The sequence below is a fragment of the Elgaria multicarinata genome, chromosome 1 (assembly GCF_023053635.1).
Source record: "Elgaria multicarinata webbii isolate HBS135686 ecotype San Diego chromosome 1, rElgMul1.1.pri, whole genome shotgun sequence".
Taxonomy (NCBI): Eukaryota; Metazoa; Chordata; class Lepidosauria; order Squamata; family Anguidae; genus Elgaria; species Elgaria multicarinata.
Window position 1 is genome coordinate 54,145,940 of NC_086171.1, and position 72,089 is coordinate 54,218,028.

Sequence of the window (72,089 nt, forward strand, 5' to 3'; positions counted from 1 at the left end):
AAGCAGGACTTCTCCCATGGCTCTCCCCCTTATTCTGATTTTTTTAAAAATCAAGAGATAAGCTGGAATTAACTCCTAATGGTGTGAAATGAGCAGTGTGTAAAGCTGACATTGTTCTATACACTTGCCAAAGAAGGACTTCCCCTTCTGGAAGAGGGTAAAATGCCTCCCTGCAACAAAAGGAGGCGGATCTGGCTTACTCCCAAGTAAGGGAGACCTTCATTATGCTAGATTAGAGTTGTGCTTACGATTATTTAAAAAAAAAATCTGTTAGTTTATGCTAGTAGTTCCCCATGTGTCTACTCAGAAGTAAGTCTCCCTTTGCAAAGGAGTACCTTTGCACACATGCCAGGGAGGGAAGGAGGTGCTCCTTCGAAACATGTCTCCTGTTTAAAGGAGCCCTCTTGTTCCCACTCTCCTCCCATGTAATGCAGCCCATATCAATTGCGCCAAAGAACCAAAAGAACCAGAATCACAACAGCCCCGGGGGAACAACATGATTTCCTTTAAAGTAGAGACACTCTAGGTCTGTTTGCCTATCCAAAAAAATGATAGGCATTTGAATTACAACATTCCTCAAGGGGAAGGAGGAAGAGGCCTGTCATTCAAATATTTGTTAAGCCTACTAAGAGAGCAATCCTACGGTCCCTGGGGAGTGTTCCAGGGAAGCTGGGATTGCTTGGAAAATCTTTCCTAGATCACAGACAATGCTCTGAAGGGGGAGTCGGAGATTTGCCGCCCTCCCATGCACCTTCACAGCTGGTGTGGAAAGAACAGTTTTAAAAACCAGCACAGCATATAACACAATATGGAGGTTGGTGAAAGAGCATCACACAATTTGGGGGACACCACAAAAAAGGCACAACCGTGTGGGAGTACTTTGAGCAGGATTTCAGATGATGATTTCAGGGAACAGACAGGAACTTGTGGAGAGAGGAGGTCCTGTGGCCCCAAGTTATGAAAGGCTTTATAAGTTAACACCAACACTATAAGCTCCATCACACCGGGGGTTTAACACACTCCCTACCTTCAGTTATCTAGTGTTTTTGTTCCTCACTTTTGTTCCTCACTTACTTCCTCTTTTCAAAAAAGGAAGCGCACAACAAGCACGAAGCCCATTGAGCCCGCTGTTTTAATGGCGCTGCTTCTTCTGCACACAGCAGGAAAGAGAAGCAATTCCGAGTTTAAAAAAACATCGGACTTAATGAGGGGATTTTTGTCACAGAAGGAAGGCCAGAAGGGGCGTGGGAGGCAGACAACGGCATGTGAGGGACCTGAGTAAACTCTGTGAGTGCCCAGTAACGAGCGTGCAATAAAAAGCTCGTCAAATGGAGCTTTTAAGTTTGAATTGGGCTCCGATATAGACTGGGAGACATGGGGCTCATCTACACCAAGCAGGATATCCCACTATGAAATTGGTATGAAAGCGGTATACAAAAGGCAGGAGCCACACTACTGCTTTATAGTGGTTATGAAGTGCACTGCAAGATCTACACTACTGCTTTATAGTGGTACTGAAGTGCACTGATAACGGTTGAGGCCCATGACACATCTACATGACACATCTACTAAGAAACTGGTATGAGAGCAGTATATGGTATATATCATGGGCCCCAACAGTTGTCAGTTCACTTCAATACTGCTATAAAACAGTAGTGTGGCTCCTGCCATTTATATACTGCTTCCATAGTGGAATATCCTGCTTGGTATAGATAAGCCCATGGAAGATGGTACAAACCTGGTGTAAAATAGTCATAATGCTTAGTTCCAGTTGGTACCCTAGCTGCTGTATTTTGTACTAACTGAACTTTCTGAACAATCTTCAAGGGCAGCCCCACTTATAATGCCCTGCAGTAATCTAACTGGGAAGATTACTATTGCCAAGTATGAACACGTTGTTGCCTTTTTAGTTATATTCTAAACATTGTCAGAAGCATTTTCAAGTGTGGTCTTAAATTAGCATGTCTAGTTTATTATCCATAGTCCCAATCAGAACCTCACCTTAAACACAATGTTCTAACACTTGAATTATTTCTATTTATTTTCAGCATTTCATGACAAGTCTGCAGAAAACGAGGCCATCTAGTGGGGAGAATAAAAGCTGAACTAGAACAACAGGCCAACATATTTATTTATTTTATTTGTTTAAAACATTTCTTGGCTGCCTTTCAGGGCAGTGGCCCTCACAAGGCGGCTTACAACAACAAAATGCATAAAATATTAACAGCAGTAAAATATTAAAAATATTAAAAGCAAATTTCATACAAATTTCAGATTTGGTTCCTACCTTCTGAATCAGAGACTGCAACCACCATTTAGGTTTAGTATCAGTGTCCCTGATTACAACTCTCTTCTATAAGTGAACGGTAGCCTCACTCCTATGGGAGAAAGGAAAGGGTTGCATATTGCAAAGGATACACCACTGAGGTGTATTTCACCTCTAGGATGGCCACATACACATCTCCCAAAAGAGGAAATGCATAACCAAACAGAAGACAGAAGAGGACACAGCTATGCATAAAAATATTAAGATGCTAATTTAGAAGTAATTACTATAATTTAAATAGAAATACAATGCATCTCAGCATAGTGGGAAAGACCGTAACCAGGTGGCCTGTGTGTTTGCCTGTTTCATCTGCTGCCCAGGTGCTGTGCAGGTGCTACCTTCAAGGCCTCTGCTCTCCCTTCATATGGTTCTTTATCTCCAGATCAGAGTTGGAGTGGAACAAGGGACACCTTCAAATAGAGGTCTGTCCCCTATAAAGTAGGACATAGGCCCATACCAACCAATCTCTGCTAGTCCACTGAGAGGGATGCTTGAATATACACTGGGTTGGATCCAGAGGAAATTAATCACACTTTAGCCCCATTGAAATAAATAGGACAAGTTTGTCATGACTCTGTCGTGGAAATCATAGAGGAAGCTAGATGATAGCTTTATTGTCTTTCACCAACAGGAATTAAACTGCAATAGGAAACTCCTGACTCCATCCAGGTACAATTAAGACCAGTGCCACCTAGTGACTAACCTATTATAATGACACTACCTAACAAGCTCCCATTGATCTCAATGGACCCTAAGTGTGACTAACATTCTCTGGATCCCTCCCATTATGTCTCATCAGCCTGAGACCATGAACTCTCTCCGTGTTTCTGTTCATCATAATGACAGGCATTTTGATAAGAATAAAATATAATTTTATAGAGAAAACTTCTGGGGATACAGTTATTTGGCACACATTAGTGCAGTAGGCGATGCTAAGTAGGAAAATAGGAAGCTGCTTTATACTGAGTCATAAGAACATAGACGAAAGACCTAACTGTCCAGTGGTCAGTTCTCACTGTGGCCTATGAGAAGCCGCAGCAGGATACGAATGCAACAGCACTCTCCTGTTTGTGTTCCCACACAACTGGAGATAATAAATAGCCATCACTTTTTTATTGTATGTTTCAACAAAACAAAAACAAAAAAATGCAAGTGTAACTACATATTTTAAAGATCTCAGTTTCAAATATTGCAACATTCTAAAAAGGGGGAGAAGGAGTAAATTACACATTAACTTTAGTAAAGACAAACCAAATATAAGTTGATTTGTGAATGGTGCCTATATACCACTCTTTCAAATGTTGCTAGTGTTGTTAGGTCTTCAGTGCATTACATTATAGGCAGTGAGCTTTTATCTTTCCAATGTTGTAGTATCAGTCTTTCAGTAGTAAAGAGGATGCTGATCATGTGTTACATTCCAAGAAGCAGGTACATAATTTAAGTTAACTTATACATCAGAAAATATTAAAGAGCTTTCCAGTATAAAATTTATCTGTCTGATGACTTCCTCCCAAAAGGAGGTAACTATTGGGCATTTCCAGAACATATGAACAAAAGAAGCATTAACACCTCCAACAATTAGCTGAGTTAGACAAGCCTTTGTTAAGGAGACATTGTGGCTATCACTAGTAGTCATTGATAGCTTTATCCTCCATGACAAGGAATGGGACCAGTCATCCATGTAGCTTAGTTTTGAGCTCCATCAGATGGGGGTGGTGGTGTCACATTTCCCTACTGTGGCTCTGCTTCCTGCTTCTCTTCTGCAATTGCAATGAGCTGAAATTACACGAAGAGAACAGCAACCACATGGCCCATACAGTACAATGGGAACAGTGCCCTCTAGTGGGCGCTTTATAGTACAATTTCACCAGCATATATCAGGAAATCTGGACAAATACAGATTTATTATTATTTATTTACTCCCAATATTTATATACTGCTCAATTACATAAATAATTATTTATTTATGCTGCATGCATTTCAGAAGAGTCAGGTTTTCTGTGGCTTAATTTATGCTGCTAAAACTGGGAAATGGAGCAGGAGATGCACAGGAGGCTGACACCATCATCAAAATGACCTGCAAACATCCATGAGTGGCCAGTCATGAGCATGATATAAAATGCTTGTTTAAAGAAGCTCATTGTCTAAATTCACCAGCACTGGCTATCCAACGTTTCAGACAGGAGTCTTTTCCCAGCTGTACCTGAAGATACCAGAGATTAAATCTGGGTTCATCTGTATGCATAGCATGTGCTCCCGTCATTGAGTTACTATCCTTTCCCAAAAGAAAGGCTTTCTCATGGCTCTGAAGCATATGATAAGGGACGTAACAAACTTCAAAAAAAGCAGATGTTGCTTGATTAAGTTATCTTGAGACCCATGCCAAATAACTTACTGTATCCCCAGAAGTTTTCTCTATGAAATTATGTTTTATTCTTAGCAAATGTCTGCCATCATGATGGGCAGAAATATGGGGAGATTTCATTTATAAATGAAGATTAGATTATTCTTGAAATATGTTAAAGTTAAGCATTTTGCACCTTCAGCCCACTTACATCACACACAGAAACAGAACTTTTGTATTTAGTTATTTTCAAGTTCAGGACATTTATAAATGTATCTGAACTGGACAGATTTTTTTTTGCAATGATGGAGTGCAAGATTTAGGAGTTAATCTATAATAGCTGAAGGGCTTAATCCAATGCATGCTTAGAAAGAAAAAAGTCCTACAACTCCTAGCATGCCCCAGCCAGGACCTCACACCACCTTTCTGAAATCAAAAATGAATACAATGGCCCCAATCATTGCACTTATTTTCTGTGTGGTGGGGAAAGACCTGCAAAGATAATATTTCACACTATAATCACATTACACTGAACATCATTCACACTCTATGTATGTCCTTTTCATTTCACTTCATGCACCCACAGCATAGATGCCCCATGTTGTCCTGCTCCTATATTGCTTTATGAAGCATCTAGAGTTATTGCTATAAGAGGTAACCCTCTCATTGTTTAACCCATCATGCTAGTTACTGATGTAACTAATAAACAGGCCTTGCTGAACTCACAGGAGGGTTCCTTTGGCAAGCGAATATGGCTCAGATGCTTCATAAGGCAATACAGGACCAGGACAACATGGGGCATCTTCGTTGGTCCCAGACACTCCATCTTCATGTGGATTTGGGCCTGAAAGGCCTAGGAGAAATATGGCTGCATGGAGGGTAAGTTGTAAGCAAGCATAATTCATGACATTGCACTTCATCATCACTGATCACGGGGCGCATCTATTAGGCACCAGACTTAGCTTCTAAATTCCTGGATGTGTCGACCTTGAGCAAAATTGAGATAGCCTTAACTCTGGTCTTAAACTACTGCTTATAACGGTTTTTAATGGTTATAACAATTGTTCAGGCCCAAGACATATTACATATACAGTAGGGTGACCAACTGTCAGGATTTTCCCGGATTTGTCCTGGGTTTTATTCTATCCTGGGTGTCAGGGGGAATTTTCTGTAATTTCCTATAATGTCCTGGAATGACACACTTACCACTTTAAGACTGCCATTAGTGTGATGGGGGGAATGATGTGCTTTCCAAGGGCCCCTATTAGAGCAGTGGGGTGGGCAGGAATGACATGCTCTTAAGGCCCTGATTGGAGCGGAAGGGGAGGGGGAAGCACGCTTTCTGGAGCCTCTGAAAAGCATGTCATTCACAACCGCCACGCTAACGGCAGCTGTCAATAGTGTGGCAGAGGAATGACCTGCTTTCTGAAGGCCCTGGAATATGTGCTTTCCTGCCCCCCCCCCCCGCTAGGTATCCTCTTTTTTGGTTTTCCAAATATGGTCACCCTAATATACAGTTTTCATACTGTTTTAAAAGTGTTATATCCTGCTTGGTGTAGATTGGCCCAACTTTAAATTGATGTCAAATGTGATTTGGTAGGCCTAAAAGTTAAAGACACACGTCGATAATTTTTGAGGTAGGTTTGATTGTTATATTATTGTAATATTTATTAAAGATGACTTTTAATTCTAATATTGTTGGTAGTGTTTGTTTATGGCTTATTGTATCACTCCCATATAGCCATTTGTGGCTGGTGAGTTTGGTTGATTTGTCTCACTTGGAAGTTACTGTTCCGGGCCATTTTACAAAATATAGACCTGAACAGTCCCAGAAAAAATGAAGTGTTTCAGCAGAGCTGGTGGAATGGCCCTGCTCTCTCTCTCATCTCCCTTAATTCAAGCTGATGGAATGCCCTGATAATATACCCAGGCCTGTACAGAGAAATATGATTGGTTTAAGGGTATCCCAACTGTGTGTGTGTGTGTTTTTAAATCTTTGTGGAATGGTCCTATAAGGGGCAAATAAGCCAGAGGGATCCAAATTGGATGGAGTGTAACTTTCTCAAGGAGAGGTAGGTTGTGTGTTTACTTCTAAGTTAACTTGTTTAGGATTACACAGAATGTTTGATATAATCGTGAACATGTTTTCCCATCCACAGATCTCTCCGTACCCCCAGTTGTTTTCCTACCCAACATAATGAGCTCCATCACACCAGTGATTTATCGCACTCTCGCCAGGCCTGGTATGTGTTTTACTCACATGACATCATCCCTGTCCTGCGCTCATCTCGCCTCTTCCCCTCTGTTTTTTGTCTTATTTTGGAGCAGGGAAAGTCTTTTTCTCCCCCTCTGTGTGCAATACAGAGGTGCAATACCTCTGTCCCATGTATTGCTGTCCTCGTGCTATATTGGACCGTCCTGTTTTTTGTTGGGGGCATACTCCTGTCCCCCCCACCCCCGATCTATCTCTCTATCATTCAAAGCCCTTTTGCCAGAAAACCCACTTGTGTTTTACCCCAAGATAATGGGTCTGGGGCATCGTGGAGAAAGAACAGATGAAGAAGTCCTCTGACACTCCACTTAATTTGTGATCAGCCAATGCTCCTGCACTTCCCCTTCAGGGCCTCACTGTTAACAATGGCCCAGGGCACAAAAGTAATTGTCCAGGAGCAGCTGTCCAAGCAGGTCTCTGCAGTCAGTACACTCCGACAAAGCCAGGTGACAGTGATGCTGGACGTCATGACAATAATGAGTGCACTGTGGAAGGAAATAAGGCAGTCTCCCCTCTAGTTTAAAAGGCTTGTGCCTTCATGCTACACCCCCTATTAGTCTGCTAGGGGAGTGAGTCCTGAGGTCTCCTATTAACTGCAAGCCTACTAAGTTCAGAAGAAGCAGGCTTATATTAAAGCAAACAATGACAACTGGGGTAGCTTTAAAGATCCAGGGCACAGCACAGAATGTCCGGGGGCTATGCACAGGTGGCCATCATTACACTGCTCATGCCCTGAATTATTTTTGGATAATGAATGCTGTATTTGGCCTCTTGTAGAGACATAAAACCAGTCAGTTTTGTTCTTAAATGCTACCTATACCATATTGCCTGCAAACATTCATTCAGTGATATGGAGTATTGTGCTTAAATGGCATTGAAATCTTGGCAGGGTGCACAGAATCATTCAGAAACCCCAATAGTGTAATACACCCTAGACAAAACTGGTGTAGCTCTTTGCAGTACCTTGTCCATTAAAAAAACACACAAATATGGCTGCTATGGTGAGCATGGCAGGTAGGCTGACCATATGAAAAAGAGGACAGGGCTGCTTTGTCTTTAACAGTTGTATTGAAAAGGGAATGTTAGTGTCATTGTTATGCATGCAGCAGCTGGTGAAATTCCTTCTTCGTCACAACAGTTAAAGCTGCAATAGCCCTGTCTAGAGTGACCAGATACAATATAGGGCAGGGCTCCTGCAGCTTTTAACTGTTGTGATGAAGAGGGAATTTCACTAGGTGCTGCATGCATCCAAATGACACCTGCTGAAATTCCCTTCTCTATACAACTGTTAATGATACAGAAGCCCTGTCTTCCTTTTCATATGGTCACCCTAATGGCTGGTCACAAACACTCAGTTCCCAGAAAGCAAACAGATGAAGCTAAAAAAATTTTGCCCAAGAACTTAAGTCCAAGGCAGAGGTGGGGGTCAAAGCTTCAAAACACAAAACCACTCCTTTGAACTCAAATAAATAAGGCAATGCATTAAGCCTTCCAGGTTTAAACACACACTTAAAAAAAAAGCCTGGATGTAGTAAAATTAAATTTAGGGAGCTTGGTGGATGACAAGAGGTATCTGTAAACACATTAGTGCCAATGGATGGCATGTTGCAAAGTCCAGAATAAGAGTGGAGAGGACTGCTGTTTTACTGAAGATAGTTCTCTATTTGAATGGCTGTCGAGTACAGTCCTCTATTTAAGGTCCCCTCAACTAGAGGAGCTAATCAGGGTAGTTTGGGGTCAGCAATTTTTGCCCTCATCCACTTCACTACTGTTTGAACTGAGATCCCATGATTTCCATCACCCCACAACGCTGCAGTTACGGAACATGGGATTACATTGGGGGGGGGGGAACAGTCACCAGACTTATTGCTGCTATAATGACTTTCCAAGAACTAGCTGTGATATCAAGCATGCACACTAGGGGTGTGCACGGACCCACCGCTCCGCCCCACGGGCTGATCCGAAAATTTCAGATCGGCCCGCTCCGCTCCGCCCATACTCCGCTCCTCTTCGCCGCGGAGCTCCGGCTCCATATTGGAGCTCCGCAGTGGAGGCGAGTGGTGCCAGGTAAGGCTGGGAGAGGAGGGCGGGGGGGGGTTACCAGGCCCTGCCGCCCGCGCAGCGATGGCGGCAGAGCCCGGTAAGGGACCAAGGGGGAGGGGGGCCTTACCTGCCTCTGTCCGCGGTCCGTCGGCTTCTTCAATTGAGACCGCGGACGGAGGCAGGTAAGGGAGAGGAGGGGGGGTTTACCGGGCCCTGCTGCTGTCACCACATGGGCGACAGCGACAGCAGCAGGGCCTGGTAAACCCCACTTACCTTTCCGGCGGAGCTCCGGATCGAGGTGAAGGATCCGCCTTCACCTCGATCCTCTTCGCCACGCTCCGCCGGCCCCCCAATCCTCTTCGCCTCCGCCTTAAGGGGAGGCGAAGCACCCCACTCCGCTTCTAATTCGCCGGTCCGATTAGAAGCGGAGCACATCCCTAATGCACACAATGATCAACTGGATAATGATTTATTAAAGGTATTTATATATTGCTTTATAGACTGACCTCACAAAGCAGTTTATATGAAATTATTAAAACAATAAAATCAATAAAATTATGCAATAAAAAACAAAGACAAACAACTCTTTGTCTCAGAGAAGCTGATTGTTTCGTCTCATCTCTGTGCAAGATGGGAGTCTCTATACCAGGGGTACCACCCTCCAGTGGGTCTTGGGAACTGGGGCAGGTCTACTGTGCCCATAAAAAACCCACATACTGTATAATCACCACCCTTACTGACTTTCAGAGAGCGCTTTACCCTTTCATTGCCATTCCCTTCCAAGTAAAATCCTCTGACAAATTGTAGAATCCTAGACTTGGAAGGGGGGCATTGAGGCCAACCCCATTCAGTGCAAGATATCATGACAGACGGCTGTCCAGTCTCTGCCTGAATCATTTTAGCCCAGCACCTCCATAGGAAGTTGGTTCCATTATCTGACTGCTGTGACTATTAGGAAGTTTTTCCCAAGGCTCAACTGAAATCTGCTTTCTTCTAACTTAAGCCTATTATTTTGTGCCTAAGATGACAAAAAGACAGATTATGGCCCTCTTCTATAGGACAACCCTTTAGGTGCTTGGAAAGTGCTGCTCAGTCTTCTCTTACCTATTACCTAAATTACCTAAATATTACCTATTCCTTCCATCTTTCCTTGTAGGACTGAGTTTCTAGATCCCTGATTATCTTTGTTGTCTTTCTCTTAGCTCATTCCAATTTATCTGAATCCTTCTTCAAATGTGGTGTCCAAACCTTGACACAGTATCCAAGGTGAGTTCTGAGTAGTGCAGAATAGGACTATTCTTTTGCATGATTTTGAAAATATACATACATTGCTGCAACATAAAATTGCTTTTGCCCTTGTTGCAGAGCATTTGCAAAGCCTCTCCCCCACCTGCTCTTGAACATCAGCCTGAGGACTCTTCAATTTTAGATTGCCTCTCACTGCAACGGCTGCCTTTCTGGACTGAATGTCTCCTTCTAGTCCTAAAAGAGAGGGCTCAGACTGCCTAAGCATCCCAGCAGTTGCTCTCCCATGGTGTTTTCTGGAGATGTACTCCTTTCTTCCCTGTTCCCCATTGATTGCTGCATAAGGACACTGTGTCTGTGGCCAGTGCAGCTTGCAATGGGGCAGAGAAAGGTCTTATCTCCCCCCCCCCCCCATGCACTAAGCAAAACATATAGGAGTGAAAAAGGCTACATCACATAGAACTGTATGCCCTGCATTTTATTCTAATGTGACAGGTGGTTAACTCAGGCTCACCCAGAGGTCCGACCTCATCCTTGGAAGTCCCGCTTCCAGAGCCCTGCCCTGGAAGGAGTGATCACCAGATGGGGTAATGTGACTCCTCTATGAACTTGTCATACCCCCATGAACCAATAGGATGAGGGTGTAGACCCCTGCTGTACATGTGGGTGACTGGAATTGACCCCATGCCCAGAAGTCGTACCCTAGAGGGAGGGATCACTTGATGAGGTCATGTGACTTGTTTACAAACACCAAGGTAGGGAGCATGTTAACCCCAGTGTGATGGAGCTTTCAGCCTCCCATTGCAGACTCATCAAATTCCAAGCACAAGCACTTTTCTTTTTGCCACATGGAGATAAAGTTGCAGGAGGAGGATGAAGATGTTCCCATGAACTGGATGAAGGGAGGAGTATTTGCTTTGAATGCTTCCCCTGAAGCTTTAGGAATGGGTTTTCTCATTCAGTGTCAAGCCCAAGAGAAGAGTGTTCACTTTTGTTCTGGGTCATTCTGAGCAAGGCAGTATTTACATCAGGCAAGGCTGGAGGCAGGGCAAGACCTTGGAGAAAGCTGTGCAAGAAGTGCTGACTGGAAGTTTCTCCCACAAGGAGCTGCTGCTCAGGTGAAGGTCTGCAGTCAAGATAGGCCTTAAGAAAGCTGTCCGAGCCAGGTCTTTCAATGGCTCCAGCTACGTTGCATACTAACTGCAGGGTTTGTTTTTTTTAAGGGCTGGCATGTTTCTGTAGTCTCGTGTTCCTGGTGGCTGAAGAACAGGAGAAGATGCAGGTATAGAGGGGTGCTGGGGATTACCCCTGAGGTGGAATTATGTGTGTTTTGTCTTAATCTGAGTCATCCACAGGGTACTATGAAGCCTCAAAACTGGGGTACAAGACACTACCCCCCTCTCGAGGCACACCCCATCTCAACTGACTTGGTCTAGGCTTTGATGGGTATCATTTATGAAATTTTTGGATGAGTTGGTGTGCCTAGATATGCCTGGAGGCTCACATGAGCATTCTTCTAGTCTGTAACCTTTCCAGTCAACTAGATATTGGAGTGACTCCTCTGTACCAAGGAGTCCAGAATATCCTGGGCCTCAAACTCTTCTTTTCCATCTTTTTGTATTGGAGGTGGGGGTGCTAAATACTGATATGGGTCTGAAGGGTACTAAAAAGGAGCTATGGAACACTGTATGAATTTTGATGGAGTTAGGAAGGTGGAGATGGAAAGCTATGGGATTACTGATCTGAGTTATGGAGAAAAGTCCCAGGAATTGATAATCCAGCTTTTAACAGGCTTGAACAGTTTTGAGATACCTGGTGAAGAGCCAAACTTTATGTCCTATTTTTAGGTGTTGGCCTGGTTTTCTTTTCTTATCATCAGGGGCCTTATACAACTATTTTGCTTGTTCCTATTCTTCTCTAGAGTCCTTCTGTACACATGTAACTCTTCTAGGAATTGGTCATCTGCTGTAAAGCAGTACATGAGCAGAGATTATGGAAGTACCAGGGGTAGAAATATAATTTAAGAATGAGCTGCATTGCATAGATGCAGGAACAGCACTGTTGTAGGCAAACACATTCATGGGTAATAGTGAAGCTCGGTTATCTTGAGGATAGGTTGTATAACAATGCAGATGCTGTTCCAGAGATTGATTTGTCCATACCATCTGACTGTCTGAGGGTGATGAGCAGAAGAGAGCTGTACTCCTGCATCCAATGCCTGAAATAAGAACATAAGAAAAGACATTCTGGGTCAAACCAAAGGTCCATCTAGTCTAGCACTATGATCACACAGTGGCCAACAGCTGTCCATCAGGAACCCACAAGCAGGACACATGTGCAAAAGCGCCCTCCCACCCATATTTCCCAGCAACTGGTGTATGTAGGCATACTGCCTCTGAAACTCAAGGTATCACATAGCCATCAGGACTAGTTGTGCTTTTTATACTGTATTTTGTATTTGTGCTTTTAACCTGTTGGTTGTTTTATGATGGTTTTAATTTTTGTGAACCGCCCAGAGAGCTTCAGCTATTGGGTGGTATAAAAATGTAATAAATAAATAAATAAATAAATAGTAGCCATGGTTAAACTTCTCCAGGAATTTATCCAACCCCCTTCTAAACCCACTCAAACTGGTAGCCATCACCACATGCTGTGGCAGCGAATTCCATTGTTTAACTATGTGCTGTGTGAAGAAATACTTCCTTTTTATCTGTCCTGAATCTCTCACCAATCAGCTTCATGGGATGGCCCCGCGGGTTCTAGTATTATGAGGGAGAAAAATGTCTCCCTAGCTACATTTTCCACACCATGCATCATTTTGTACACCTCTGTCATGTCTCCTCTTAGCCTCCTTTTCCTCCAAGATAAACAAAGTCAGCTGTTGTAACCTTCCCTCATAGGGGAGATGCTCCAGCCCTTTGACGATTTTAGTTGCCCTTTTCTGCACTTTTTCTGGCTCTACAAAATCTTTTTTTAGAAGTGGTGGTCAGAACTCTACACAGTATTCTAAGTGTGGATAGATTTGTAAAATGGCAGTATGATACTGGCAGTTTTATTCTCCATTTTTGTTTCGAATAATGCCTGATGTGGAGTTTGCCTTCTTTACAGCAGCCACGCACTGGGTTGATATGCTGTCCTGCCTTCACCTGTGACGCCCACCGTGCTTGCACCTGACAAGACTAGCCATACCACTCGCAGTCGGGACTTAATTCAACACACCCGCCCTGTGCTGATGACACTTGTGAGGGTTTAGGCTTACTGCTACTGCCCCTGTCTCACTTTTACTCTTTTAGTAATGACTGTATTTTAGTTAGGACTACATGAACAACAAATAAACCCTGGGAGTGAAGAGGGAATTCACAAGTGACCACAACGAGGGCGGAATGTAGGCAGGGCGGGGCGTGGGCCGAGAGAGGTCTTGTTGCTATGGCCTTGTTGCTAGGTTACCCGAGTCAACATCGTCTTCTTTGAAGCTGCTGTTGCTGCCGCCGCCGCCGCCGCTGCTAAGAAGGCCTCCGCGTCGTTTGCCAAGCGGATCCCTCCCGCCAGGATGGTGGGAGGGATCCCTGTCAAGGGGCTGCACGGAGCCGTCAAGCAAGCGTATGAGGGGAAGTTTGTCGACCGATTTCCCGAACTCCCCACGGTGAGTTGGGTCTGCGCGCCTCCCTCCTTCCCGCCCTCGCCCCTCCAGCGCTACAGAGCCGCCTCGCTGCCGCTCAGCCCTTTCGCTGGCCTCGTCCCTGACTTCCTAAACTACCCGTGGGGTGGGGAGGGCTCAGACAAGAGGTGGTTCTGAGGCATGGCGCTAGCTCAGCCTCCTGCAACCTGGGGCCCTCTGGATGTGTTGGACTACAGCTCCCAGTATCCACCCGCCAGCCCTAAGAACATAAGTAGAGCATGCTGGATTATTTATTTATTTATTTATATAGCACCATCGATGTACATGGTGCTGTACATAGTAAAAGAATAAAACAGCAACGCCCTGCCACATAGGCTTACATTCTAATAAAATCATCATAATAAAACAATCAGAGAGGGAAGAGAACGCACCAAATAGGCACAGGGGACAATAAAACTCACAGTGTAAAAGTAAGGACAAAGAGCAAGGGTGGCCAACTAGCTGTCTGTGGGAAACCCACAAGCAGGACATGAGTCCACTAGTACCCTCCTGCCTCCGATACCAGAGGTAGCATCTAGCAGACAGGATTAGTGGCCCCCAGACTATTTATTTATTTATTTATTTATTGCATTTATATACCGCTCCCATAGCCAGGGCTCTCTGGGCAGTTTACAGAAATTCTAAAATTGAGGTAAAAACAAGTATACAAAATTTAAAACTCTAAAACACAGAACATACACACATAAAACATTAAAACCGATTAAAAACTAATCATGTGGGTAATTAGGATGTGCTGCCATATGCCTGGGTAAAGAGGAAAGTCTTAACCTGGCGCCGGAAAGATAGCAGCGTTGGTGCCTATGGAATGATCTCCCTGACGAGGCTCGCCTGGCGCCAACGCTGCTATCTTTCCGGCACCAGGTTAAGACTTTCCTCTTTGCCCAGGCATATGGCGGCACATCTTAATCACCCACATGTTTAGTTTTTTAACGGTTTTTAATACTTTATGTGTGTATGTTTTGTGTTTTAGAATTTTAAATTTTGTATACTCGTTTTTATCTTAATTTTAGAATTTCTGTAAACTGCCCAGAGAGCCCTGGCTATGGGAGCGGTATATAAGTCCAATAAATAAATAAATAAATAGACATTGGTAGTATTATCCTCCATGAATTTGTCCAATCCCCTTTTAAATTGCTGGCCATCACTACATCTTGTGGAAGTGAATTCCATAGTTTACTATGCACTATGTGAATAAGGACTTTCTTTTATCTATCCTAAATCTCCCACTAATTTGCTTCACGAGATGACCCTGGGTTCTAATATTATGAGAGAGTGCATGACCTGCCTGTGGAAGGTCTCCCAACCTATTCTCTGACATCTCAGTTACAAAGGCCTCTGTATTTGTGGGTCTGGAGGGTGACTCAGGAAGGGTGGAGGAGGGTAAATCAATGATTGGGGGATCTGGACATCTCCATGCGGAGGAATGGTACACATTCTTATTATGTTTTATCAAACCTTTTTGGGCCAGAGGGGACATTTGGAATTTTGAGAGTGTCATGAGTTCTCTCACAAAATTGCTACCATGTCAGGTGTGACAGATCATAAAACACCAATTTCCCGGAAGGCAGAAGCTCTGAGCTCCAAAACATAAATCACTCTTTTGAACCCATATTTCAGTGCCCAATTCACAGAAGGCAAACTGAGGAGGCTCTGAGAGAAATAACTTGGCCAAGAAACTGAGTATAATGCAAAGTTGGGGTCTGAGCTCCAGTGCCAAATCATATATTTGTTCCCACAAAGCACCAAAAAATTGCCCATCTGACTTAAAGCAAACTGAGGATGCTCACAGAAACACACATACAGGCAAACACGTGCATGCACACACTGGCAATGTGCATACAATATTATACACAAAACCAAGGCAAAACATACACCATGCCAAAACAAACAAACCTTATGGAAATATATAATAAAAAATAAAATTAAGCATATGCTTGAATGCCCCCCCCCCCAAAGTATTCACATACATACGCAGATTATTCTCTGTTTTATAAGCTTTTTCTTTCCTATGCTCTTTTTCCTATGTTATTTGTATTATTTGCAGGCTGGAAAGCTGATACCTGTTGGAGATACCGCTGCTACTTGTCTGACAGGTATTTTACCCCGGGTAAGTGCATTATATTTATGTCTATCTATCCATCCATCCGCCTGTCTATTCTATACAGTATACTAACCATTGCATGCTGTTACTTTCTAATGGGCCCCAACACATTCTCCTTTCACACATTATAGGCTTACTACCCCACAATTATATTCACAACAGTGCAAGAGAAGCTGAAAAGTGCTTTATTTATTTATTTATTTATTTATTTCATTTTTATACCGCCCAATAGCCGAAGCTCTCTGGGCGGTGGCATGTGTAAGTGTGAAATGATGCCTCAGATGGTGTTTCTAGTACAGGCTGTAATGCAGCCTTCCCCAACCTGGTACCCTCCAGATTTTTTGGATTTCAACTCCCATCAGCCTCATCCAGCATGGCCAATGGTCAGGAATGCTGGGAGTTGTAGTCCAAAACAACTGGAGGTCACCAGGTTGGGGAAGGCTGTCATAGTGGATCCAGGATGTTGGTAGTCTTCTCCAATTTAGTCCATCTTTCCCATTGTGGCTGCCAGTTGTTCAGTTGCGCTGGCATTAGGGGAAAATCTGTTGTTTTAATAGTGTATGATGTAGATTGGTATTGTAGTGCAAGCTTCATGAAAACATTTGTGAAGACTATAGCCTCTCACCTCTAGAGAGACAGAACTTTGTTTCCACTTGAGAGATGTGATGTCTGATCATAGCTAGGAGGGCAGGGTTCCTACAGCTTTAACTGTTGTGATAAAGAGCTTCCAAACCTGCTTAAGGCTGCAGTTGTGCAGACACTTATGAGGGAGTAAGCCCCACTAAATGTAGTAGAACTTTGTTCCAATAAATATGCACAGCTTTACATTGTATGCTACCAAAAACATAACACAGCAAATCCCAAAAATTCAAATCATGGGTCACTGGTAGCCTTAGACATAACTATATTTCAAAATATAAGACATGTGATGTTTATTTTATTACTTTGGTTTAAGAGGCTATCCAGCATGCTGTCATTATTTAGAAACAACAGTAACAATATTTCTAGAAGCTTGAAAGCTAAATTCATTTTTCATGGAAAGAGAAATCTGACATTCTTACCTAGCTGCACAAGAGTCTAAAGTGGAATGCACATGCTAAGAACATAAAAAGAGCCCCACTGGATCAGACCAAGGGTCCATCTAGCCAAGCACTCTGTTCACACAGTGGCCAACCAGCTGTCGATTGGGAACCCACAAGCAGGACACGGTGCAACATCACCCTCCCCCCCCATATTCCCTAGCAACTGGTGTATATAGGCTTACTGCCTCTGATACTAGAGGTAGCATATAGCCATCATGTCTAGCTGCCATTGATAGCCTGTTAGTGAGTGGCTTCTATGGATTGCGGACTGGCTTCTGTTGATTCCCTACCAATTGTACCACCTGAAATTAATCTCCAGCTTTGCCAATATAAAGGCTACTATGCTTTATTTTGTTTTGACTTTTGGTCTCTGACTCATGTTGTTGAAGCTAGTTCTATAGACCAGGTGTATAGAACTGGTTGTGATGGGGGCCCAGATTGCCTCTACCAGGCCCTCTGTGAGTCAGATGATGCCATGGCCAATGTATTGGGCTTCACTGCATGAGGCTTTTATTGTGCACTCATGCTTGGTCATTCACAATCGTTTTCAGGTCCTTTACAAGAGTTCTGGAGAGCCTGAAATTTTGCTCATTATGTTGTGACATTTTGGTTTGTACTAATAAAGGTGTTACCAGTCTATGGCTCTAGATATTTTTGTTTCCCTAATGGATCGACACATGGTTCTCTCATTTTTAATAAAGATAATTGCTGGAATGTCAATTCTAAAAATGTTTTCCTGTTGTCTTGCAGCCAATTACTCCACCTATTATAAAAAAGTTTCGAAACACCAGCAACCCTCCTCCTGGGAGAGAGAGAGTATTTTATGGCCGAGCAAACGATCCTGATATTGCATTACATTTGACACATGGTGTAAAAAGCATCCCTTCAGAGAGTGTAAGAATTTCAAACCTATTCTTTTTCTCAGCAGAGACTTTGCCATTTAATTTATGAATGTGAAACACATATCTGTGTAGCTCTGAGTAAGGGAACGTTAAACTGGGCTATGTTTCTCCCATGAAAGACAATTTATACTTTCTTAAACATCTATTTAGTGATCCAGGTCCCTGCACATAGGCTATTTGAACCAGGGTCAGAAATAGTTTCATGTAGATCTTTGTTGTTAGATATGCTCAGAAAGGTTTGCTCCCTTTAGGCACCACAGCAAGCAGCAAAGAAAGGGAATAGATACAGGAGGAGGAGGAGAAAGACAAAGCTGGGGTAGATCTTTTTCCTTCCCATCTACTTCCTTACTCATCACTCAACTGTCATTCACCTCTTTTCTGTCTTATGGAATAGAGACAACTCAGTCTGACCTCCACAGATGTATGGTGTAATATATGGAAATAGGCAAAGGTGCGTTCTCCCAGTCTACCAGAGGGGGCAATAAAGAGCACTACACACTGTGGTAAAGAAAGTACTGGAAGGCTGAATAAAGAGGTGGTTGTTACAAAGACAAGATGGTGTCGGCCTGTTTATAAGAGACCAGAGACAGAACCGATAGGATGGATTTTTTCTTTTTAGCTGTCTTGTAAAAACAATTTTCTGAAAGGTGGGATATACATTAAACAAACAAAAACATACATTGTATATCTAGGGTGACCATATGAAAAGGAGGACAGGGCTCCTGTATCTTTAACAGTTGCATAGAAAATGGAATTTCAGCAGGTGTCATTTGTATATATGGAGAACTTGGTGAAATTCCCTCTTCATCACCACAGTTAAAGCTGCAGGAGCTATACTAGAGTGACCAGATTCAAAAGAGGGCAGGGCACCTGCAGCTTTAACTGTGGTGATGAAGAGGGAATTTCACCAGGTTCCCCATATATACAAATGACACCTGCTGAAATTCCCTTTTTAATACAACTGTTAAAGATACAGGATCCCTGTCCTCCTTTTCATATGGTCACCCTAGTATATCCTCTGTCTCTGGAAACTGCCTTTTGGTCAATTCAGGGATCTATACATTTTCTCTTAGCTCATTTTCTTAAAAAGGTGGAGTGAGTGTGGGCGGGCTTTAGGCTGACTGAAAGAAAAGAAAGAATGTATTTAAGCTGTCGTGAAGCTCCCCTTGGGAAATCCCATGATTGTGTGTGATCTGTTTTTCAAAAGCAAACACTCAATAAAAGCATTAACAATAATAAAAACATTATGTCCACTAGAAACAAAATAACTGTATATCGTATAGCCATTTTAGTCATTCCACCTTTCAGCAGTTGAATTGTACTTCATATTTAACATTGTGTTCGGCGTTCTAAATACCTCATTTTCAGAAATAGCAGTTTCAGGAAGTTATGTTACAAAAAGGTGACATTAAATGTGAGGTATGTCCTAGTTTGTTTGTTTTTAAAATTAAATCAGTGCTAGTGTACCGTGAAGTTAATGAAATTAGTGTAGTACGATGTAATTTAAAAGTGCAGATCTGACGTATTTCATACGGTGTGAAATTTCTTCAGGTAGCGTCACTGGCAAATCCACCTCCCAAAACGTGCTTTCAACAAAAACTGAAAGAGAAGAAAGAAAGAATTTATTTAAGCAGCCGTGAAGCTCCCGTTGGGAAATCCCACGATCAGTCACTAAGATTACCTAAAGGACTGGATGTGACTAACACTCGATTTGGAGTAACAACCCTCCGAGGTAGAGAAACTAGTGCTAAACCACATTGTCATTGCATATTATCATTTAGGATAGAAATCGTTTACCATATACCATTCTTCAAAATGTTCCAACCTGAACCAGTATTCTGATATGAACACTTGTCGCAGCAAAGCAATTATTTAAGCCTGTATTAATTTATGTGACTTGAGATTAAGTTGCCTTAGCCAAAGCCAGTGTATACAAGATCCAGAATTTCACAAACCAATAAAATTACCATAAGCATTAATAGAGTTGACATGAATACAAAAATGCCTACTCATCATTAAAACAGCCACTTAGTTTTTTTTGCCAGAGGGAACAAGGAACTCATCCCCCAAATGTTTTTGTTCCTTTTCTCTCTGCTGCTTCCACCTGCTCTTTGGTCTGTCTTTCAACTACAAAAAACTACAGACAAGAGCAGCTGATGCCAGAGAGAACAAGGAAGGAAATTAGCAGGGTCGGTGTCAAAATCTGTGGCCGTTATAGGCTCATAGAGGCTTTTATACAACTCAGTAACATATACTGTATTGTGATTTTTCAAACAGTATGTCTTTAATTAGCTGTGTTGGGGAAATCCGCAACAGAATCAGATGAGTTCAGATTTCTATGAATCCAACCTGCGGATCCTGCAGCAGATCAGTTTTTCTCAATGTGCACAGATTCCGCGGACTTGCAAACCAGTTTTTCAGAATTTACACAAATACGTAAAATAAAAAATACCAGCCTAAAGTGTGCATTTCCCCCATTGGCTAAAGCATGAAAATATGCATTGTGGAGGGATTTGTGCATTTGGGGGAAGATTTGCACATTTTCCCAAGTGGAAACTTTCACAAATATGAATTATTGCAAATTTGAGAAATTGGAAAAAAATCAAATTCCATCAAGGAGTGGAGGATATAACAAAAAGCACCCAACAATCTGCGAAATACAGATGGAACAGATTTTACAAAACCCACATATCCCTGTTCTATTAAGAGATCATACACATATTTCCATCCAGTCTTGCTATTATCCTATGATAAGATGCATATATAAATGTGCTACATAAATGACTCTGATGTAACATATGGTCTGATGTACTGAACAATCCTACAAGCAGCAGCTTCTGGAATCAAGTGCATGAATGGTCCCTAAAGATATTACTCTGTATTTGTAAAGAGTTTTATGATTTATTTAGATTATGTGATTTCATTACATATATTGGATGACTTTCAGAGGGTCCTGGAGGAGAGGTTATAAATCCACCAAAGACATTTGATGAAGTCCAAAGGGAAGCACAAGAAGGACATGAATTGTATGTTCTTACACACAATGATTATTATGTCGGTGAGTAAGAAAGACAAGTAAGTATTAAGTAAAAGTTGTAGATGTAAAAAATAATAATAATGATATTTTATTATTTTGCATACATATTTTATCCTGCTTTTTTTAAAAGCATTTAAAAAAATAAATAAGGATTCTATTTTGTTGTTACCAGTTAAGTATATTCGCTAAACAGTGGTGTGATGGAGCAGGAATGCAGGGGAACACAGGTTCAGTACATTTTTCACAGTACAACCAATGACATAATCTGTAGGAGCAGTATTTATCAGTGTTGTAAAGTGATACAACACTGATATTCCAACAATGATACAATGTTGGAATACAGAACATACTGTATTAATTCATTTACCTTGCAAAAGTAGCTCCTGCACTATCTTTATGACACAAAAGTGCCTGTTCTTTACACTGCAATGTAACACAAATGTCCTATAAAAGGGATGGGGGATGTACGTTGCTGGACTACAATTCCCATCATCCCTCACCATTGGCTGTGCTGGCTAGGGCTGATGGATCATATGTCCCCCACCCCTGTCCTACAATCTGCTATAAAGAGTTAAAAATGACCCTCACCACCACGTGAAATGGTAGGATGGACACTACGTGATACTTTGGTGGTGTTCTCATTTGTATTTACCCTTTCTCAGGGTGGCATACAGGGGTGCAAATTACCCTCACCCCACTTTGGCCTCATAACAAGCTTGCCCCAAAGTCCAACATGCTAGTCACTACACCATCCAGTGGCAGCTCACTATTCTAAGACTGTCAGCTGGTCCTAACAAATTTAATATGGTTCTAGGTACTGTGGTTCTTTGTGTTTTTATATAAAATGGATCAACACAGCTGCCTGCATTGGTGGACTCTCTTTGGGGAGCCTGGCTAAGGGCTTCATGACAAATTCCCATCCATCAAAACTTATCACCACCCCACTGTCGATAAAGCTCACCGCTTGGTGCTTAGCCACAGTTCACACTCTTCCCCCAGCACTTTGAGATGATCCTAAACAACCCAGGCCTGGCGTTGAGCTTGTCACCATATTATTATTATTATTATTGTGGTAATTTATAGCAGCCTTCCCAACCTGGTACCCTCCAGATGTGCTGGATTGTAAGTCCCGTCATTCCCAGCCAGCATGGAGGGCACCAGGCTGGAGAAAGCTGATTTATATGTTAGAGCTCTTTTGCACGTGATAAATGATGACCTTTAATTTCACACAGGGGAGTCAATGAATAGAAAATATAACCCAACTACATTCAACAGATTTAATTTATATGGAAAAGAAACACCACACTTTAATGACGGCCGAAATGTAGCTAGAACTTTTCGCTGGCTCCATGATCTACAGATGTAAGTTATTTTTTATGGTGATTGGCTTTTCATCAGTTCGTCCTTTCTGATGATGCATGTTTTGAGTCCCTAGTAGTTTGAATCTGTACTTTTTTTGTCATCAGTAGTGCAAGCTGATGGTGCCTCAAAAGACATATCTGTCACCATGTTTAATGTAGCCATGGCCAGCTCAAAATGTTTTCCAACCTGAGGCGTAGAAGCAAATGTCCCCCCTCCCCAGTACCTGGCAAAGTCAAGATGCATAGTACCCAAGGCTACCAAATTATCTTGGCAATTGCAGCAGAAAATCCTACCAGCACTTCTTTCCCTTCCCGGCAGTAAAAATATAATTAATAGTTGTAGTAATAATAACAACAACAACAACAGTAACAAAAACACCCAAAATCAGCTGCGTGAGGTTGATGTTTACACCTGGGACAGAACTTTTGTGCAATCCCATTGCAATCAGCTGGGACGGTGCTATTGCATTCATGAATTTCTTCTCAAAAGGAATTTCTTTCCTATCAAATTGAATGAGAATGATTGAAAAAAAATGTGGAAGAAATTTTCAGCACAACATCATTTTAAATCAATTCTGTCTGTCTGTCTCACAGGGCAAAGAAAAAAATCTCAGTTTTAATAAGCATCTGTTTGGGCTTATTAAAGGAAACATAGTGGTGTCCTGTATTCCATTATCAGATCCTTATTTGCTTTATTTTTAGAAATTAGTTTTATGAAAGGCTTTCTATCAAAGGTCTTTTATCCTCTCAGATTATGATATGGTGATATGATTTAGGAAATACATTTTTAAATTATCTTTTGATTTTGCAGGAAGAAATCAGCAAAAATAGTGTCCAAAATAAGTGATGATTTCAAGGAAAAATTTCAGCCTCAGCTTGGAAAAGTCTTTGATCCGTAAGTGAATTAAAGAGCGAGTCTTCATGGTAGAACCATTAGAAATCAAATGAGAAACATATTAGACATGGCTGTTTCTGAGGGGATGTTTATTCCTGTCCTGGGTCTTCTTGGCAGGGCTGTGAGTAACTTGATAAATTCAGATTGCTAGCATCTGTTACCATGAAGCAAGCCACATGGCATGTCACCTTCCTTCCCGTTTTGAGATAGTCCCTCAGACAGTCAGAGGCTGAGGTGATAGTAAGTGGCAGAACTTTGTGGAGCTTTGCCATGTGAAGAGTGCTGCCAGCAGTTACAGATTAACACTACAGTTTCTGTGTCAGTCTTCCCCAGCCTGATGCCCTCTGAATGTGTTGGACTACAACTCCCAGCATGGAGGGCTGGGGGATGCTGGGAGTTGTAGTCCAAAACATCTGTAAGGCACCAGGCTGGGAAAGACTGCTCTATGGGATTAATATAATGTAGACACTTACCGTAAGAATGCGTTCTACTATTGGTAGTCAACTGAGCCTTGCCAATGTAAGAGGATGTGGAAGGAAGTTAGGAGAACTTTTGTTACTGTGAATTTAAAATATAATAAATAAATGGAATATGGAAGCGCCAGCATAAATCCTCTGGGGAGATCATAGAATGCTGTAACCTTCTCTTTCTAAATCACCCAGAGAGCTTTGGCTACAGGGTGGTATAGAAATATATTCAATTAATCAATTTTCTCCCTACAAATTCAACCTTAGACCTAGGGGATTTGCCTGTAGTTTGAAAAAGTAGTTTCAACCTTGGCTGTGCACTACTATAACTTAAAAGGGCAGAGTACTTGACAATTAGACTGGTGAGCCAGGGAGATAAAGGCCCAACTAGATGTTCTCACTCCACATCTCATCATCCATCTCCCCTGTAATGTTTAGTTAAAGAAGGTGGCATGATATGACCCGATCACACTCAGCTCCATTTCACTGGTTTGTGGATGGAGGCGGGAGACAGGGAAACACAGAGCAATATGGCTTCTTTAGCAGCTTAACTAAATATTCAGGAGGAAACATGGGGAGACAACAGCCATGTGTTCATAGCATCATTTTGTTTGCGTGTGATTTAGGAGATTGAGTAAAAAGCCTTTTGAGAGTTTTATTGAGATCTGAACCGGATAATATGATATTTGTTAGTTACTTCAGAAAGATTTTGCTGTCTTACAAACAGTGTGTTTGTGTGTGTGTGTGTCTGTGTGTGTGTCTTTAATGTTAATTATTCCTCTTCTTCGGGTGGTTCTAGAAATCAAAGCATTGGTTCAACCAAGTTGATTAAACAAAAGCATGATCTGAAAACCTTTTTAATAAATGTTGTAACTCTAGACAGTAAGAAATATTTTTGCCTTTTCTGTGTTCAATTCTGCTAAGGTGCCATGTGTGTTTAGTGTGCTTTTTTAAAAAGCCTTCTCTTTTTTGACAGATACTTGAGAAAGACTATGTATGCACATTTCTATCCATTAAAAAAAGAAAATAGCTTATTTATGTTGCTGGGGTTCTCCTTTGCACTTTCTCTCTCAAGAAATTTAAGTGTCATGATCAAAGACATTTATTGCCTGCTGTGCAAATAATTCTGACAGTTATTACTATGTGCTAAAAGGAAAGAGGTTGTAAAAGAAAAAGATTATCAGTAGTGGTGGCTTTGATTCATGTAGAAAAGTCCCAGTGAACACATTTCAAGTGAACTCTTATGAAATGTCTTCATCCGTTCTCTTTAATCTTCACTTGCAGTGCAAGAGGTGAACTGACAGACAGTTATATCTTTCACATTTAAAACAAAGATTACACATGGGTGAAAAATCAAACATTTATCTAACACATTCTTTTCATTTGCAGTATAGCAGAGACGCTCAATGTTCCACCAGACCATACATTTGGAGTGCTCGTTCGTCCTGAAGAATATGGCAAGTATAGAAGCGGCTTTCCTGAATTTTCCACTTCCCCATCTTATAATTCCTTTGTTTCATTTTATTTTATTCTAGGGGCATGGCTAGACAGGGCGATATCCCAGGGATCGTCCAGGGATCTTCCTTGTGTGTCCACATGACATACAGGGGATCCCAGGAGCAGGGAGGGATGATCCCTGCATTTCCCTGGAATATGGCCCTACACAGAGACCACGGGACGTGTGGGCAACCATCCTGGTATAGTCTCGGCTCCTCGCGAGTAAACGCGGGGAACTGGGCACAGGGCACGAAGCTCTGCAAGCACTCCATGCCCATTGGAGGTGGGAGGGAGGGGGTGGGGCTTTTTACAAAAAACAACCCACTGACCTTTGCGCTGGAGCCCTGGTGCGCTCCAGCTCCTGTTTCTTTTTTTAAAAAATGGCAGGCACGACGTCCTCTTCCTCCTGGGATGTCGCACACCATGTGTGGACTGATCATAAAATTGCAAGTGTCTAAGGAAAGCCGGGAGGTCTAGACATGCTCCAAGTTTAGGTGTTGTGTTCTTTTTCTCTCTCCTGTGTTGGGTCAATGCATCTAGGCAACTGAAATTATAAATTAATTATAAATTAACTGGCCTCAGTTACCCATGCTCTCGTAACCTCCAGGTGTCCATTACAATGCGTTATTTGTGGGGCTGCCATGAAACGCTACTCAGAAACATAAGAGAGTAATCCTTTGGCCTCCAGACATTGCCTGAAGGGCCATAGCATACTGAGGATTTCCCCTTTGATGCTGTAGATAGATCTATGGCCTGGGGGTGGGTGGGGGTGGATCCCCGCTGGGATTCCCCCCCCACCTCCCAGCCACTGCAGAAGGCTCTGTGGCAGCTCCCTCTCCTGAGGTTGGTGTTGCAATGACCTCAGGAAGGGAGGAACTGGGCATTTGGGTGCAAGACTGGGTGGGAAGGAGAGAGAAAGTAGATCTTTTGGGACCACAAGCCTCTCAGTTCTCATCCCTACCCTCAGCCAGGTCGGTGAGCTAGATGGGCTCAGAGGACTGTCCAGCTCAAAAGGCAAACAAAAACAAAAACCAGAGAAGCTGTGAAATCCTCTGCTGCTGCTCCCACCCTGCCTGCCTCTTGCTGGCAGGGCTTAGAATAGATGGGGAGCCTTCCATCAAGCGAGTGTCAGTTCAGTAGGATTGTGCTCCCGATTATTCCAAAACACAGGTTGCAGGATTACTTAAACTAGGAGTGACAGATGGTAACATGTCCCACCTATCCTAAAACAGTTTCATTGATAGCTGATCTGTTTCCAAGCACGGAGCAAAGTACTTACCTGTAAAGCCCTGAATGGCTTGTGCCTTCTGGCTAGCTAGAGGAGCACCCACCTCCACATGAACCAGGTTGTATGTTCAGATCTCAAATGGAAGTCCTCCTCTGAGCCTCTCCCTTCAGAGGTGAAGCAAGAGGCAGTGAGGAGGAAGGCCATTTTGGTGGTGATGACCTCTTCCTTGGGGATTCTGGTCTTGTACCCACTCTGATAATTTTTCTGCACCAGGTGAAGACCTTTTTAGTTGTCCAGGCTTTTAAAGTTTTTATCTTTTATGCTATTTCATTTTAAACTTTTATTCTGTTGTGTATTTTCTTTAAAAACTGTGTTTTTATTTTTGGGCATTTTTTTATTTTTTTTTACTGTTTGTTCTGTTGTTATCCCTGGTGCAGTTTTTATGTAAGATGTTTTAGGTGCAGAGTGATGGAAAGCTGGGGTACAAATGTTAAGAACAAACAAACAGTTGTGTGGGTGTCTCCTTGCAAAAAGACTTATTTTCTGCCTCATTTGCAGACAGCTGCGATATGGTGCAGATGAGATTGAGAAGTGCCTCATGGAAGTATCACATAATAGCTAAAATGTAGTCAAGAAAAGCTCTGATTGAATCTATTTCTTGTATAGGTGTTGGGGACCTTCTTCATTACAGGCTTCCTAGTGAATACCTTCGCGGTAAAGACAGAGAGCGGGCCGTCCTTACTGCAATTCGACAGAATCTGAAGAAAGCTAATTACCACAATTTTGAAACATTATTACAAGCATTTAGGCATTGTGATAAGGTTAGTGTTGTGCCAAAAGGTCATATGCATTTCATGTGAATCCTGTGTGAAATATGTACATTCATTTGTCAGTGTTGTACTTGAATAATATACATATTTCAGCCATAAATATTTACTTGCGTATGAAGAGCAGGACACAGCCTTTCTTTTATGTCACTGGGTGATAGCATGATTGACTTTATATGGATACAATTCTTTGCCTACAGAGGCAGTATCCCTCTTAGCTGGTTCCCATGATCAAGCAGTGCACTGCTGCATATCTAAACCATAGTGGGCTGCAGCACGTCCAAGCAGCCATTTTTAATATCTAAGCCATGGCTTCTTGTGTCATCTGAACCCAACCAGGGTGACTTGTTGGCATGTTTAACAAACAATTGAAAGGATTCAAGGATATGGGGCCAGGCTGCATTACCAGAGCCTCGTGTGGCGCAGAGCGGTAAAGCAGCAGTTTCTGCAGCTGAAACTCTCCCCATGGCCTGAGTTCGATCCCAGCAGAAGCTGGTTTCAGGCAGCCGGCTCGGGTCGACTCAGCCTTCCATCCTCCCGAGGTTGGTAAAATGAGTACCCAGTTAGCTGGGGGAAAGGTAATAATGGCCGGGGAAGGCAACGGCAAACCACCCCGCTATAAGGCCTGCCAAGAAAACGTCAGCGAAAGCTGGCGTCCCTCCAAGAGTCAGTAATGACTCAGTGCTTGCATGAGAGGTTCCTTTCCTTTCCTTTCCTGCATTACTAACTGAGAAGGAGAGAAATATTATGGATTTATACTTTAAAGACAATGCTTCCCAGTAGTTAACAAACAACCCACAACCCTAAAACAGGCCATGGGTTCTGTTAAGTATATGAAAAGAAATACTTGCTTAGTCATTAAAATTGTGTGTGTATGGCTATCTCAGGGTTAAACAGAGAAAGTCTATCTGTGGGCAATTACCTTGAGATAGAGGCTGTTCTGGGAACCTTGCCAAGATTCTAAGTTAGCCTCATCACAGCTGTATGTAATGTAGATAAGAATTGTGTAAGTTGTGTATATAGTTTCTCACTTGTGTAAAATGGAACTGATCGCTGCTCTCTGATCACTGCTCTATGATCACTGCTCTCTGTGTATGCCTCAGTGTGCTGATCTGAACTGATCTGAATTGGACTGCACAGAAGCCTGAAGGAAATAAACCAGCTCTGCTGTGTAAGACCTGCGTGATGTGTGTTTGTTTCTGAGCACAAACAGAGTTCCAGAAGGAGAAAAGTTCTGGCACAATAACCCAACAAAGGTTATGGGCCCAGTCCAGTCCAGGAAGCCTACGCCAGCCTAACCCAGGCAGAAGAACCAGAACTTGGTGGGAACGGTGCAGTATCAGAACCAGGAGTCTGCTAAAACAGAAGACTGTTGATGGAGGAAGACATCAAGCTAAAGCCAGTGCTGCAAAGTGAGGAATAATCTCAGTCGGCTGACTCTGAGGAGGACTCTGAGCAGGAGGACGGTGAGATACCAATTCCTAAAGCAGAGGGAATGGCAGGAGCTAATATGTCTGGTTTGCATCAATTGTTAGAAAAGCTGAATGACTCTAACTATGCATTATGGTCTTACAAAATGCAAATGTATCTGATTCAGGCTGAACTGTGGTATGTAGTCACAGAGGATCCACCAGATAGAGCAGATCCACAGAATGCTAAATGGTTTAAGGACGATGCAAAAGCAATGGCAGTTATTGCATTAGCTGTGGAAGACTCTCAAATTTCCTTCATTCAGTTTTTGAATACATCAAAAGAGTGCTGGGATGCGCTACAAGCTGTATATCAAAGAGAAACAGCGGGCAGTAAAGTAATTCTAACCCGGAAACTGTATGGAATGAAGCTGAAACTAGGGGAGTCTATGTCAAACCATTTGAAAAGCATGAGAGAAATCTTCAATCAACTCAGGGCACGAGGGATGGAGTTTACAACTATACACCAAGTCTATGTGATTTTGTCAAGTCTTGATTCATCGTACGACGCGGTTGTCACCATGATGGAAAGTCAAGAGGAGAAAAATTTAACCCTCGAGTATGTAGCTGGAAAACTACTGGAAACCTATGAAAGAAGACAAGCTTCAAAACAACAGAGCCTTAAACTTCCTGTGGCTGAATTTCAACAAAGCCATAAATCTTCTGACGTGGTGGCTGCATTAAAGGCAAGGAAATGCTTTAACTGTGGTTCCACAGGACACTTAAGGCGGGATTGCAACAACAAGAAGAAAAAGCAGTCAACAGCAAAGTGGAGAGAAGAAAACAACGTGAATGAAGCTGAATCAACAAAGAAGTGTCTTCTAGCAAGAGTCAAAGAGACAATGAATCCTTGGTTTTTGGACTCTGGGGCTTCAATAAGTATGGCAAAAGACAAACTTTCATTTGTTACCTTGGAAACTTCTACTTCAGAGCAAAAGTGTGTTACCCTTGCAAATGGAACAAAAATCCAGATTTGTGGTGTGGGTAATGTATATTTTGATTGTCTGGGAGTTGAACTACAAAGTGTTTTATATGTACCAGAATTAGAAACAAACCTTCTAAGTGTGTTTCAGTTAACAGAAATGGGGTATGAGGTTTGTTTTACTGAAGAAAATTGTACTATAAAACAGGGAAACAAGGTGTGTGTGCAAGGAATAATGAAAGAATCTTTGTATGTGATTAATACTTGTACAGAAAATGAAGTTGTAGCCAGCAAAGTCACAACAAAAACAATAGCCAATTGCAAACCACACCAAGAGTGTATCCATTTAACTCATAAAAGGTTTGGTCATGCTAACTATAAAACAATTTCTAAGATTCCAGAATTGTGTGAAGGGGTGAAAATCAAACCATGTTCTAACTATGTAGAATGTAATGTATGCAGTGAAACCAAGTGTCATAAGTCAAACATTCCAAAACATAGTGAGAGAACAACAAAAAGAATTTTTGAATTAATTCATGCAGATCTTGCAGGTCCTTTTGAGACAAGTCAAGGAGGAAACAAATTTTTCTTGTCTATTGTTGATGATTACAGTAGATTTGGATTTGTGTATGTGTTAAAACAGAAGAGTGAAACTTTTGGAAAGTTCAAAGCCTTTGTTAAGTGGAGTAAAAATAGATTTAAAGAACCTATAGCTAATCTAAGAACGGACCGGGGAGGTGAATTTCTTAGCAACCAATTTAAAAAATTCCTCAGTGATGAGGGTATACAACATGACCTTACTGCTCCATATTCACCATTTCAAAATGGAGTTGCAGAAAGGAAAAACAGAACCTTGCAGAACATGTTAAGAGCTCTATTGAAAGAGTCAGGATTGTCTAATCTGTTCTGGGCAGAAGCTTTGTCCACCTCAAATTATTTGTTAAACAGGCTTTACCACTCTGTACATGAAAAAACTCCATATGAAATGTTTTACAAAAGAAAACCTAGAGTGTCACATATAAGGGTTTTTGGAAGTAAATGTTTTGCTCATATTCAGAAAGAAAACAGACCAGGAAAACTAGCTCAAAGAGGTTTGGAATGTAAACTGTTGGGATATGATACACAAACAAAAGGCTATCGTTTGTGGTCTCCATATCACAAAAGTGTAATTGTGAGCAGAGATGTAGTTTTTCATGAACAAATGCAGGAAACAAAACAGTATGTAAGTTTGCCTGTAGAACAGAAAGCTGTAGAAACAGAAGAAATTCCTGAACAATCTCAGCAAGAGAGGGAGGGGGAAGAAACTGTAAAGGAGGAAACTATGCCTGTAACTATGCCAAGACGATCAGAAAGGGAACGCAAAGCTCCAATTCGTTACTCAGATGAATACCAAAGCAAACAGGTTTCTCATAGAGCTTTACTAATAGCCTATGAACCTACTTCATTTGAGGAAATTCAGGAAATGGAACCTACAGAAGCTCAGGGCTGGCATGAAGCAATGTCAGAGGAAATCAGAGCAATGGAAAAAAAATGAAACGTGGGAGCTAATACCTTTACCTGAAGGTCATAAAGCCATTACCTGTAAATGGGTATTCAAAGTAAAACAAAATGAGAAAGGACAGGTGGAACGTTCAATGGTAAAACACAAAGAGATGTTTTAAAGCTGGGTCTCAGATTGCAACACAATTTAAACAACATGCGCAAGAGGAGGACTGTTAAGTATATGAAAAGAAATACTTGCTTAGTCATTAAAATTGTGTGTGTATGGCTATCTCAGGGTTAAACAGAGAAAGTCTATCTGTGGGCAATTACCTTGAGATAGAGGCTGTTCTGGGAACCTTGCCAAGATTCTAAGTTAGCCTCATCACAGCTGTATGTAATGTAGATAAGAATTGTGTAAGTTGTGTATATAGTTTCTCACTTGTGTAAAATGGAACTGATCGCTGCTCTCTGATCACTGCTCTATGATCACTGCTCTCTGTGTATGCCTCAGTGTGCTGATCTGAACTGATCTGAATTGGACTGCACAGAAGCCTGAAGGAAATAAACCAGCTCTGCTGTGTAAGACCTGCGTGATGTGTGTTTGTTTCTGAGCACAAACAGAGTTCCAGAAGGAGAAAAGTTCTGGCACAATAACCCAACAGGTTCTGAGTGCTTTGTTAACCATGCCAAAAACCCACCCTGGCTGGGTCTGGATGACATGATAAACTGAACAGCAACAATGAGAGACAGTTTATTGCCTTCACATCCTGTTTGTGGGCTTCCAGGAGGCATCTGATCCATCAGTATAGGGGTCAGGATACTGGACCACTTGGACTTTTGTCTGATCCATCAGGGCTCTTCTTATGTTCACCTCAGGCATTGACTTTCTGTGTGACCTTGACCAATTATCTCATAATCCCTATAACTAACCTGCAAAATAGGATTAATACCTATATTAGAGTTGCGTGAGTTAGTGAGGTAAAGACTGAAAAACAAACGGTGAATCACACTAGAAGCACAATTTCATACTACTGCTGTAGGTGTTGACAAATGGGACACATCTGTACCACTCAGCTCCATTTGCCTTTAAACAAATTTAAGGCACAATCGTATGCATGTTTAGACAGGAAAAAAGTTCTACAAAAACGTTGTAGGACTTCTTTTTTCCTGTCTAAACATGCATAGGACTGCACCCTTAAACTCTCTGGCTGTCTTCAGATGTCATGTTCCAAATCCTCCGAACCATGGTTTGGGGGCTCGGCAATGAGCTCTCTGCTCTATCCTCCGCATGCTTGGCTTAATTGAACACATCTTGGTTTGATCAGACCACAAGTTTGTATTACATCCGAACCATCTAACTGTGGTTTGGGCAAACCTTCCTCGAAACCAGGATTGCGAACCGCATGGGGAGGAAGGAATACCTGTAGCTCATTCCGAATCCTCCAAACCATTGTTTGGAGAATGAGGAATATAAGGTCTGAATGCAGCCTCCCTATTTAGCTGGCACATCATCATGCTACCATTAAGGAGATGGAGACATTGTAACCGTTTTTAGGGTGAAGTACCGCGGGCAATTGCTAGCCACATCGCCACATGTACCATCTTTCTGCCTACTAAACCAGGAACTGGTGCAAGAATGCTAATAGCAGCTGCTGCCAGAGAGGAGGGAGGTATACTTTGCTGTGCCAGAACAAGAAACTGGCAGCTTCATATCGTATCCTATTCTCTAATGTGAAATAGAGTATAGAATTCATGAGCCTTGGTGAACATTGAAAACTTTTCAAATAACCCATATGGAAAAAATAAAGATATTTGTAACAAACAGATCGAGCAAAGAGCTCCATCTTTATTGTTCCTCCTTTGTTTCCCTTCTGCTGGTAGGCAAAGTCATTTTTATTCAGGCAGGTCTTTGGCTGCTAAGTTGTTTTGTTTGCTGAACTAGTTTTTAACTGGTGGGTGCTATTTATTTCTCTTTTATTTTTAGCGGATGGGTTTTACTTGATGTAGTTAAGTTTTAATTACTTTAAATTTATCTGAATTTTATTATTGATAGCTGCCTTGAACATTATATTCAGAGTAAAGACAGATTCATTCATTCATTCACTTGTAATTGTGATCTTTCCTTTGTCACGTGGGAAAAGTCATTAGCTCTTATGCTAATATCTGAAATATCCTTTATTTTAAATGTCCCTGTTATTTTTGTTAACTCTTATAAATTTTCAAATACATGTAATGATTTACTGAAATATTTTTTAATTTTTTTAATTACTTGACAGTGTCATTTCTTAAATTGTTTGGCAATTTCTTTAAAAAAATTGGGCAGCAGAGCTCATAGTTCAATTAAAACAGTCTACCTGCGTTTTTGTTATACATATTTTGTTATTTAATTAGGATGGTGATCGGAAAATAGGCAAGGAAGACTTGAAAAGGTCCTGTTTTCAGCTTAACCTGGACTTGGATGAAGAGCTCCTGGATGCTTTATTTAACTACTGTGATTTGGATAAAGATGGTTTTATAAACTATCTAGACTTTGTGAATTTCCTTAACTGGAAAGACAAAATGTCTCTTCACGAGTATGAAGAAAAAATTGTTACAAAAGGTATGCAGTTAAAAAATTCGGTAAGATTTCATCCTTAAGTCTGATTGTGGATTTGGAATCTGTGGTGATGCTGAATCGTTTTCCCCTTTTGATATAATTTGAGATGAATCCACTGAGGTTTGGCATCAGGGAGCAGCATGGTCAGGCATTTACTGATGGTCTGAGCCTCTGACTGGCCCATTGGCCCATCTTCCCATACCATCTCCCCATCCCTTACCTAGAGGCCAGTGTGCTGCTGGCAAGAGCTGGTTCTGGAATCTGAGATGGACAAGGCATTTCCCTCTGAGCCACAGCCTGCTACTCTGGGACATTCCAGGCCTGAGCATATGGTACTACCAGATTCGGAATCCACAACCCCCCCCCCCAAAACACACAAAGGAATCAGTGGTTGCAGAATTGAACAATGGCCCTTTAAGAGATAGACAGCTTCTCAGAGTGTGGTGAACAACAGGCCCAGAACAGCCAATCTTCATAAAGCCTCAGATGGCCTCTGCATGTTGCTGAGACAACAGCTCTTCCTGAGCGAGTTTCAGCTAGCATAGACCTGTCCAGGGTCCTGACAATAGTGCTGGCTGGAAAGGTAATAGAGAGTATGTGTCCAGATTTTGTTTTAATTTATTTGTAATATTTTTATACGGACTTTCTATAAATATCAAAGCCATGTACAACAGATGAAAAGCAACAAAATCAAAACATTAAAACCAAGAATAAGCCAATATAAAAAACCCCACTAAAAACAATTTAAAAGACCAAGTTAAACAGATGTGCTTTTCTTGAAACCTATGTATAACGCCACCCCCCTTTTTTAATGGAAAAATGATGGGGAAATGACGATATTGCTATATATGTAGTTTTTTCCACCCACTTTTCTTTTTCACAATGTATTTTCTATTCTGTTTTGTTGATATTCACAATAAAAAGGGGGGAGAGAATAAAAAAATAAACAGATGTGGTAGATCAAAGTGATGTGACTAAAGAGCTCAGCTGGCCTGAATGCCACAAACACTACATGTCAACGCCACACTCATTCGAAAAGACCGAAGAGAAGCACTAAGGCAGTCTGCAACTACAGTGATTGCATTGTTGTTCAGTCCCCATCCCCACCCCAAATTCAGATTAAATGAACTCCCAAAAGGGACAGAAGAAGCCCGGGGAAAACACAGGAGAACACAATTTGATGATGATGTGATTTAAATGCCCTGTAAAAAGTGAGTGAGTGAATGAAGAGTGGACGCTCCTGAAGACTGCTGATCTCACAGGAGCTATTTTTGTGTTGCATGGAGACTTGTGTGGTGGTCCGTTTTGCTTGAAGTATTGTTTAGGCCAGACTTCTCCAATCTGGCACCCTCCAGGTGTGCTGGACTACAGCTCCCAGCAACTCCAGTCAGTACATGCTGTCTGGGGATTCTGGGAGTTGTGGTTCAATGCACTTGCAGAGTGCCAGGTTGAGGACGGCTGGTTTAGGCCACTGCCACTCTTTGTGAAAACATCCAACATTTGCCCTTTTGGTATCATTCCATTTTTGCAGGTAAAAGGCCAGAACTCTTTGACCTCATTCCACCAGACAGTGCAGAAGCCAAAGCGGATGAAGATGCCCTGCTAAAGAAGGATGACATCGTATTAAAGGAACCTGGGAGTTTAGAAAAGACACCCAGAACACTTTCAAGACCAACTGATCGTGTATTGTCAGACTATCGTACAACTTCTTCTCAATATAATGCAGTTGTAGGAGGCATTCCCTCATCATGTATGTACAAGCAGATGTACTTTTCATTGCTAGGTTATTTGAAACATTTGCAGTCCCACTGACATATGTAGTAATTATTAACCATAATTACCCTAACGATACTCCAGAGAGCTGCTGCTTATGCTCTGTGTTGGGGCATTGTGGTTCACAACTGCAAGTGTGGGGAAGCATCTTCTGAAAAGGCAGACATATATTTCCCTGCATCCAAATATGTGATGATTATTTATTTAAGCATTTTTATCCCGCCCTTTAGCCAAAAAGACTCTCAAGGCGGCTTACAAACATATTTCTTAAGACCGTCCCTGCCCACAGGCTTTCAATCTTAAAAACATGACACAAAAGGAAAGGGGATTGGGAGGGAGGAGGAAAAAAAGAAGAAGCAAATTCAGGCACTAGATTCTTAGTTGCAAAGTTTAGCAGTGACAGTTGGTAACAGGGGAGAGGGGGCTCTCAGCTGGAGCTGGACCCAGGCACGATGGAGAGGTGCCAGGCTGCTGCTTCCTCCTCCACTGATGGCCTCTGCAGAGACAGTTGGTAACAGGAGGGCGGGGGGGCTGTCAGCTGGAGCTGGACCAGGCATATTCCCTTCAACATCCCCATGTTCATCTCTGCAAGCCCTATATGGAGTAGAGGTTGGAGTATCAGTCTACATGTTTGCTGTAGGGAACAGATGTAGCATGCTTATATACCTGAGCAAGGGTTGTGTGGATCAGGCCAAATGCCATCCTAAAGTCGGATCAAACTCTTGGTTCTTTCATGGACAAGCATACAAAACACAAATCATCAGAAAACATACTACCGGTATAAGTCTGCTTTTGCCTAGGTAGCAAATATAGCTCATGATCCAGCTACTATATTAAGAGCATTTAAGACTAGATTTTGATAGGAAAAGTATGCAAGACTTTCACTGTCTCCGAAGCCTCGTGTGGCGTAGAGCGGTAAAGCAGCAGTTTCTGCAGCTGAAACTCTCCCCACGGCCTGAGTTCGATCCCAGCAGAAGCTGGTTTCAGGCAGCCGGCTTGGGTCGACTCAGCCTTCCATCCTTCCAAGGTCGGTAAAATCAGTACCCAGTTAGCTGGGGGAAAGGTAATAATGGCCGGGGAAGGCAACGGCAAACCACTCCGCTATAAGGCCTGCCAAGAAAACATCAGTGAAAGCTGGCGTCCCTCCAAGAGTCAGTAATGACTCAGTGCTTGCACAAGAGGTTCCTTTCCTTTCCTTCACTGTCTCCACTGAAATAAATTTAGAAAAACTGCTTAATTTTGGCTGGTTTGAGCTCCTGGTGAGAGCAAGTTGTCCTTTCACTGCAACTTCTGTGTTTATACCTCCAGTTGCAGCTTGAAATAGTAACACAAAATCCAGGTGTATACAAAAATTAAGAGAACAATGGTTTACATTGAGTTTCAAAAGAAGGCTTTGGGTTGGAGACCCAGCTTTTAAACTTTGGATGGATGGTGCAACTACTGCATAATAGTTTTCTTCTTTTTTTCTCTTTGCCACATGCTTTCCAACAGTTTACCCACTATGTGGTGTTCCAACCATTCGTGCAGATATTCCTGCCCCTCGATTTCGCCGCATCAGTGACAACACTAACTATGGGGATCAAGCCACTGCATTTGCATTATTATACCCCTCTATCTTTAGCAATAAAGGAGTATATGAGAAAGACATCTTCAAGACAAGATCAAAAGATGAGGTAGGGTATATTTATCTAGACACTTACTTTTTGGAGATTTCATTCCTACAACATACCTGTGGAATGGATCAGGGATGCAGTGTAGTCTGGATGATCACACACATGATAGTTGGGAGACCTCTCTATTAAGAAAAGTCATTGTCCTCTCTAGGGTGACCATATTATTATTATTATTATTATTTATTTATTTATTTATTTATATAGCACCATCAATGTACATGATGACAGGAACAGCCTGGATTTGTCAGGATTTTTGGTAACAAATCCAGGAAGGGGGGTGAAATTATGAAATTTGAAGAAAATCTGGATTTTTCCCATCCTCCCCACCCAAAGGACAGCTCTACTTGAATGGGAATCTCCATCATTTTTAAATATAAAGAGAGGAAACTTGGCAGCATGATAGCTCTTAGGTAGGGCTTGAATTTGAAACAGATCCATTCATTCGTTGATTTTTAGGATTTTTTAAAAAATTTGAGGTTTTAAAATTATTATTTTTAAAGAACCGTCATTTTTAAAGGTAAAGAGATGAAATTTGGCACCATGATATCTCTTAAGAAGGGCTTTAGCCATGCCAAGTTTAAAGCACATTTGTTCATCTGTTGATTTTTTAGGAATTTTTAAAAGTTTGAGATTCTAAAATTATTGTTTTAAAAAACCTCTGGAACCATATCCCTTAAGCACAGGTTGTCAAACCTCTTCTTTGGGGTCTTGCACTTTGAGCAGTTTCAGCCCTTGGCATCAAGGGGATCTCCAGTTTTTAGCTAAGAAGTGCTAGGCAAGCAGGGCAGCTTTCCTGTTGCAGATTTGGTGGGCAGTCGGGTACCTGGAGCTCAGCAGAGGCGAGGCATCCACAGATCATAATGTAGGAAAGGGGAGGTCAGTCAAAGCAACCCACAGGGCAAAACAGAATGGGCCAGAGGCCTTTTTCTCAGAGTTCCACATCATTGGCGATGAAGGGTCATCCGTAGAGAAAAACTCTCATGACCAACAGTGAGGTGCCAGTAGGGAGAGAGGCTCTCATCTTTGAGGATGCCCTGTTGCTGCGGTTGTTGGAATATGCAGAAGTATATTAATTTGTAAATTAAAACAAAGTACTGTTCTTAAAAAAACCCAATCAGGTCCAATAAACACTTATTCTCAGTAGCTTCCGGAATATACACTGTGTTTGTGGAACTTAAGAATGTTGAAGATGTTGAGGAAAGGAAAATGGAGCCATGGGGTGGAATTGGCCTTTTTGAACTTTCTATTTATATCGGTCTTCTCCACTGTGGTGCTTTTCAGTTGTGCTGGACTGTAATTCCCCCCAGACCCAGCTTTTCCAAGCTCCTTTTTAGCTTGGAAAAAAGGAGGCTAAAGGGAGACAAAAGTATGCTTGGTAGGGGTGTGCACAGACCCCCCGCTCCGCTTCACTTCCAGATTCGGGATTTGCAGATCGGGCCGCTTCGCTCCGCCCCTGCTCCGCCCATGCCTGCTCCGCTCCGCTGCAGAGCTCCGGATCCGGATCGGAGCTCCGTTTCCCCACCCCCCCCATAGGCTTGCATTAAGCTTAAAAAGTATACAACTTTTTTTCTGTGAAAGTTAGAAACCTCACGTTTGGCACCATGACACCTCATGGAGGTATACACACGCACGCCAAGACTCAAGGCAATCCCATCATCCCCTGAATTTTGGGGAATTTATGAAAATCCAACACCCCATTCACACCCCTTTCGATAGCTCCGTCAATTTGCACGTTAAAAACCTCAAACTCACCACCATGATAGCTTATCCAGGGATACACACACACGCCCAGACTCAAGGCAGTCCCATCATCCCCTGATTTTTGGGGAATTTATGAAAATCGGGCACCCCATTCACACCCCTTTCGATAGCTCCGTCAATTTGCACGTTAAAACCCTCAAACTCACCACCATGATAGCTTATCCAGGGATACACACGCATGCCTAGACTCAAGGCAGTCCCATCATCCCCTGATTTTTGGGGAATTTATGAAAATCGGGCACCCCATTCACACCCCTTTCGATAGCTCCGTCAATTTGCACGTTAAAAACCTCAAACTCACCACCATGATAGCTTATCCAGGGATACACACGCACTCCCAGACTCAAGGCAGTCCCATCATCCCCTATTTTTTGGCGGGGCTTTAACCTGCAGACATCTCAATGGGGCCATTTCAAAGGAAATCCCAAGATGCCATGAATTGGGGAGTAGAGATAAACCTATATGAATCTTCTTCCACACTTGAAAAATGGATTTGGAACTTCCAAAACTCCAAGTGAGCGCAGGAAGGACTTCTCCCCTGAGTCAAAGCCAGAAACACACAACATCCCTGCGAGGCGGGCAGGGGAGGAGAGAGGGAAGGCAAGCAGGCAGCAGACATTTCTGGGGGCATAAGGAAGTGAGCCAAGGATAAGCCTGTAATGCATATAAAATGGAATAAATAAATAAATAAATAAATAAACAAAGGAGGGGTGGAATTAAAAGCAGCAGTGTTGCTGAATAAACAACAAGAAGAACTTTTTTAAAAAGGCTATATCTGTCTTTTACCAGCAATAGGGGGATGTGCCCAGGGGAGGGGGAAGCAGCTGCCAGTTCAACTCATGAAAGCCATTGCTTCACCACGAGAGCTGAGGAGTAGAGCTCTCACTTCAACTCATGATAGGCATTGCTCCACTGGGTTACTCTCTTTGGAGGGCTCTGATTGCCCTCCAAGTACAGGAGAGAGTGGGGGCACGTCCACATGGGATGCCCTAGGGGAGCTCATCCCCTTGCACCACATCTTTTCAGTTGTTCCCCAAAGTTAGGGTGGGTAGCAGTGCTGTGTTTCTATCTCTTATTATTGGCTTAGTATATGATTTCAGGTTGTGTTTGTGCATTTGGTGGGGCTACTGTTTTAAAAAACACTGGGAAAAGTCCGTTCAAACTAAGAAAGAGAAGTTCCCAGAATCCCAAGTTACCCGTTTTGCCTATCCCCTCCTCCAACTTTGGGATCATGTGATCATGACCGGGAGTTGACTCTGCCCCTCAGCCCTTCGGAAAAGGTATTTTCCCGCCGGTTTTTTAAAAAATTCTAGCACATGAACTGCAGCACGCAGAGAGCTGAGAGTAGACTCAAAATGACTCCCATCCACGACTCTCCAAGCACAAGAATTTTCAGAAAGATAGCTTCAAAAACAACAAAGTTATCCCCCTTTCTTTTCCGCAATGCAATCCTATGGGCTAAATGTTTCAAGATGGCGATCAGATCGGACCGTGGAAACCGGAGCGCTCCGAAAATGGGCGCTTCTCTTCGCCTTGCTTCTAGGGGTCCGCGGTCCGCTTCTACTCCGTCTCTGGGCAAGGCGGAGCAGGCCAATTCGCTCCTGCTTCTGCGCTTCTAATCGGAGCGGAGCACATGCCTAATGCTTGGTGTGGAGAATGTGGACAGGGAGACACTTTTCTCTTTCTCTCAAAATACTAGAACCCGGGGTCTTCCCATGAAGCTGATTGGTGGGAGATTCAGGACAAATAAGAGGAAATACTTCTTCACACAACATATAGTTAAATTATGGTTTATAGTATCCTTAACAGAGGTTTAGGGTGAAGGGAAGTGATTCCCCTCTTACAGTAGTTTGTTGATCCTTCACATAACAATGTCATCCTCCTGGTAATATTTGTGAATGGTGAAAGAAAGCCTAGTGTAATTTCGTAACTCCACTGTACCCCAGTGCTACCTAGTGCTTGTATAATGGAACACAAGGAAAGGAAAAGAAGGAACACACACACACACACACTGGAAAAAATAGATGTAAAGAAGCCTATCATAATCCTGCAGAGAATCAGGAAACAGAAGCCTTGATAAAGTAGCGGGTTAAGTCTGTAGTGTAAATATGCCTAGAGTAAGGTCTAAGAAGCCCTTCTTCCCCTGTTATATGAGAAGTTGCAGTAGTGAAAAATATATAGTATCCTAGAAGAAGGCTTTAGGAGATTGGGAGAGAAAGAAAAAAGCAGTCCTTTCCCCTGTATTTCCTCCTGAAACCTCCTTAGACATACACAACCCCCAAGCAATGCTACAACACTCTTGTTCCAGGCTGGTGGGAGCCCTGAGCAAGAGCACTCCCGTTAGGGGCTATGCATACATCACAACATTTGTTGTGGTCTCCACATCTGTGGGGATACTGAAGTTCCCACAGGAAAAATGTGGTTAATGTTTTACGGACTGGGATGTCTTTGGTGAATAGTTGTTGGTCTGTCCTAGGGTTTCTTCTTTTTCTGCCATTGGAGTCACTTGCTTATGTGAGCAATGTACGAGACAGCAGCTCACAGATCTCAGGCTCACCAACTTTCATGAATACTGAAACTTGTAGTTTAGAAATTACATAATTTACTTTGGTTAAAATTATTATGGCATGGAACTCATTTAAAGAATGCATACACACAAGATATTGACAATATCTCCTTCCTTCATAATTGTTTACTGTCAGGGAGAGGGTCATTTGTGGCTCTCCAGATGTTTTGGCTTAGAATTTTCATCATTTCTCACCCTTGGCTATACCGGGTAGGGCTGATGGGAGTTGTGGGCCAAAACATCTGGATGGCCACAAGTTGCCCACCCTTGTTTTACTATATTTTTGTACTCCATTATGTTTGATTTCAAACTAGGAACTTAGATTGCGTCTAGGTTAGTCTCTTGCATTTCATGTGACTTTTGTCAATTACCATCCCAGCACAAATTTCATACATTTCTCTTAATACCACAATCTGGGAAGCTGCCAGTTATAGGGACAGTGAATTAGTCAAGTCTGGCTTGAAAGCCTGATGGCTTTACTCTCATAATAATAACTTAAAATTCCCATCTTTTTCATCCAGAGAGTAATAATGTCATATTTTATTTTGTAGATTGCACGCATTTTGCGCAACATTGGTGTCCAACTTTCGGATGAAAGCTTTGATGAAGTATGGAACCAGGCCTCTCAGAAAGATCATAGAGGAGAGGTTTGTGTAGAATCCATCAGAAATGTACTGGATGAGATGCAGGCATCATATATAAAAAGCAGATCATGATGCTTCTCTGGGTTCTCTGATATTTAATGTATTTAATTTGCAATCCGACGTGGTACATCATTCCCCTATATAAAGTGGACTCTCTTATTTTATACCTTTGCAAAATAATAAGAAAAAATGCAGTGCATACCTATGTTTATTTACTGAAAATAATAAATCAACCTCTTAAACTGTATTTTGAATGTATTTTTTGAAAAGTGATAGACATGCAAAATATGAAATGTATCCTGTATAAAATAATTCATCAGCTTCAACACGATAACAGTGATCATATCTCAATTTTCTAAGAAAAGTTACAAGTCACTTCAAAGAGATAGTGAGGCTGTCTTTCCCAAACACTGACTCATTTTGCACGTAACAGTAAATTGAAAGTTAATTAAATAGCCCACAATTTGCCATGCACAAGCAGGACTGAGTGACCCAGCAGCTAAACAACCCAGTGGTTAACCCATGATTTATCATTGTTTGGTTAACCGCTGGATTCTTTAGCCCCTAAATAAACCAGCTCTTCAGGTTCACACGTCACACTCAACAACCTAGATTCTGCCTGATACTAGGCTATTGATTAAAGGTGGAAGTAAGGAGTACGCAGGAGCCAGTGTGCTTGCTCACTCCCATTCATGCATGACAAATTGTGGGCTTAATTAACCAACAATTTGCCATTACACGTGAATCGGCCCATTGTGAGTGATTGCTAAGCAAGAATGTGAGTGATAAGTTTGTGAGGAACTTGGTAAATTGGATAATTAGGGAACATGAAGAATTTATTTTGGAGTTACAAACACCACCCTTAAAGATGGCCTACAAATAATTTTAAATGAATGCAAAATAATAAATACATTAATAAATACACTGGTCAGGTTCCGATTTCTCATGGCAACAGGAAGTATTATAAAGCGTAATATTTTTTCTTTAAATGAAGGCAGAAGAAAAGTTTTTTAAAAAACATATTCTCCCAGTGTTCATCCATGTCTTCTCTGTTTTTCTAAGTGCTGAAGAACAGCTCAATTAATAATTTATCTCTTTTGAATTGGTTTCTCAAGTACCTTAACTTTAATTAAAATTTAAACATCTTTATTGGTCTGAAAGCAGAGGGAAGAACAATGTGAATCTATTCCCTCCCTTCCTAGCCCTGCTCCCCAAAAGGAAGGGGAAAATAAAATTGAATGTATTTCTTTGGCATCCTGAGAGTGATGAAGGGAATACTTAAATAGTTTCCAAATTGGTTCATATGAGATACTAAAAGGAGGAGGAAGAGGAAGTGGAGAATGGCAGATACCATATCCAATGATATTGATATTTACACCAGCTGGTTTGATATTTACTATTGTATTGCTGGAATATACTGCTAAGTACTTGCGTAGCTACATCTGCACCTTGTGTAGCCTGCATCTTATCCCACTTTAAATGTCTTTTTTTTTAGAAGCACATTACATATGTACTAATCTTACAAATAAATCTTATGCTAGAAATGGGCAATTGGACAAATGTTTGCAAAACCTTTTTGCAAACTCTGACCCAGTTCATGCAACACTCTAAGCCGTGGTGGTTAGGCATTTTGAGCTAAACATTATAGCTTAGTATGCCATGTGAACCATGACTTAGCATGTCATGTGAACCGTTCCTAACCATGGTGGCTGCATAGCCATGGTTTAAACATGCTCACAAACCACTTGTTGCAAATGGGTTAGCAGCCTAATCATGGCTTAGCATGTTGTCTGAATAGGCCCATTAACTTGTCCATTGTCCCACCCTTTCATCCCCCCTCGGATGGAGCATTAAGTCTTTGGTTGTTATTCACTGGGTTTTTCACTGAAATATCCACTATTTCAGCGCATTCAGTTTTTTGCAACCCCTTCACCTGTCTTCTCCAGATATGCTTCTCAAATGCTTCGTTGTACACCAGACCTGGATTGGTGTGTGAGAAGCTACAGCCTGGATGTGCCTAATGTTGCTGAGTTATTTCTGTTTTCATTTATACATACATTTTATTATTTATTTATTTATTACATTTTTATACCGCCCAATAGCTGAAGCTCTCTGGGCGGTTCACAAAAGTTATTTTGTAAATAACTTAAAAGATACATGAAGGGATAAGCCACAGCTCAGTATTAGCATATATGTTTTGTACATGTAAGGTCCAAGGATTAACTTTTGGCATCTTCTGTTAAAACATTTTGAGGAGCAGGACAGCATAAGATCGCTGATTCAGGTGTTCAGAATGCTGCATAAGGAGGATCTAGCCCCCATTTTACAATAGCTTCACTGGCTGCAAGTCCATTTCTGGGCACAATGATCACAAGTGCTGGTTATGACCTACAAAGCCCTACCTGACTTGAATCAAGCTATCTGAAAGATGGCATTTTCCCATATGAACGTGCCTGGGTTTAAGATCCTCTCTGACCACTATCTTCCATATGATCCTGCCTTGATTTTAAGATCTCTGTCTCACCGCCATCGGAGGCACAGGTAGCAGGCATGTGAGAGAGGGCGTTCTCGGTGGCTGCTCCCAGACTCTGGAACTCCCTGCCAATGGGCAGGGGGCAGGCTAGCTCCATCCATTTTTGGCAGCAGCCTGTGTCGAGCATCACGTGTAGTTCTGTTCTCAATGTGATCTCTATCAATTCAACAAAATTATGTGACCCTGTCTTAGCTCGTGCAATTGAATTAGTGCTGAATAAAGACAACAGACACAAAGGAAATGCCTGAGGGACGAATACCAAAGGTCCATTAGGCACTTCAAAGTGCTGCTGAATTGCGCATCGCTTCAGAAAGATTCCAGTTTTGTACTTTCCCTCATGAGGGTACTCAAAACGATTTGGGAACTGGTTTTTGTTTTTGTGGGCGGGGGGACGGGGACGGGACACTGTTCACAGCTTACAAGCACAAGATGTCTACTGAGAATTGTATACCAACTTCTTAAACAATTCAATCCAGGGGGAAACAGGGAAGATTGTTTGCATTCTCCCTCCTCCCCTCTTGTTATTGAATAGCGAAGTACATATTGATTTCACGGCTGCTGTTCCACTGCTGTTCAGGGAGTTACAGGCAGCATAAGTAAAACTGACCTGAATCCGTTGCTAGGTTATTTCTCACCAAATGGTCAAATGCATTTTGCAGGGCCTATTGCAATGCTTCCCCCACCCCAACCACCCAGTTGCATGGTGACAACTGGGAAAGCACTTGAAAAACCTGAATATGATGTTCTCTGGCCTTCGAAATCCAGTCACACACAGCTGATTCAGCATGGAGGATTCTCTTTCTGTTCATGTTGGATAGTGTGAGAAAGCCAGTTCTTGGCAATGTATGCTGAAAGCTAACTCCTACATATGGTGGTGGGTGGTAGTCTTGATATCCTATCATGCGCAGGATATGACCGCAATGTACTAAGTTGTGTGAATATTGTCCATTGTCCTCCAGATTTGAACTACAATTCCCATTATCCCAGCCTGGTTCTGATGAGAGTTATAATTCAGCATGTCTGAAGGCTGTCTTTGGCCAATGATGGCACTATTTGAGTTTGGTGTTTATGAAAATTTATTGTATGAAGGCCAATGGATATGAATTGATCTGTTATGGCTTGTTAATCTGTTTTTATGACTAATATTTGAGATTGGCCGCATGACTGCAAGACTGTAGTATTTGCCAGAGAGCGGCGACTTGCACATTTCAGACAAGCCTTCTGGTTGGCAAAAGCACCATCTGCCCAACTATCTGGATCACCCTGCACAGTCGGCACAGCAATCTCTTAACAGATGGGGCAGAGTTGTGGAATGCCACTGAGTGCCAATAAGCTGGTATGTCCTCTCCTCATCCGGAAAACATTTAAACCATGGTATTTATTTGTTTATTTTTAAAGCAAGTTTGAAATTTAATTTATTTGAAGGGCAAATTGTTTCCAAAGTTCTGCCACAGATCACAAGGAAAGGATTGAATTTGCTGACATCCTGGGTGAATGTGTCAAACCATAAGTGTAATTTTTGGGGTTTGTTGGTAGATTCTATGAAAGAAAGAATTATGAAGTGTTTACGTCATCTTCCTTGATGCTCAGTTCAGGATCAATGGTGGGCAATCCATCACCAATGAAGTGCATTTTGGGGTCTCCGGGCATCCGTATGGCTTCAGTTTGGGGCAGAGGTGTACAACCTGTGTCACCCACCCCAGGCCTTAATTACAAACCCACTTGCCACTGGCAAATATCTTTCCCAGTGCTCATGATACGGATCGCTCTTTCCTTTGCCTGAAAGAGCAATCTGTTTCAAGATTGTGGGGGCTCTCCACTATATCCCCCAACAATCCTCATATAGATCACTCTTCCCCTGCTGCTGGGTCCTGTGTATTTCTGTGTATGGGTGTGTGCGTATGTGAGTCCAGTCCCTGACCTCTAAGCCAGCATCACGTACGTATGGTCCTGGGACTGAAAAGGCTGTGTAGCCCTGATTTAGGAGATCAGAGATGAGGGGGCTGGAGCCAGTGCACAGTCCTTGAGTTGCCCTGCACCGAGTGCTAATTCTTCCTTCAAATGCCAGATTTCCTGACTAAAGGTCAAAGCAAATGCTCTCTACATGAGTTCTGTTGCTTTTATTGCCTCAAATGGAATGCAGTGACTGCTCTTCCCCGATACATTCTCACCAGTAACTCTGTGGGTCACAAAATGCCAGGCAGTAAACAACGGTCACTTCCAACAATTCACATGTTGACCTACTTGGGGAAGGAATAAAACCACCAATGAAAGTAAACGGCCCAGATACTAATGCGTTCTCCCTATAGAGAGGATTTCCATAACACTTATTTCGTAGCATTCTACTTGCGGCTGCTGAATTTTTGAAGTCAGATAAATAATAAACTAAAGAGACATATTTCCAACTTGCACTATGCTTTACAGAGCAATCCCAGAGCAATCCTATGCATGTCTACTCTGAAATAAGACCCATTGAGTTCAGTTCCAGGTAAGTGTATATAGAACTGCAGCCACAGAGTTTTATTAGCAGCTTCCTGTTATTTCAGGGTTATTAAGCACCATTTGTGTATTTCTTTAAATTTGAAAGTGTGTATGTCTGCATGTGGGGCTGGGGGGAATATGTCAACTAAAATAAAGGGAATACTGAGCCCAAATATGAATGCCTAGGAATGGGGGAGACATTTGTTAGGTTTGCATTTTAATGCAAACTTATCTAATTTCATGGTTTTGAACCAATATGTGAACTGATACGGGGGATTCCACACGTCGTACTCAGGCTGCTTCCATCCGCCCCCAGTGCACCCCGAAAACAATTGTGTAGCTTGCCTGTAAAAGAGACGAGGAAGAGGCGTCCTTGCCGCCGCCACCCACCTCCCTCCTCGCCAGCCGGCTCGGAGAGCTTCTTCCGCCGAGCTCTCCGTCCCGGCAAGGACGCCTCTTCCTCGTCTCTTTTACAGGCAAGCTACACTATTATTATTATTATTATTATTATTATTATTATTATTATTATTTATATAGCGCCATCAATGTACATGGTGCTGTACAGAGTAAAACGATCGTTTTCGGGGTGCACTGGGGCCGCATGGAAGCGGCCTCAGTACGACGTGTGGAATCCCCCTCAGTTATCCTTCGAAATGCACACTCAATCCAAATTTTGTGATGAAGTTTTCCCAATAATAATAAAATGTACAAAAATCCACATATTAAGGGATATACGCACACAAACGTGTATATTTGTGGAAATGGTCTTCAAAATTGATTGCAAAAATGTGTAGATAAAGCAAAATTGCATGAGAAATGTGCCCAAAAATACTTATACATTTTCTTGCAAACTTAAACCCCTCCAAAAACCTCAATGCTCGGAATGAACCAAACCGATAGCTGGAAAAATGAGAAATTAAGGGAAACTGAAATTGACATTTGTCCATGCTTAAGTATGCCTGGCAATTTCTCAGTGCTTTTATTATGGAAGCTGTTATATTGGAAAGATAATTAAGGATTAATTGTATCTTTCTAAATGAGTAAGAACGTGATGCTTAGCTTGAGCTTCTGTAGATCTTCTCTGGGCTGGGAGCCTCTTGCTGATACTATTAGCATGAGCAGTTTTGAAGCTCTAAGGTTTTGAGAGTTTTTTCCCTTCTTGAATGACATACAAAACATGTTCTATTTTGCACATACAATGGCAGTAGTATTACAAAGCAAGCTGTTGTTCCACCACTACTTTACTATTTGATTTTTCCTTTGTGTCTGTCAGCTTCTACAAATGCAACATTGTCTTGTTCGCCGCAGGGATATCCTTTGTTGTATTCCAAGATGTGTCAAGATGCACACGTATTTTCCTTTAGGTATTTCAGCATCACAGATATGCTTCCTGTTGGATAAGGACAATCATTATCCAAACCTCAATTATTTAAATATTTGAAAGCTTTACGCACATATTTGAAAGACAAGCAAGAGCTGTTCCATGTTAATTTTAAGGCAGCTAGACCTGATTGCAGACTAATCTCCCAAAGGATTCCTGGTATGCCATTCTGTACTTGTCCATAGAAACTGCTCAAGGCCCTTTAGATAGTCATCCATGCTTATCAGGAAGCAACTGATTTTTGATATCACTAATTAGCTCAAAATAACTCTGTTCAGAAGAAAGAAGGCATGAAATGGCCAATTTTTACTTTGGCTCTTTTTTTCAATCTAGGTTGACTATATTTTTGTTTTGTTTTTGGCCACCCAGTATAAATGAGCATGTGGTTGATTGGTCATGTGAATGGCCTGGGGTTTTATTAACAGCCAAACCAAGATATAGATAGATAGATAGATAGATAGATAGATAGATAGATAGATAGATAGATAGATCCTTTCCTACTTTCAAAGCAGGCTACACAAAAATGCAATAAACCCATAATTAAACCATACAACAAGAACAAACCTCTACAACAAACCATTAGGAACTCAGCAACCAAAAAATAATAACTAGCAATATAGTGAACTCTATCAGACTAATAATTGTCTCCGAAAAACAAGATCCCCTGCCCCAAACTTGGGAAATAACTCCATTTTATTCCAAGTAAAAGACTCTACTTTTGGAGACATGCCTGCCTTTCTGAAGACAAATTGCAAATGAAGCCTCATGCAGGGTCCAACTATGGTTCTGGTCAATTTGGAGGGAAGCCCGGTTTGCCTTAGGAAGCACCAAAAACGGCCCAAAGAGTCCAAATTAGGCTCAGGCATCAGCCAGATCTGATGCACATCTCAAGAAGAAGCATGGCCATTCACTATTGCTGGTTCACTCATTTCAAAGTAGTAGACCACACAGCATCATTTCAAACTGATTCTCTGCTTTTTATAACTTCCTTTTTATAAAGGTTTGCAGTGGAGGCAACATTACATTACATTATTGCATTTATATCCTGTCTTTCTTCCTTCAAGGAACCCAAGGCGGCGAACATAATCCTCTCCTCTCCATTTTATCCTCACAACTCTGCGAGGCAGGCTGGGCTCAGAATCTGTGATTAGCCCAAAGTCACCCAGTGGGTTTCCATGGCTGAGTGGGGACTAGAACCTGGGTCTCCCAACTTCCAGTCCAATGCTCTAACCACTACACCACACTGGCCAAGGTTCACAGGAATGCACTGCTGGCACTTTTTCATGAACAGGGTTATAAACACAAACTGATAATGAGAAGCTATTAACCTCCCCAAATGGTCATAAACTCAACCCCTTCCCCCAATACAGTAAGACCATCATGGCATTCCTTGATTCTATGGTGTCATTATTCTGCACAGATATATATCCCTTGCTGTGGGTACAAGTGCATTTATCAAATACGAATATTTACTCAACCCTAGATCTTATTTTATCTTTTCCTTATCAGAGGAAATACATCATTTATAATGTGCACTCTCCCAATTATCAGAGGTGACCATGTGCCTGTGTATATCTGGGAGGGGTGGATTGGAAATAAGATTTCTACCTTGCAGTTCACTGACTTCTATAAATGCAACTCTCATTCATAATTCTTCACTAGTACAGTTTTTTGGGATCGAATTCAGTTCCAGTGCAAAGACAGAGCGGGATAATAGTTTGTGTTATTTTTCTTTTGATCTGTTTGTTTATTTATTTATTTATTACATTTCTATACCGCCCAATAGCCAGAGCTCTCTGGGCAGTTCACAAAAATTAAAAACATTCAAAGTATAAAACAACAGTATAAAACCATAATATAAAATACAATATTAAATATTAATATTAATATTAATATTATCTGGCTCAACCAGATAAAAACAGCAGCAATGCAAAATTACAAATTTAAAACACCAAGTTAAAATTTATTTATAGACTGTTAAAATGCTGGGAGAATAAAAAGGTCTGTTTCCAGTGGAGAAAGTCTTTTTGTCATTTTTATCTGCCTTCCGAATGGAGTTCTTTCATATAATTGTAGCATTTAAAACAGCTTCACCGTTATTTGAACAGTAGAGGGCAGCCTGGTATTTCAACAGCAAGCAAAAAGCAACCAAATCTCTATATTATAGGAAGTGCACAGCAGTAATGTCCAGTACATCAAGAATATAAAACAGAAATAGTAGTTTGACTGAGGAAGAGAGCCTGCTTAACAAGGCAGTTTCCTAAGAGGCAGCACTCCGTTAGTCAATTGTCTGAACTTAGTATATTGTCTGAACTTCATAATCAGTTAATTGATTAAATTTTCATAGGAATAAAACAGTTCTGAAGAAACAAAACATTTCCCCCCATTTGTTTATGGTGCCTCCTTGAGTCACAGAAGGCACTGTGTTGAACGGCATTCCTTCAGGCATGGAAAAGAATGAATGACTTATTTATGTTGGCACCTGCCACCCAGTTTTTGTAAGTGCTTATGTGGATGTGTATCTATGGGCAGTATCCAACTGTGTCATTCCGTTAGCACAAATGACGTTGTATTAGCGGAAACTAGGTTCTGAACTATGCATAAGAGAAGAAGCCAACTAAAAGCCCCATCATATCTAGGTTGAAACGCACGGCTCCCATCGCTTCTCTGTCATTGCTCCGACATCGCTTCCTGAAAACAGGAAGTAATTAGGCCCATTCAGTCTGGTAGGGGAGAGCAGCAAATGGACTTTTTCGGGGGTGTGTGTGTGTGTTATGGTGCAGTAAAGTCCAGAAGGGGAGGAAGACGCGAGAGAGGCAAACGACATCATGTGAGCAACTGTGAGTGCCCAGTAACGAGTGTGCAGTAAAACACTCGTCGGATGGAGCTTTAAGTCACATCTGGGCAGACATGGTTGCACAAACGGTTGCACATAATTCTTGTGCATAACTGTTGTGCTACCTGTTGTGCAGCCCATTGTGCATTCCGCTTGTGCAGCAGATAGGACTGGTTGTGGAAGCATAATAAGCAGCCACTTCTGCAACAGAAAGATTCAGCAGAGATCTGCTAGCACTATTTAAATTAACAGAATAATGCCATCGGATACTGCCCTATCTAGCTATCTAAATCTGCTGTCCATTAATCAGAAAAACCTTTTTAATCAATCAAAATTATTGCTGCCCTTCTTTTCACCCAGAGTGAGCTGGCAGGGCTCTGGAACTCGCAAATTGTCTGCCACCCTCTCCCCTCACATACACACATCGGATTGCTCAGCCCAATAAGTAATATGACAGATTGGCTAATAAGCTTACATGATCAAGTTAAAATTGAATATACCAAGAATACTTCACATTATTATTTTCTTAAGCTGGTATAGAGGGATATGTATGAAGCATCACTCTCATGTTTCCAGCTTTAGCATTTATGAAGTACAGTATGCTCACTTAGGCTGCAATCTTATACAAATGCATTTGGGAGAAAGTCCCCCTGAACTCAGTGGGGCTTACAGCTGAGTAGACATGCATGGAATTACAGCAGGGTGCCCAGCCTGAAGCTCCCATAACCCCTCAGCTGAAATTACCATCTGATGTACAGCTAGCACTATCTAGAAACCAGCACTTAGAGGGCCTGCTTCCCAGAGGACATTGCAGAAATAGCACCCAGAGGGCTTGTTTTGAGGAAAGTGTGTGTGTTTGTGTGTGTGTACATGTGGAACATTTTACATGCACATTTGCTCATGTGGATGTGCAGCCCCCAGCCCTCCAAACACCATCACATGATGTTGTGGCATTACCCCACAATTGAGTATATTGTATATGTCTGGGTAGGTATGGAATGTTAGAACTGAGTGGGGCAGGATCTACACTACTGCTTTAAAGTGCTTTATAACAGTTATAAAGCACTTTAACTGCTTTAAAGCGCTATAAAACGGTTATAAAGCGCTTTAAAGCAGTAGTGTAGATCCGGCCTGGGTGTGGTTTATGATGTAATATGTAGGTGGGAGGGGGAAAGGAGTATATAAGGAGAGTGTTGGGAGTTTGTGAGGTATGTGAATTTGAGTGAGTGTGTGGAGAGTTGATTAGTTGTAGAGTAAAAAAAGTTTAGATCCTAGGAACTTAGGATTGGTGTAAAGAGAGTGAGGTGGTTGGTGTGTGGAGAGTTTAGATCACGCAGGATTGAAAGTATTATATTTTGATTTAAAGCTTTTAAACAACAATAAACTTATTTTTATTTTGTTAGCTACCAAATACCACATGTCAGCTTGGCATTATTACCTGCCTTACAATTATTAAACACCCACACCAGAGTATTCCCACAGTATATTTTGAGAGATCCTATATTAAACTTCTTTCCCTCAGAGCTAGGGGAAAAGTTTTATTTAACGCTCCCTCAGGTTTTCAAATGGTGATGCTTGGCCTGAGAAGGGTTTATGTAACGGGCCTACTGAAAGGGCTGGTGACATCACAGTTGTCCTCAGGGCCAAAAAGGTTGTGTGCTCCTGAATTACACTGGTTGTGTGCAGACAACACTATATGCCATGGTTAGGGTGTTAACCCTTTTGCAGCAAATGATTAGTGAGCATGTTTAAGCCGTGGTTATGTAGCTGCCATGATGAGGAATGGTTCACATCACACATTAACGTTTAGCTCAAAATGCTTAACCATTGTGGGTTAGTGTGTCGGCTGAACAGGGTCTTTCTTAGGGCCAAATGTTAACATGAGGTAAATTAGAAAAGCATAATATATTAAGCCAAAACCATAACTAGACTTTGTTCTTTTTCTTGTAATTGAGCAAAACACCAAAACTAAATATCCATATTTGGCATCATTCCAATATACTGAATAAACAAAATGTTTCCTTCCCTTATGAGAAGATGGATTAATTCTTTTGCAATTGAGGTGGCAAAATGCTTATTTGCAGGCACAATGGGGGTGCTTTGGAGAATATGTGTGTACCCTTTGTAAGACAAAGTGGGAAATGGAAGAAGCGACAGAAGGATTTCCTAGTATGTTTTTCTTCATCAAAAAGTTCTTCTTCAAATATCACAAGTTTAGGCAAGCAATCCTAACCTCAATATCAATGAGAATACTGCCATTGATTGCAAAGTGATCTGGCTTACACCCCTGCTTTCTCGCTCCTTTGTAGCCTGGAAGATTCACTGATGCTGTGACAAGGGGAGGAGATGGACAGAGACCTCTACTGTTATTTACTTTACATTTTAGAAAAAGTTTTCTAACTGTGAGAGTAGTTCATCACTGGGATAGGGTAAGGTTTTTTTTAAGGTTTTGAGAGGAAGATGGAGCAGGCATCCAGTAAAGATGCTTCAGGAGTAGGGCACATTCTGTTTCTGGATAAGGATATGCAGGTGTCCTCTTTGACAGAGGACAGTTCTCTATTTGAAGGGCTGCCCAGTCCAAGTCCAGTTTAAAGAAAAAGAACCATAAGACGGAAGAACAGAGACCTTGAAGTTGTCCGTCAACAGCAACTCGACAACAGATGAAGCAAGTTGTATAGGTCATCTTGTCACAGTCTTCCACACGATGGTTGCATTTAAATTATAATACTCGTTTCTATACATATAAATTATCATATGCAAATTTTATGCAAATTGGCATCCTATTTTGTCCTCTGGTTTTGGTAATGTGTAATCTTTTGGGGGGGGGCAGGATTCACATGTGGCCACTTACAGAAACATATCAAGGATTTCTCAGTTAGAACATCACGAATAGTGAACCATCTTCCCTGAAAAACAGTTTTGTATTCACCATTTCCTTGTAATTTGCAGCTGCACAACATTTTCAGTTCACTCAAAAGGCAATGGCAAGGTCCAAGGATGGAGCGTAGTCCAAATAATGGATTATGGCTCCACTGTAGTGCAATTTCTCCCTGAACGTTGTATCCCTTGCATGCTACTGCTTCTCTCACATCCAATTTAGTGCTAAACCACACAGTCAGCAGTGTGGGAAGTGTGCCAATAGTGTGCCATCTGGAAAGAACCAAGGAAATACCTAAAGGACAGGTAAATATTGCTACTGCACCTGGAATGCACCACAAGTTGCTTGCTCATTTATTGATGATAAATTCTTATAAAGGCCTTAAATTAAAATCACGCACAGGGAATTATTTAGTTATTAACTGTCTTGGGCAGCTGTCCCAAAGAGAAGTTGGGTATGATTCCTTAAAAGCTCAGTTTCCAGGTTTCTTGCAAAAGCAATATTCACTAACGAGCCATTTTGTTTTGGTTCATTGATTCAGTTCTACTCTTCTGTTTTGTTCCAGCAAGTCCTGGTAAATTCTGGAAAGGAATCTCCACAGCTGCAAGAGCTATTGCCAGTGGCACTGCTGAGGAATATGATGGTAGTGACACAGATGATGCTGACAGACTGACACTGTAGATTAATTCATGAGATATTGGCTTAGGCATCAAGACCTTTGTGGGAAGCCACCAGAACAATGCTCTGGAATTCTTTCAAATAGATAGGTAGGCTGGCAGGCATGTCATTACTTGTGTACAGATGAGGCCCAGCATGAGCGATGGTGTGGAGAGAGAAGGAAAACTTGAATGGAGGGCAGATGATCCAAGGGGTGGGGGAAGGAGGCCCAGGCTGAAACCCCATTACTCTGAGGGGGAAATGGAGGCTAGATTGTAGGTTATGCTTGAAGGTATCTATAGAAACTTATTTTCCTATATCTATGGGCCACAATGCATGTGATTTGCTAGAGCCAAACAAAAGCAGTGTTAAAGTAACACTCCAACATTATGAAGAGTGGGTTCCTGACTGAGACCCTTCTGTAGAATAAATACCACAATTGTGCATTAAAACTAAGGCTATTTGTATGGTGATCAGGTGTTCTCTTTTTAAGAGGACAATTCTCTGGTTGAAGGATTGCCAGCAGACTGTACTGTATTTTGAAGGCCTGTCCACTCAAAGTCTGGTATAACGTTAAAGAATTATCAGAAAAAAGACTTGGGCCTTGGAGTTGCCCATCAGCACCTGGACAGCAAGCTGAGCAAGGAACACAAGTCATCAGATCCCAGTCTTCCACACTATGGTATGATGTAGTGCATTTCCAGTTAAATTATAGCAATTATTTCTAAATTTGCATCTACACAATTAGCATATACACATTTTCTGCAACTGCCCTCTTTTTTGCTGGTGCATTTTCTCTTCTTCTGGCAATTCATAAGTCACCACCCTAACTTATATTTTGAGAGACAGACAGATTTGCAGGTATCCCCCCCATCATACAAAGGGGTCCACTGGGCCAGGACTTGTGGGCCCTTCCCCCTCTGTCATATTCTGGTTGATGGCTCTGGGACTGGTAGATCTTGAAAAAAACATGTCATATTAATCCTATTTGGGTGGCCACCCTCAAACAATCACAATCTTGCAGGGTGGGGATAGGAGCAAGAGAAAGTGTAGGCACATACTTGCTGGCCAGAAAAAAGGAGAAACAAATTCTCAGGATAATAATAATAATAATAATAATAATAATAATAATAATAATAATTGTTACCCATCTCTCCCTCTGGATCGAGGTGGGGTACAACACAAATAAAAACATCATAAAATACATACAACTAATTCAAATGTTTAAAACCAGTGCATCATTAAAAGCAGCACGCCATTAAAAAAGGCATCTTAAAATTCAACTGGGTAGGCCTGCTGGAAGAGATCAGTCTTTATGGCTTTCTTAAATTCTGGAAGACTTTAAGAAAGGATGCAAATGTTTTATTCCAAAGGCCAATGCGTTTCAGCTTGGGCAGTCACCAATGAGACCATTTTTTTCTGCTAGAGAGAATTCTGCAGCCATCCTCTAACAGCCCCCTGAAGAAGGCCGTTGACAAGCAGAAACGCTTTGGGCTTTGTCATAAAAACATTTGCATCCTGAGAATTTGTTTCCCATTTTTTCTGACCTGGCTTGGATGCTCTCCTCCTTTTTGGTTTTGGTGCATAGTACTTGCTGGCCATGCCTCCTCTCTCATCCCGGCTGCCTGCCATATGCTGGAGGGGAACGAAGGGATGTGGGGAGATGTGTATGACTTAGAGCCCTGATCACGCCGACACATCTCGGAGAGAAAGGCAATTCATGAAAACATTTAATGAATAAATATATAAATTAATAGGATGGGTCACCACTGGTTTCCAGTTTAGTTCTGAATGAAGCAAGTGGATCAAAGCTGAATGGATATTCACGCTTTCTCAGTAGGAAAGAAAAATGGCATGTTTTAAAACCTTGTACTGGCTGGAAGCAAGATGTTCTTTGAATAAGTGTGCCCTGCTGAAGGACTAATGATAACCATTTAGAGTGTCTGGAGTCTGCCTCTGTCTACCCCAAACCACTTACATCCAGAAAACTCAATTAAAACCTTATATTTTCCAGACTGTGAAGAGACCCCCCCCCAAACTCCCTTCCCCCAATCCCCAGAGTCACAGCAAAACATCACATCTAAATGCAACCTCAATAGACCGTTCATTGCTTATATATGCCAGACCCTCCAGAAATACAAGGCAACTGTGAAATTATCACAACGTAGGCTGATGCTATTCAAAAATCTCTCCCTCCTCATATCCTTCCCTGTCAGCCTCAAAATTACTGCTGCCATCTATTGTGCTCCCATGCCTACATTTTTGGTCTCCTGCCTAATTAAAATCCTGGTCTTAAACCTGTCTTCCTATCTTGTTGACCTGTGTCACTTCCATTTCTGAATTTCTTCAGTAGCTCCTTCCCACAATCTGCATCAAGCCTGAACTGATCAACATTCCCTTCAAACATCATGCTCCTCGTGTGATACCCTCTTCCTTTCCTCAGCTCTCCCCAAGCAGGTGCCCTCCAAATGTGAAGGATGGCAACTCCCATTATCCACAGCCAGCTTGAGGAAGATGGTTTTAGCCCAAATGCTGTTTTCATTTTCTTGTCTCTCTTCCCCCTTCTCTTTTTGATATTTTAAAGAATTCATGCTTTTTCAAAATCTGTTTCATTGAAGTGAATGAAGCATGCAGAGAGAGGACGTATTCAAGATGGGTGGCCACCCACTTAATGGTGCCAGTCATAATCCCAGATGGAAAGGAGAAGCAAAAAGTTATGCAGCTGTCAGAGTTGCACAGTGTCTGTCCATAAGGCACCTCTATAGCTCCCTGAGGAAAGACTGCCCAGTCCATTCCTCTGAGATGGGGCTGCCCACAGCCAGGGATAGGCGGCGGCCATTTTACTCGATCTTATTTACATGACTAGACTGTGCCTGTGGCAGCTGAATTTCTTTTTGTTTTTTTATCAGCTTGAGCTAAGTCGGCCTTGCAATTGCTACATATTGCCACCCCACTGCAGCTAAGACTCGACTAGCTTCCCTCACTCAGTTACAACTGTTTGGAAAGTCTTTGTATCTTTCCCTGGGAAGGTGAAGCACTGTGAGTAGAAAACAGACCCCCCCTTTTTTTTTGACTGACAACAGCTGTATATCTCCTTTAGATTTCTGTCTGGTTCTGTTTGAAACCCAGAATGGATTTACTGCTTCATTGAAATCAGAGCCATCACCCTCCACTGCTCGTTTTTAGACCACCATTCCTAATTTACAGTTGCAGCTATAACAGCCTTTCAGCACTTGCTGCTAATCTAAAGAAATATATATATATTCAGAATGGTGTGTGTGTACTCTGAGCAATATGTGTGGACATCAAATAATGAGCACTTTGATGTAGAATTTGTCTTTTTTAAAAACTGGCTTTTTATGTTTTAAAGAGTGCAGGTTCCAAGTCCTCATAGTCATTGTTGTTTATAGTTGTTTTCAAATGTATGTTTTTGTGCATACAGTATATTCTTATGTTTTTAAATTTTGTAAATTGTTTTTAATTGTTTTAATCTTCTGTAAACCACCCAGAAAGCTTTGGACAAGAGGCAGTATAGAAATAATAATAATAATAATAATAATAATAATAATAATAATAATAATATACCACAGAGTTAGAATGTATGTGGTGTAGCTCCTGGTGGTCAGGTGATAAAGTGTCCATGCTTCATATAACTGCACACTGCAGTTTCTCTTCTTATGCATGTACTTCCTCCTAACTACTCATCTTTTACCAATTTACTGCAAAACATTTCCATTTTTCTAAAACATATATTGTAGTAATTACGCAGATTCAGATCTATCTATCTGCCCAGCCATCCATTCAAATTTACGGTACATTCATCTATATGTCGCTAGATGTCAATACTTTTGGCTCGGTTTTTTTTTCTTTTTTCTTTGCAAAGATATCGAGGTTTACCAACCATTCATTTCCAAGGCATAATTCGTCTCTCATTCTCTGATGTATACATAGTGTTATGCATTTGGTGAAATACGTGTTTGCTAGACCATTTTTTGAGATGAAATACAGGTGACATGCAGGCATGATCGTGATATTACACCATCTGTTCTTCATACTGTAGAGCCGCAGTGAAAAGTCAGATTGTCTGAAGCATGAACAGGTATCATAACTGTAAGAAATTTCCATGATGAATGAAGACATACTTGTGGACTTTGATTTATTTAATGCCATTTGTGAAGAAACAAGATTTAGGAAGAACCATTTGTGGCCTGGTATATCTGATTAGCTGGTACTGGAATTTGACATTTTTATTGTAATCTGCCTAATAGGGGTCTTTCTAGTTGGTTAATTTGTTATATTCATGATGTAAACAACAACAACAACAGATTTTCATAGGGTTGGATCCAAAGTTTTGCCTTGTGCTAGTGGAAATGGATTTCCCCATCTCCTTCTTTCCATGGCACCTCTTCCATCTTACAGAAAATGCTACACAGGATCAGAAATACTTGCTGAATAAGGTGAGCAGTGGTATGGAAGAGGGCAAGGCAGTAACCCCCAAAATCAGGTGGAGGGACCTTCCACAAGCAATGCTCTATCCTCTTAGGCAAGTTAGATCCTGGATTGAGACTATAAAATTCAAGTTCTCATTTACCTGCCAACAATGGCACTGGTAAATTCAAGAGAGAGAAAACCTTCTCAGCGGTGGCCCCCAACCCCTGGAATCAGCTTCCATCAAGAGTTCATCAGGCCCCTTCTTTGCAGGTCTTCAGGGAAGCTCTGAAGACCCACTTGTTTTTGCTGGCCTTTGTCTTTGGCTGCTGGTTTCATTAGTATTTTCTGTTTAATGGATTTTTATTTGTAATCTCGGTTTTAATTTACTTTTGTTGAATATAGACTTATCAATTTTTTAATGAATCCATGTCATATGGTTTTTATGTTGTACGCTGCCTCAAGAGATTTCCACCCTGAAAGGTGGCCTAAGAATAATTTTAAACTAATAAATGTGACGTGTCCCTCTTACAATTGCTTCTTAGGTTGGCTTTACATTTCTTTATTTCCTCTGATTTTAGAGCTTATTTACATGACTAGACTGTGCCTGTGGCAGCTGAATTTCTTTTTGTTTTTTTATCAGCTTGAGCTAAGTCGGCCTTGCAATTGCTACATATTGCCACCCCACTGCAGCTAAGACTCGACTAGCTTCCCTCACTCAGTTACAACTGTTTGGAAAGTCTTTGTATCTTTCCCTGGGAAGGTGAAGCACTGTGAGTAGAAAACAGACCCCCCCTTTTTTTTTGACTGACAACAGCTGACCCCAAGTACAGATCCACATGGCAATCATATAGCCAGCTTAACTGGCAGTGTGAATGAGCCTTCAGGCTTCTGCAAATGTTTTGTAAGAACTTCCACTGTATTTGACAATGAGTTCTTAGTGCGTACCAGCGAACCGTCTGTCCTTGTGGGACTGCCTCTTTAAGACCATGGCCATTTGCTGATTTGTTGTCCATCCAAAGAAGACAAGGTGAGCAGAAGGCTGGGTGAAGGGAGGGTACAACTCAGCTGGAGACCGGATGAAAAGTTGCTCCCAGCTGCCAGGTAAAATAGCAAGTCTAATGGACATCCTGGCAAGACAGCTGGGAGCAGTAGACAAAGAGAAAGCCTACTGAGAGGGAAAGCTCTGATTCCAAATAGAATCAGCAAAGTACCCAGATACAGCTGAAAACAAACACAATTCTTTATGTCCTCTAAGGAAATGCTAGAATGAACCATTCTTGCTTTGATGGCCAACAGGATAAACTTAATTCTGAATTGAGGTCTGTGTAGTTAAACAATTTTTAAATAAATAAATAAATAAATTCTTTAATGTATAAAAAACATTATTTTATTTGCTTCTTAGGGTTGCTGGGCACACTTATAAGCATTTATTCAATTAACTCCATCAGAATGATGGTGCAGGAATTGCATGGTTTTGCATAGCCTTGTTTCTCAACACAGAAATCATCCTCAACCCATGCCTTAATGGAGCTTGAGGACATCAATGGCTCCTTCACTGCCCTATCAAAGGGCCGCCCACACCTTATCTTTGCCATAGCAGTGCTGCAGAAAACAGTTTCCTTGTCCCACTCCACATCTGCCAGGATTGGTCCATGTTCAGATTCCAGATATGATGAGACCTCTTCTCAAGGGGAGGAATGAGTTCCTGCTATGGCCACAACAGTAGATTGAAGAACCTGGAGGGTCAACACCCCCTGAGGGAGAGCCAGTGGCCATCCCCCCAGATGACACTCTGTTGGATGAGTCTGCAATAGAAAAGGATTCAATGCCCCTGTCAAGACCCCCACCCATGGCTCAATAACAACTCCATGGCAAAGCTCCTTACCTAGCTTTACAGAACCAGCTCTGATACTTGGGTTTGCTGGAGATATCCCCTGCAGGATTAGGCCACTCAGCTGGACAATTCCACTCTGTTCTCACCACTCAGCTGGACAATTCCACAAATAGGATCTGCAATGGGTGGCAATAGCTAGCAAAAAGTTATGCAGCTGTCAGAGTTGCACAGTGTCTGTCCATAAGGCACCTCTATAGCTCCCTGAGGAAAGACTGCCCAGTCCATTCCTCTGAGATGGGGCTGCCCACAGCCAGGGATAGGCGGCGGCCATTTTACTCGATCCGCTGGACTGCTCCCTCCTGGCTACAAGTTGTCTCAACTGCAAAGCCATTGGCTGGATAGGTAAGTCTGCCCCTAGTGGCTGAAGGTGCTACTGCAGCCTTCAAACATGTGGGTGCATTGAAATTAATTGAAAATAAATTGGAGCATTTTTTTAAAAAAACAAATAACTAGCATCCCCTTAGTATGTATGACAAGGTTAGGTGTCTATAATTCATGGTCTTGGAACCATGGTGCTGACAGACACACATCCTTTTTATTAGTATAAATTACCTCTATATCCCCTCTTTCCTCCAAGGACTTCAAGGTGCCTACCTCTTCATGGATCTATCTTCCTCCCAACCCCATTTTGATGATTGCAACAAGCCTATGAGGTAATGCTGAAAGACAGCAGCCCAAGGTGACCCAGTGAGCAGCGTGGCTGAATTTATTTATACTTGAACAACAAACCTGGCTGCTGATATGATGGAAAATCTAGAGGGAACACTGGAATGATTAGGGCCAGAGGGAGAACAAGGAGAGCATGAAGAACCTAGCCATGTACACCCAAGTCTATCATAGCAGGAAGCCAATTAGCAACTAGATTGCGCAATTGGTTCCAATGTGCAGCATGCACAACCAGTATTGGCCAATGGAAAGAGTGAACACATGCTGGCAAGGCCATTCAGGAAAGGATGCTCACTATTCATTCTTCTGTAACAGCAAGTGCTGCCGAATAAGGAAGTTTGCAGTAGAGACTGATCCCAAGAACACTGAGTTTAGCCAGTGCCAACTCCAGTTTTCTGAGGGCTCTTGGGCAAGATACCCACAATGCCCCCCCACCTTATTACAGATGTTGTCACCTGTTGGTCTTGTTACTCATCGTCTTTCTCATGATTGCTACCACTCACTTGCTTGACAGGAAAAGAGCCAGGGAGCAAGTAGGTAGTGGCATCTACTGTGGCTTCAGCAGGTGTTATTTGTATATGTGGGGAACCTGGTGGAATTCCCTCTTCATCACAACAGTTAAAGGTGCAGGTGCCCTGCCCTCTTTTAAATCTGGTCACTCTAGTATAGCTCCTGCACTTTTAACTGTTGTGATGAAGATGGAATTTCACCAGGTTCTCCATATATACAAATGACACCTGCTGAAATTCCCATTTCTATGCAACTGTTAAAGATACAAGAGCCCTGTCCTCCTTTTCATATGGTCACCCTAACTGTGGTGTTACGCCACAACTGAGTATCTTGTATATGTCTAGATTAGTATGTCTGGTAAGTATAGAATGTTAAAACTGATTCGGTGTGGTTTATGATGTAATAGGTGGGAGGGGAAAAGGAGTATATAAGGAGAGTGTTGGGCATTTGTGAGGTATGTGAGTTTGGGGGATGAGTGAGTGAGAGAGAGTTGCTTATTGAAGAGTTTGGATTCTAGGGACTTAGGATTGGTGTGAAGAGAGTGAGGTGGTTGGTGTGTGGAGAGCTTAGATCAGGCAGGATTGAAAGTATTATATTTTGATTTAAAGCTTTTAAACAATAAACATTATTCTTTTGTTAGCTACCAAATGCCACGTGTCAGCTTGGCATTATTTACCTGCCTTACAGTTATTAAACACCTACACCAAAGTATTCCCACAGTATATTCAGAGAGATCCTATATTAAGCCCGTTTCCCTCATAGCTAGGGGAAACATTTTAATTAACCCTCCTTCAGGTTTTCAAGTGGTGGTGCTTTGCCTGAGAAGGGTTTATGTGACGGGCCTAGTGAAAGGACTGGTGATGTCGCATCTACTGCTTCTTCTTCTCACCACCACCATTGAAAGGTCACAGTGAAAGGCAAGTTAACAAGGAGGTTACATTGGTGAAGTGGAATAGCATCTCCAAGGAACTATCATCAAAGGGTGGGGGCCCTTAACAGATCCCCAACAGTGCCTACTTTGGTGCCAGCCATGAGCCCATCCTCAGTTTTTTGTGATCTCCTGTACAGGGCCCTTTGGCATATTGATCAATACCTACAGATTTAATGGTCTAGAAAGATCACTGCAGCCAATCCAGAAGGTTTCTGACATTAAACAGAACTGGATTTAATGGGTTCCTTTTACTCAGGGGTAAGGATCTGATTCCTATAATCACATTACTTAGGCATCCATACTTTGTTTCTGGTAATGATAACATGAATGCTTGCAAACCTGAAATTATTCTCAAGAGACCCCTGCATAAAACAGCTAAAAGTTTTATAGCGGAAAGAGTTGTAAATACAAAGCAGTCTTGGGAGAAACTGAAGTACTCTTAGACTTGTAATTATAATGCTACGTATTAGGAATACTAAGTAGATATTGCAATACACTGTTTGCCTTTCCTGATCAACAGATTGTCTGAAGCTCAGAGTAAATTTAACCACTCTGTGGTTAAGAATTATTTCAAAAATTAGGCAAGTAGCTTTGGGGACTCTGCAGTCTTGTTCTCTCCTTTTCCTCTTATCTTCCAGGGATGCCTGGAGATATTTGTATCAATTAACCAGAAAAAGGTGATGAGTGTTTTTTTTAAAAAAAGGTATCTTTTTAAAGTTCTTCAAGTACTTGTATGCTGCATTTACCAAGAAGCCAAGAAAAAGAAACCTGCAATGCTAATCTTTCTTATTGGATCCAGGAGGATGGAACAAAAAACACCTGATCCATTCATTCATGCATGTTATCGTATGCAGTCCTCTCCTGAGTGCTCAGGATACTGAAATGAGTGATTTTCAAAGGGAGCCAAAGGCCTTTGCACATTAACAAGGTGGGCAACTCAGCCTCTAGCTGCTCTAGAAGTGAGCTGGATAGTATTGCGGATGGGTGGGAATCTTAACACCTCTTTTAAATGTACAGGTTCAAAAGTAGTATGAATGACATATACTTCCGAGTTGAAAGTAACATGCAAAACAGGTAGATGAGGGTCTCACATGGAGTGACAGTTGCATTCTTCATAGGTCTCCCCAAACTCATAGACCTCATTTTCAAGTGGCTTGAAATGTGAGAATTCAGAGCACAGGAAATCAGTGCTTCTTAATCCACAATGGCCTGGCTCATTCTGGCACTTCCACAGTGTCAAACTCGGGAACGTAGCTTCAGTGGTCCATCATAGGTAGAGACGCTCTGGTTCCTATATACTCTAATTTCAAAGATACATTATGGCTCCTCCGAAGGCATTTTTGGTGTGTGTCAAGAGCCTCTTCCTATAGCCTATTCTAAAGGGAAAGCAAACTTTCCATGTCCTTCTTGCCACTTATGAGGTATGGTGGACTAGCAATGCCAATTACTAGCAAAGTCCCCCTTTAGTAGGATCTCCCTGTTCTCCAGTTATTCTCCCTTGTTTGTGGAAGGTTGGGCTACTTATTAGACCTATGTATGCCCCCTTCTCAGAATAGGTTCAAACAATTCAAATAATTCAAATAATTTTCAGTGGAGGCTGGTGGGTCCATGAATCCATTCTGGCTTTCAGACAGAACTCTAAAGGAGCTATTCAAGATGCTGAACCCAATTTGGGGATAGGGGTAAACATTTTGTATATCTCCTTTAGATTTCTGTCTGGTTCTGTTTGAAACCCAGAATGGATTTACTGCTTCATTGAAATCAGAGCCATCACCCTCCACTGCTCGTTTTTAGACCACCATTCCTAATTTACAGTTGCAGCTATAACAGCCTTTCAGCACTTGCTGCTAATCTAAAGAAATATATATATATTCAGAATGGTGTGTGTGTACTCTGAGCAATATGTGTGGACATCAAATAATGAGCACTTTGATGTAGAATTTGTCTTTTTTAAAAACTGGCTTTTTATGTTTTAAAGAGTGCAGGTTCCAAGTCCTCATAGTCATTGTTGTTTATAGTTGTTTTCAAATGTATGTTTTTGTGCATACAGTATATTCTTATGTTTTTAAATTTTGTAAATTGTTTTTAATTGTTTTAATCTTCTGTAAACCACCCAGAAAGCTTTGGACAAGAGGCAGTATAGAAATAATAATAATAATAATAATAATAATAATAATAATAATAATATACCACAGAGTTAGAATGTATGTGGTGTAGCTCCTGGTGGTCAGGTGATAAAGTGTCCATGCTTCATATAACTGCACACTGCAGTTTCTCTTCTTATGCATGTACTTCCTCCTAACTACTCATCTTTTACCAATTTACTGCAAAACATTTCCATTTTTCTAAAACATATATTGTAGTAATTACGCAGATTCAGATCTATCTATCTGCCCAGCCATCCATTCAAATTTACGGTACATTCATCTATATGTCGCTAGATGTCAATACTTTTGGCTCGGTTTTTTTTTCTTTTTTCTTTGCAAAGATATCGAGGTTTACCAACCATTCATTTCCAAGGCATAATTCGTCTCTCATTCTCTGATGTATACATAGTGTTATGCATTTGGTGAAATACGTGTTTGCTAGACCATTTTTTGAGATGAAATACAGGTGACATGCAGGCATGATCGTGATATTACACCATCTGTTCTTCATACTGTAGAGCCGCAGTGAAAAGTCAGATTGTCTGAAGCATGAACAGGTATCATAACTGTAAGAAATTTCCATGATGAATGAAGACATACTTGTGGACTTTGATTTATTTAATGCCATTTGTGAAGAAACAAGATTTAGGAAGAACCATTTGTGGCCTGGTATATCTGATTAGCTGGTACTGGAATTTGACATTTTTATTGTAATCTGCCTAATAGGGGTCTTTCTAGTTGGTTAATTTGTTATATTCATGATGTAAACAACAACAACAACAGATTTTCATAGGGTTGGATCCAAAGTTTTGCCTTGTGCTAGTGGAAATGGATTTCCCCATCTCCTTCTTTCCATGGCACCTCTTCCATCTTACAGAAAATGCTACACAGGATCAGAAATACTTGCTGAATAAGGTGAGCAGTGGTATGGAAGAGGGCAAGGCAGTAACCCCCAAAATCAGGTGGAGGGACCTTCCACAAGCAATGCTCTATCCTCTTAGGCAAGTTAGATCCTGGATTGAGACTATAAAATTCAAGTTCTCATTTACCTGCCAACAATGGCACTGGTAAATTCAAGAGAGAGAAAACCTTCTCAGCGGTGGCCCCCAACCCCTGGAATCAGCTTCCATCAAGAGTTCATCAGGCCCCTTCTTTGCAGGTCTTCAGGGAAGCTCTGAAGACCCACTTGTTTTTGCTGGCCTTTGTCTTTGGCTGCTGGTTTCATTAGTATTTTCTGTTTAATGGATTTTTATTTGTAATCTCGGTTTTAATTTACTTTTGTTGAATATAGACTTATCAATTTTTTAATGAATCCATGTCATATGGTTTTTATGTTGTACGCTGCCTCAAGAGATTTCCACCCTGAAAGGTGGCCTAAGAATAATTTTAAACTAATAAATGTGACGTGTCCCTCTTACAATTGCTTCTTAGGTTGGCTTTACATTTCTTTATTTCCTCTGATTTTAGAGCTTATTTACATGACTAGACTGTGCCTGTGGCAGCTGAATTTCTTTTTGTTTTTTTATCAGCTTGAGCTAAGTCGGCCTTGCAATTGCTACATATTGCCACCCCACTGCAGCTAAGACTCGACTAGCTTCCCTCACTCAGTTACAACTGTTTGGAAAGTCTTTGTATCTTTCCCTGGGAAGGTGAAGCACTGTGAGTAGAAAACAGACCCCCCCCTTTTTTTTTGACTGACAACAGCTGACCCCAAGTACAGATCCACATGGCAATCATATAGCCAGCTTAACTGGCAGTGTGAATGAGCCTTCAGGCTTCTGCAAATGTTTTGTAAGAACTTCCACTGTATTTGACAATGAGTTCTTAGTGCGTACCAGCGAACCGTCTGTCCTTGTGGGACTGCCTCTTTAAGACCATGGCCATTTGCTGATTTGTTGTCCATCCAAAGAAGACAAGGTGAGCAGAAGGCTGGGTGAAGGGAGGGTACAACTCAGCTGGAGACCGGATGAAAAGTTGCTCCCAGCTGCCAGGTAAAATAGCAAGTCTAATGGACATCCTGGCAAGACAGCTGGGAGCAGTAGACAAAGAGAAAGCCTACTGAGAGGGAAAGCTCTGATTCCAAATAGAATCAGCAAAGTACCCAGATACAGCTGAAAACAAACACAATTCTTTATGTCCTCTAAGGAAATGCTAGAATGAACCATTCTTGCTTTGATGGCCAACAGGATAAACTTAATTCTGAATTGAGGTCTGTGTAGTTAAACAATTTTTAAATAAATAAATAAATAAATTCTTTAATGTATAAAAAACATTATTTTATTTGCTTCTTAGGGTTGCTGGGCACACTTATAAGCATTTATTCAATTAACTCCATCAGAATGATGGTGCAGGAATTGCATGGTTTTGCATAGCCTTGTTTCTCAACACAGAAATCATCCTCAACCCATGCCTTAATGGAGCTTGAGGACATCAATGGCTCCTTCACTGCCCTATCAAAGGGCCGCCCACACCTTATCTTTGCCATAGCAGTGCTGCAGAAAATAGTTTCCTTGTCCCACTCCACATCTGCCAGGATTGGTCCATGTTCAGATTCCAGATATGATGAGACCTCTTCTCAAGGGGAGGAATGAGATCCTGCTATGGCCACAACAGTAGATGGAAGAACCTGGAGGGTCAACACCCCCTGAGGGAGAGCCAGTGGCCATCCCCCCAGATGACACTCTGTTGGATGAGTCTGCAATAGAAAAGGATTCAATGCCCCTGTCAAGACCCCCACCCATGGCTCAATAACAACTCCATGGCAAAGCTCCTTACCTAGCTTTACAGAACCAGCTCTGATACTTGGGTTTGCTGGAGATATCCCCTGCAGGATTAGGCCACTCAGCTGGACAATTCCACTCTGTTCTCACCACTCAGCTGGACAATTCCACAAATAGGATCTGCAATGGGTGGCAATAGCTAGCAATCACAAGACTGGCTTGGCCCAAACTGACTAAAAAACCCCAGCTGCCACAGACTCAGATGCTCTTGTAAATAAGGCTGAAAATTAGAGGAAATAAAGGAATATAAAGTGAACCAAAGAAGAAATTGTAAGAGGCGTACATCAAATGTATTTAACATTATTTTTCGGCTGCCTTTAAGGGTGGAATCCTCTCAAGGTGGCATACAAGATAAACCCCAAGGAAAAACCAGGGCCAAGACACTATGAGAAGGCCAGCAAACGCAGATGGGTCTTCTGAGCTTTTCTGAAGGACTTCAAAGAAGACCTATTGGCCTGATGAATCCCTAATGGAAACTGATTCCAGAGGTTTGAGGTCAACACTTGCAAAATCCTCTCCCTTGTACTCACTGGCCTAACTGTCCTTGGTGGCAGGCAAGTGAGAATTTGAAGTTTATATATGAACATTTGTTGTTGTTAATGACAGCATTTGTATGCTGCCTATTAACAAAACCCTCTGGGAATAAAAGTGCTGAATTCCAGTTTCAGCTAATCAAATATACTCGGTCACAAATGGTTCAATTCCTAGCATCATTTCTTCACAAATGGCACTAAATTGAGCCAATCCTGACAGTATCAGAACTGTTGAAATGGACTATTATGTACTAGTGACAGTCCAATTTCTTATGCTGTAGGTTAGTCTGAAAGGCATTAAATGCACAAAATTATCAGAATAGAATGCCAATGGCACTAACTGGCACTAACAACTTGTGAAGCGGGCCAGAAGTAACAATTTAAAAAACATCAAACATGCCAGTGCCTCTGTTCAGTAAAACGTCTAACTGCCCATTATTTTCTAAACAATGGGCAGTATTCAATGGGACACTTACACCCCTGTTGACTGTCATGTACTCCACCAATTCCCATCTGTAAGCGGTACCCATTGCTTGCAGAACAGAGATTTAGCACTTCTGGGTTAACCAGAAATGAGCGAAAATGCTTGCTTCTGGAATAGACCAGGTTGCATGAGGGAGCTTCACCAATTTGTCCCAAACCAGGAACGAGCATTTCTGCTCATTTCAGGTTTCCTCTGGGAAGCGTTAAATCTCTGTTGTGTAAGTGGTAAAGAACAGCGAAACCTGCTGCTTGCGCAATGGATCTCGTGGCACAACCGAATCAGTGAGGGTGCAAGCCCCTTGTTGGATGCTGCCCGCATTATAATGTGTGCAACAGAGTACAACAACATAACAGCGGTCACTTTCTTCTTCTTCTAAAGCTATTGAATATCTTTTTGCCTGGCTTCTTGTTCATCAAACTCTCGAGCTATCCTTATTTTCGAAAATACAGGAAGCACAAAACCATGCCAGAAAGAATTATATGGACTGGAAGGACAACAGTTCTTTTTATCTTAAGGATTATTTTTAATATTAATTTTTGTAATGGAGCAGTCTATATTGTACTGTATTTGTGACAATAAGCTTTGTACTGATTGGTTGACTTGGCATGATGGCAAGAAATGTTCACAAATATTCCAGAGAACAATGGTGTAAGAAAGTTCTTACCTTTTGTGAAGTAAGGGAATGTTACTGGTTGTCTGTAATTAAAGCTCATACAAGTGATAGGGATATATACAGGCAAAGTAGTTTTGAGGAGCTGGTTATGGACTAGGATGAAATCACAGGAGATAAGAAAACTGAGGAGCAGGAATCCCACAGTCAATATGGCTGAAAGTGTACAGATAGGCAACAGACTGAGAGTGAATAGTGAATGTTCTAGAGGAAGCCTTGAGGTACGGGACAGAAAACAGGGATATGAAACAACTAGGAATTAAAAAGAGAAAGGCTAGTAAAGAAACCTCACATAATTAGAAGAAAAGAAGCTCTACCCCTTTTCAGATGTTATTAAGGTGGCATCTTAGAGCTGTATGTGAGGAGGGATCTCTACACATGCTCAGGAACCCAAGGCATAAGCTTGATAGGCCTACAGTATTTGAGTTGCATAGAAATGAATTCTTGCCAATTTTGGATTTTACAGTTACTGCAGCATTGTGGCATGGCAGCCCTAAGGGTCATTGAAGACCAAGAAGCAAGTGGGGAAAACAAAAGGGGCTAAATGTTAAATATTGATTTGAACAAATCAGCCAGTTATTTTGCTGAAGGTATCTAGTAAATATATAATGTGGAGTATAGCATTTAATGTCTGATTAAGGAAAAGCTTCTGAGACTTCAAGGTATTTCATTATTTACTATCAAACTTTATTTTAATTTCTTTAATTTCCGGTTCTGGGGGATTTTCAAGAAACTTTCTTAGGCCGACCCTCTATATTACTTTCTGGAAGCATACCCTGTACTTGTCATTACTGAGTATTTGTAACCTCATGGCTTCATGAGTCTGCAGATAATAATTCGGTTTTATAATAAAGCTCCAGCATCTAGGTCAACATAACCCAATATCTTTCATAGCTGGGCAATAATACTCTTAGTTCTTTGATATAATGAGATATCCTTGATTTGTATTGACTGATATAAATTACACATACCTGTCATTCTGCCATGGGCATGCTGTAGTTTCTGAGGGTAATAGGGGCTTCAGATTATTTAATAAGGCTGATAGTGTTTCAGATCAATTCACATCTTTAGAACAGATTATAGGAATCAGTTTGTCTGAGGGCTCTTAACGTGTGCCTTGGCCATAAAGTCTGCTTTATAGGAAGCCACAGAGAAGAATGAAAGAGAACATGCTTAGGTTAAAGCAGAAGAAATGTAGTGTAAATAGAAGAAGCATTTTCCTGACAAACATCTCCAAAAATGGTGACTAGTGATAAGGACAATGTGAAATGTCCACAGCCAGGAAATGTTAAAGCAGAAGGTTGTGATACAACTCTGAGGGAAATCCATGTGTGGGTGTTGGGGAGAACACCGAGTGGGGCCCATGGGATGATACCACCCCAAGTATATGAGTCAACATGGGCCTGTAGTGCTACAAAATAACAGAGTGAAATGGTGACCAAAGAGTTAGTGATTAACCCCCCCCCCCAAAATAAAAATAAAAATTGGGGCAGCTACATCCCAGTATGAGAAGATCAGTTGGGATACAGTTCATATTGTTAGAAGAGAGACAGGTTGGTAAGTTTCGAAATAAAGAAATAGATCCTACAACTCAGGGATGCCTCGTTAAAACATGGCTTTTTATTAAAGCCTTTGAAGGCTAGATTGCACATAGTTTTAATTGTTTTTAATTGTTTTTATTGCTTTTAAACTTTCCTACTGGTTTCAGTTTGTCAGCAATTTAACCCATTTTAGCTGTGAATATTGTTTTACATTGTTCTGATTTTATCGGTACACCGCCCTGAGATCCCAGTGATATAGGGTGGGATGCAAATGTTTTAATAAATAAATAATAAACTTTTATTACATATCAGGTTAAACTCAGATATCAATAATGTGTATATCAATTTAAAACCAAACAAACACTGATGTGAGTTTATTAATGTTTTAAGAGTACTTACATACTGCTTGATACAATAAATCTCTAAGTGGGTTGCATACAGTCTAAGTGGGTTAGATATAAGTGGATGTAATGATGTGTTCTTTCTGACCTAGGCCTCACACCTCAAAGGGTCCAGCTGCTATCTTATTGCTAGTGAGTCTCTT

General features: G+C 41.5%; 1 protein-coding gene across 1 annotated transcript; it reads left to right on the plus strand.

Moving 5' to 3' along the window:
• Positions 1–13,767: 13,767 nt before the first annotated feature.
• Positions 13,768–42,351, plus strand: EFHB (EF-hand domain family member B). Its single transcript, XM_063128381.1, has 13 exons — positions 13,768–13,873; positions 15,954–16,016; positions 17,843–17,986; positions 19,546–19,726; positions 20,942–21,052; positions 22,264–22,393; positions 23,204–23,287; positions 25,144–25,211; positions 27,146–27,300; positions 33,571–33,778; positions 35,307–35,525; positions 37,040–37,221; positions 42,100–42,351. Exons 1-13 carry the CDS (start codon positions 13,781–13,783, stop codon positions 42,262–42,264), a joined length of 1,803 nt encoding a protein of 600 aa, XP_062984451.1. The 5' UTR covers positions 13,768–13,780; the 3' UTR covers positions 42,265–42,351.
• Positions 42,352–72,089: the final 29,738 nt, after the last annotated feature.

Coding starts and splice junctions, on each gene's coding strand:
- EFHB (XM_063128381.1), top strand. CDS start 13,781: ATGGTGGGAGGGATCCCTGTCAAGGGGCTGCACGGAGCCGTCAAGCAA. Junction 21,053..22,263: donor ACACAATGATTATTATGTCG/GTGAGTAAGAAA, acceptor AATTTCACACAG/GGGAGTCAATGAATAGAAAA. Junction 37,222..42,099: donor AGACAAGATCAAAAGATGAG/GTAGGGTATATT, acceptor TTTATTTTGTAG/ATTGCACGCATTTTGCGCAA.